The sequence below is a fragment of the Narcine bancroftii genome, chromosome 3 (assembly GCF_036971445.1).
Source record: "Narcine bancroftii isolate sNarBan1 chromosome 3, sNarBan1.hap1, whole genome shotgun sequence".
Taxonomy (NCBI): domain Eukaryota; kingdom Metazoa; phylum Chordata; class Chondrichthyes; order Torpediniformes; family Narcinidae; genus Narcine; species Narcine bancroftii.
This window is the reverse complement of record NC_091471.1, coordinates 208090837-208148113: the sequence shown is the minus strand read 5'-3', so window position 1 is coordinate 208148113 and position 57277 is coordinate 208090837. Positions and strand designations below refer to the sequence as shown.

General features: G+C 42.7%; 1 protein-coding gene, 1 long non-coding RNA gene and 1 pseudogene across 2 annotated transcripts; 1 reads left to right on the top strand and 2 right to left on the bottom strand.

The window, feature by feature from the left end:
- Nucleotides 1-6108: 6108 nt before the first annotated feature.
- On the bottom strand, nucleotides 6109-25456 carry LOC138758071 (small ribosomal subunit protein eS1A). The gene is made up of 6 exons (XM_069926452.1): nucleotides 25348-25456; nucleotides 24465-24568; nucleotides 23919-24106; nucleotides 22148-22356; nucleotides 15575-15684; nucleotides 6109-6262 (listed from the first exon to the last, which is right to left on the bottom strand). The coding sequence occupies exons 1-6, from the start codon at nucleotides 25407-25409 to the stop codon at nucleotides 6138-6140; spliced, it is 798 nt and encodes a 265-aa protein (XP_069782553.1). The 5' UTR covers nucleotides 25410-25456; the 3' UTR covers nucleotides 6109-6137.
- A 76-nt stretch (nucleotides 25457-25532) lies between these two features.
- On the top strand, nucleotides 25533-32940 carry LOC138758074 (uncharacterized). Its single transcript, XR_011354126.1, has 2 exons — nucleotides 25533-26499; nucleotides 31571-32940. It is a non-coding gene; the product is annotated as an uncharacterized lncRNA (long non-coding RNA).
- Nucleotides 32941-35203: 2263 nt separating this feature from the next.
- Nucleotides 35204-36017, bottom strand: LOC138756366 (small ribosomal subunit protein eS1A-like; annotated as a pseudogene).
- Between the last annotated feature and the right edge of the window lie 21260 nt (nucleotides 36018-57277).

The window sequence follows — 57277 nt, the reverse complement described above, 5'->3', positions numbered from 1 at the left end:
AATGTGTAGCAAGTAGATTACAAATTAAAAAGAGAACATTATTCAGCTAGACGACAAGTGACATGGGCAATTAGTGCAGAACTACTTATAATTTCAACTTTGAAAATTCGAAGTCATTAAAAAGCTAACAGAATACTAGTCAATTTCTAAAGGAATTGAATACAAAAGTGGGGAGATTCTGCTTCTCTTGTTTGAGGCGCTAGAGCAGAGATCATTTAAAAATATAAAACTCTTAAGATTGATGGACTGGGTGTTGGGACAACACTGATACAATGTTTCCTTTCGAAGGGAATTTAGAACCTGCGGTCACCCCTTTCACACTTGTATCCCACTAAAATGGCTGTTCAGTGTCCTGGAATAAGAATGGGGGTTTGGCTTTTCACACTTGACCACTCCTAACTGGGACAGTGAATGCTTTAACACTTGCAAGGAGCCATCCCTGGGTTAGAACTGTTCTACCTTCTTCTGGTGACATCATGACACGCCGAGGGATGGTGGACCTGCCCTAAATCCTGATCAATGTATTATAAATCATATATTTTAACAAAATTAATTATAACATAATTAAGCTTTATATACAGCACAATATGAGCCCTTCAGCCCCTGTTGTTGTGCCAACCTATATAAACCTTTATGAGGAACTAGGAAAGTGCTTAGCAATAAATAGTAATAGCGGACAACTTTTAAACAGGATGGGAAGGTTGGAAGAACTATACTGCTCAATTTATACAGCGTAGGGAATTTGTAGCCCTAAAGCGCATAATTTATATAGCAGGGAAAGTTCAGACCACTATCACGAACAATTTAAACAGCATAACACAGTTGGTAGTGCTATTGCATGCAATTTATAAATACCATGGGGAAAAAGCAATGGCAGACCTTCCCTCCCAGAATGCCATGCAGCAGAGAAAGGGCTGTATGCCTAGCTGCATACATGGAAAATTCATAGAGGGATCGCTCTGCTGCATGGCATTCTGGGAAGTCAGGCCTGCCATTGCTTCTTATCCACGCTGTTTAAAAATTGTCCACGATTGATATTTATTGCTGTTTATTTCCTCTCTCCTTATGTGACTTTCTCATGGCAAAGCTTATACCTTCATTTAAATCTTCCTGCACTCATGCAAAAACTTGGGTCATTTCAATCCCACAATGCAATTACCCATTTCACACTTACCTTTGGGGATTGTACTAGGGGTTGAGGCCATCAATCTGATTCCAGCATTCAGCTGATTTTGCTTTCACACTTGCCACTTTAAAGGCCAATTGGTATTTGATTCCTGGGATCACTTGCAAGCATGAAAGGTATTTAAGATTGTGATAGTGTGATTAATTTTTTCTTTTGCAGATTTTTGGATGGCAGTAGACGTAGAATGTTTTGAATATTTTGAAGACTAAAGTTGGCAGATACTTGATGAGCATGGGAAAGAAAGGTTACTAGGGGTAGACAGACTGCAGAGATCAGCCATGGTAGAAATGGTGAAGTTGGCTTGTGGGACAGAGTGTCTTATTCCTGTATTGGTAACAAAGGTTCTTGTTCATACTTGTAGAGAACACTAAATTAGTAATGTAGGTAGTTCTTTCTGCAGCTTTTCCCTAGTTAAACCTGAATCTTCTTTGGAGGTGGGGGGGAAGCAAATTGGCTCACAAATTATAGAACACTTCCCAGTGACCCCAGATCAAATGCCAATCGGCCTTTAAAGTGGCAAGTGTGAAAGCAATTATCTGCTCAACGCTGGCTTCAGATGACGTGGGAAATTGATGACCTCGACCCCTGCAGATGGCAGCCTTGAGATCAGGCAAGTGTGAAACTGGCAAATGCATTGCAGGCACTTCCTATTAAAGGTAGAACAGACCAAACGCCAGGGATAAAGTGTGAAAGCATTCAGTGTCTCAGTAAGGAGTGGTCTTGCATGAAAGGCCAAAGCCCCATTCCTATTCTGGGACATTGAAGAGGCGATTTACTGGGATGCAAGTGTGAAAAGGGTTTATGAAAACATGACCCAACAGTGAGCAAAATAATACAAATGCTACAAATATAACATTACACAAAATTATTGAATGTTATATTACAAACTTACTCATGAACCTGTTTTGTAACATCCACTGCTTTGTCCCTTATCTGTAATTCCTTTCTGGGTATACAAGTGGTTGATCACATTCCAGTTAATTGTAAAAATTCATAACTGCAGCCATTCAGATGTTCTCCAACCCAATTTTACAACCAAAGTAGGCTTTCTTAACTAGTGCAGTCGTGCTGAATCTTTGAGCCTTAAGCCTTGATACAAATATAAGAATGTATCGCAGCTGTTGCAACATAGATGAGACATTTCTCCTATATTGAATCTTCCTGAAGACAATAAATGCTATTGCCTGAAGGAAGTGTGCATCAATATGCATTCAATCTATATCAAGGTACAAGTTTACCCCGCTTTACGAATACGTTTTTACAAAGAAGGCCGTGTTCGCTTTTACAAAAGGATTTGAATGGGTTTTCACTTTTACAAAAATAGCCTTCAGTAGTATTGAAAAACATTTTGGCTTATGAAAGGTTCAATAGGAATGCTCTAGTTTCATAAAGCTGGGTATACCTATAATGCACAACATAGGTATACAGTTTATGAGCTGCTTTTATTGCCAGTCTGCATCTATCCTGACTAGGCGTGCCCAGGCCCAAGACATTTGCATAGCAAATTTTCATGCTCCGGCCTGCTTGAACCACTTGCTTTGTGGGCAATATACTAGAACTAAAATGACAGGAAATCACAAAAATTGATTTAAGGGTACATGGTAGGAAAATTTTTAAAGTGAGTTTTGTGATCAGCAGCCCCAAATTCATAAGATACACCCAAAAATGTTCAGGAAGCAAATTCTTCGTTGTCCTTTTCCAAATTGGAATGCTTTGGGATTGGGAAGAGAGCCTGTATGGTGAAACTTCTTTAACAGCAAGTGGGAGTTGAGAAGTTGCAGGAAAACAACTTGGTTTTGAACCAACCAAATTCAAGCACTTGGTTGGGACCAGTGACAGTTTCTGTGGGAGAGCATCAGAAACATCACAGTATTGCCCACCACATCCATACCAAGCTACGTCGTAGCCTGGTTTGGGAATTCAAATGGTTTGCTGTGCAAAAGGCTGCAGAATATAGCAAACGTGGCCAGGTCCATCACCATGGGCTCTGACTTCCCATCCATTGCAGCATCTATCTGAGGTGCGACTTAAGAAGGCATCTCACATCATAAAGGACCTCCCCTACACTGGTCATAGCCACTTCTCACTGCTACATTCAGCAGAAGCCACAGGTCTAAAAAAACCACCTCTACATTCAAGGACAGTCTGTACAATTGCTTCACTTTTTTTAAAAAACAGTAAGATTAGTGTGAAAATTTGTATCTAATGTATTTAGTTTCTACAATTATTTAATTAAAAATGTTCTTGTACATGTTTGAGTGCACCAAGAATTAACGCATTGGTACGTCGTAGAAGACAAAACTAATCAATCTAGCTAATCCCATCTGCCTGCACTTCTGCAGCTCTCCATTCCCTGTCTATTCATGCAGCTTACCAAATACCTCAAATGCTGCTATATCTGCTACCACTTCCCCTGGGAGCATGTTCCAGGCACCTAATATTGTATTTTTAAACAAAAATCACTCATCTTTAACCTTTCCACTTTAAACCTATGCCTTCTGGTGTTTGACATTCCACTCTGGTGGTAAGGTTTCTAACTACCCTATCTTTGCTTCTCATAATTTTATATACTTCAATGAGAACACCCCTCAGCCTCCAACACTCCTAAGAGTGTGCAATCTCTCATTATGGCTAATCACTCTCATTACATGGAATATCCTGATGAGCCTCTGCTGCATCCACCAGTGCTTCCACACCCTTCCCAGCGTGACAGGCATATTTGCACACATTGTCCAAATGTGGCCTAACCAGTTTTATACAGTTGCAACAAGACATGCGTATTTGCCTAACCAGTGACGGCAAGCATGCCGAATTTCTTTTACTACCCTATCCACTCCAGTTGCCATTTCCCCACCTGAATTTCCAACTGATATATAATCCTATTGAATTATCAGTTGACAACCTTCTTTCCTTTCAACACTATTTTCAGTCATATGCAATTTGCTAATCATCCAAATCATATTTTTATATACATGCACACTCGTCAGGTCCAAGCATTGAACTTTGAGGGACACCTCTGATCCCCAGACAGCTGGTCATAAAATCAACTCTCAACCACTTGAGCAAACCAATTTTGTCCCCAATTTATCAACTTACCACACATCAAGATTCCTTTACTGTCATGCGAAATTACAGAACATGCAATATCATATGAAATTGCGTTCTTCCTGCTGTCGCCATTAGTGTCGCCTGGTGCCCCTTACAGTACAAGAGAAATAAAAGTTAAAATTCCATGATTTTCTGGATGGACTAGGGATGGAGCAGGGAACTAAGAATGGATCAACATAATGCGGAAGAGAAGTCTCAAAACAATAGGTCTGTTTGAACAGTCCTTGTGGATTGGCAGATTGTGAGAGGCTGGGATATGACATGGTTGGAGGGATTATCTAGAAAACTTGAGGCATGACTATCTTGGGGACTGTAACCCAAAGTCCATTGGTGAGGTCAGTCAAGAAGCGTGTGGTTTTAGGCCCTCTGTGAGGTAGAAGTCAGATCACATCAGCAGAGCTGTATATGCAATATAAGGTAAATCCAACTAGGTGCTGCTAGATTTTGTTGACAGGCTCCAACTCAGCAATCACATTAGAACCTAGTCATGGTGCAGTGAGTACAGGCACTCATCTCACCTTTAAACCTTGCCAACAATTTTACTTCCAAAGACTGAGAATTTCTGTCAGAACCAAAAGCAAGCCCTGTTGATCTAGCCAGAGCTGGCCCATTTTTGATGAAAAGTTGGACATCATAGAGTTCTCATTTATCATTTCTTTTCTTTTTGCCCATTCTTACTTCACTGTGATAGAAAAATAATGACAGAATGGGATATAATGGTTCATGAAGATCATTGAAGCCATTTAGTTTCTGGCTTGAGAGAGGAAATACTCTGGGCCTTCCAGGTTTGCAACTATTACCACAAATGATGATGCCTGAGAAATTAATGCAAAGTATATTCACCCTTTGCAACTCCATCTGAATTTGTATCTAAACATAAAATTACTCTGTGAAACACACTAATTAAAAAGTACGCTTCATGTCTCAAAGTTGTCTTCAGATTGCAAGGCAAAGCCTGCACCTATTATCCCTCATCAGCCTGTGCTGGCACTGGGAGTTGGCTCCCTTCTGTCCCCATGGCAACCACATGATGGCTGCATAAATGAATGCTCTGAAATTCCTACATTAATAAAATTAAGCTCTGCAAACACTGATGAAATAACTCATTTTATACACATTATCGTGCAGTTGTTGTAGTTTGCTTCTTCTCATGGTTTACTGTTGGTTTGTCGTAAGGCATTCTTCATACCATTACAACTCACAGGAATACAAATACTATTCCAGGACACCAATCCAGCAAAAAAAACAACTGTTGATACATAGCCTACAAATAAATGTCTGGAACAGTAACATCATTTGCATGCTTTTGCAGTTAGTTTCAACAGTACAAGCCAGAGGCAACGTGCTAGCACTGTGACAAGAGTTGATGCTGAGATGCATTGGTTTTACGTAAATCATCATAATTGCTGGGATGTTGACACATCTCCCTTCTGCTTTATTTCTTCTTGAAATTCTCATAAAAGTACCAAGAGATGGATTAATTAAGGTGCTTGTATCAATTGTTATTAATACATATATGATTAGATGTTACCCACTTGCTACTGATTCATTATCAATTGAAAATTTAGCAATTTGTCTTATTCCCAGCGGATAGGCATTGATACCGCCAATTTTGAACTGAGCTTCATCAGATTTCCTTAAACAGAATCAGATAATACATTCTTCCTGTAACAAACGCTTTCAGCTATATTGGAATAGCCAGAAGATGCTAATTTTATCACAAATACTAATTTGCTGCTCTATAATGATAATCAATTCTAATCATTTTAAGATTTCAATTATATATAAAACTAAATAAAATAACGAAAAATCAATCATAGAAGAGATGTTTTATTATACATATTCAGACAGTTTCTTGAACAGGGGGTTCATATCCATCAGCTCGATCTACTTTTGCACCGGTCTCTTCACCTGATGGTTTGCTTGTGCCACTTGCTCCTTCACCATGCAGCTCCATCAGTTTGCCCACTAGAAGAAAATATTTCCCATTACTGGTCACATCTCACTCAAACACCGGAACAGTTCAGCCCAAACAGAATTTTAAATGCCAGACAAGATCAATTTTAAGGTAAAAAGGTAATGGTTCCATTAATGTCATGTAATGCTACATTTAGAATATAACGTCCATGAAATTCTTTAACTTTGGTCCAACAACTTGATGTTCCGAGGTAGATTCCCCTCCAAGTACTGACCAGTCCTGTGCCTGCTTTGCTTCTGAGATCAGACAATCCCAGGCGTATTCAGGCTAATAGCTGCGATATTAATTTAAACAGACTGTTAATCCACTCATTCTAATTCCCACCCCTCTGTCCACCAACTCCAACATTGTCATTAAACGTGCAATTGATTTTTTTTGATAACCCCAACCATTAAGAAGAGCAGCTCGCTGACAACCCATTCCTTTGAGGACTATTTCTATTTCTTCCCTGGAGAAGCACAAACCTTTGATTACCTATCTGAATAATCTCTCACTGAACAACTCAGATCCAATGAAAGGTATTTTCAAGCTAAAACATTCAACTCCACATCTCTCCCTCAAATAGTGCCTGACCTGCTGGAGATTTTCAACATTTTCTGCTTTTTTCCACTCAGATTTCTTGCATATGCAGTTGAAACTCTGACACATTCCCATTAACTCCCTCTTGCCGCCTGACTACACAAAGATAAGGTTGAGCAGCTAATTAATCTACTAGTACACCTTTGGAATATGGAAGGAAACTGGGAATTGGGGAAAATTTATAGTTATAGGAAGAACTTGAAAACACCAGAGAGCAGGATTGAACTCAGGCTGCTGAAGGCAGTCCTACATCTGAAGCTGCCTTGTCAAGAATCCAGTGGTTGTTTAAAGTGGAAGGGGGTGATCTATGTGGTACTCGGGTCCGACCCATTCCTACCAACAATTTGGATGAGATGATCAAGTATCATCAAGTTTTCAAATCTGCTGATGATACTAAGCTTGGTGACAGTGGGCACTGTAACAGGATGCAATGGGTCTTCAGGGGGGGGGATATAAATAAAATGAATGGGCAAGGGTATGGCTAATGCAACATAATGTAGAAAAATATGAAGTCATCTGCTTTGGTATGAAATTTAAAAATCAAGAAATTGAAAGGCTCTGCTGTTCAGAAGGACGAGGGTTCATTTGGAGATTCATCAGGCCAACATACAATTTATAGAGGATATCAGAATGCGCGGTCATTGTGCATCAATTACCGACCGGTATGTAAGCATTTTAAATATTGTGCACATTCACCAAACTGAATTCTCAGGTAATGAACTTGTTGCACAAGAATGATGGAAGCAAACTCGGTCTGGAGTTCAAAAAAAAACTGGTAACATTATCTGCCCAGAATTCTTAAGGGGCTCAGCAACATAGAACCTACAGCACAGTAGAGGGTCTTCAGCCCTCAATGTTCTGCTGATCCAAAAATTCCATTAAAAAAGTATTATGTGCCCATCTATGTGCCCAAGAGTCTCTTAAATAACCCAAATGTTTCAGCCTCCACTACCATCCCTGGCAAGGCAATCCAGGCACTTACAACTCTGTGTAAAAAAAACTTACCCTGATATCTTCGTACCTTCCTTTGTATACATGTCCTCTGTCTTTTTCCCAGAGCAGGAATGGCAAACACCACTGGCTGTCCACCTTATCTATGCCTCTCATAATATTGTAGACCTTTATGAAGCCTCCTGTCATACTTCTTCACGCCAAAGAGAAAAGTCCCAGTTCTGCTAGTGAAAACTAACTGCTGGAGAAACTCAGCTTGTCAAACAGTGTCCTTTAAGTAGCATAAGGTAAAAGTACTTAACCAAAGTTCTGGGATTGAGCCCTTCAAGGCATGAGAGTGTCAGCGGGCATCCGAACAAAAGGATGGGGGGAGAGGGGGTGGCATGGGTAGGAGATAATAGGTGAAGAAGGGAGGGGACAGCAGCAATCAAGAGAGAAGAGATGGCTAAGTGGGTGGAGGGGGAAATGAGGGGAGAACAGGAAAAGGGAGGGGGAAAAAAAAAAGCAAGCTGGTTAATAGAAAGCAGAGAAATCTATGTTAATGCCATCTGGCTGGAGAGTGCAGACAGAAAATAAGGTGGTGTTCCTCCACTCTGAGGGTGGTCAGGGTGAAACAATACATAAGGCCATGGACAGATGTGTGAGCATGGGAGAGTGACTTAGTATTGAAATGGTTGGCTACTGGGAGGACTTTGTTGTGGCAGAGGGAGCAGATCTGTCGATAAAGCAGATCTCAACGAAATGATCTGTCAATCTGCCACAACAAAGTCCTCCCAGTAGCCAACCATTGCAATTCTGCAACCGGGTGCAGTACATCAGTTCTGTGGATATACAAGTGAATGGTGCTTGAAAGGCCTGTTTTGGGCCCCAGACTGTGGTGAGGGAGGAGGAGTGGGCATTAAGTGTTGTACTTCCTGTGGCCATATGGAAAGGTGCTGGGTGGGGAGGGATGAGTACAGGAGGGAATCTTTGAGGATGCAGTCCCTGCGGAAGGCAGAGAGGGGAGGAGAAGGAAAATGCGTCTGGTGGGGTGGTAGGTGAGGATGAGGGGGATTCTATGTTTGTTATGTCTGGGGGCAGAGAGGGCCAGGGCAGATGGGCAGGAAATGGAGGAGGTGAGGGCTGAGTTGATGGAGGTGGAGGGGAAGCCACATTTGTGGAAGAAGGCAGACATTTCAGAAGATGTGGACTGAAAGACCTTATCCTGGGAACAGATGTGGCGGACAGAGAATTTGAGAGAAGGGACTGGAATCCTTGCAGGAGACAGGGAGTGAGGAAGTGCAGTCAAGGTAGTTGTGGGTGTTAAGAAGGCTTGTAATATTGTCGATGAAAAACTCGTCTCCCCAGATGGAGACAGAGTGATCCAGGAAAGGGACCAAGTAAGTTTGAAATCAGGGTGGAAATTGGCCATGAAGTGGATGAAGTTGATAAACTCATTGCTGGTGCATGAGGCAGCCCTGATGTGGTCATCGATATTTTGGAGGAATATTGTGTAGGCTTGTAGCATAGATTGCTCCACAAACAGGCAGGTGTAGCTGGGACCCATGGCTCCTCTCAATTTTGAGGAAGTGAGACGAGTTAAAGGTGAAGTTATTTAAAGAGAAGACAAGTTCTGCCAGGCAGAGGAGGGTGGTGGTAGAGGATGACTGGTTGGGTCTTTGGTCCATAAAGGAGCAAGGTGCTTTCAGATCTTCTGTGTGGGAGATGGAGGTATAAAGGGATTGGACATCCATTGTGAAGAATGGGCGGTCCAGTTCGGGGAATCTGAAGTAATGGAAGAGATGGAGAACATGAGATGTCGTGGATGTAGGTGGGGGTAAAGGTGAATTCGTTCAGTGGGGCAAGAGCAGGCAGAAACAATGGGTTTACCTGTATGGTTGGGTTTGTGTTTCTTTAGTAGAAGGTAGAAGCGAGCAGTAGGGGATGGGAGACAATGAGGTTGGTGGCCGTTGGCCAGAAGTGATGAGGTTGGAGATGACGTGGAGACAGCAGCTTGATGAGCAGTGATTGGAGATGTATGAGAGCTGTCAACTGGTCTCAGCAAAGTATCTTTTTTCCCCGTCCAATCCCTCCTCACCAACACCTCACATGCCCTCCATCTCTTCCATTACTTCAGATTCCCCGAACTGGACCACTTAATTTTCACAATAGACGCCATATCCCTTTATACCTCCATCTCCCACACAGAAGATCTGAAAGCATTTTGCTCCTTTATGGACCAAAGACCCAACCAGTCACCCTCTACCACCACCTTCCTCCTTCTGGCAGAACTTGTCCTCACTTTAAATAACTTCTCCTTTAACTCATCTCACTTACTCCAAATTAAAGGAGGAGCCACGGGTACCCGCATGGGTCCCAGCTACATCTACTTGATTATGGAGCAATCCATACTACAAGCCTACACAGGCAAGACCCCTCAACTCTTCCTCCGGTTTATTGACAATTGCTTTAGGGCTACCTCATGCTCCCTCAATGAGCTTGTCAACTTTATCTACTTCGCAGCCAACTTCCACCCCGATTTCATACTCACCTGGTCCATCTCTGTCAACACTCTCCCTTTCCTGGATCTCTCTGTCTCCATCTGGGGAGACAAGCATTCCACTGACATATACTACAAATCCTCTAACTCCCACAACTACCTTGACTGCACTTCCTCACACCCTGTCCCCTCCAAGATTCCATCCCCTTCTCTCAATTTCTCTGTCTCCGCATCTGTTCCCAAGATAAGATCTTCCAGTCTACATCTTCTGAAATGTCTGCCTTCTTCCACAAACGTGGCTTCCCCTCCACCACATCAACTCAGCCCTCACCTACATTTCCTGCTCATATGCCTTGGCCCCCCTCTGACCCCAGATCTAACAAACTTAGAATTCCCCCTCATCCTCACCTACCACCCCACCAGCCTCTGCATCCAACACATTATCTGCCAAAATTCCCAGCACCAGACACATTTTACTTCTCCTCCCCTTACTTCCTTCCCAAGGGACCACTCCCTCAATGATTCCCTCATGCACTCATCCCTCCTCACCCAGTACCTTCCCCTGTTCAACACTTACACCCATACCTCCTCTCTCGCCACAGTCTGGGGCCCCAACCAGGTCTTTCAAGTGAAGCCACACTTCACTTGTATATCCACAGGACTGATTTACTGCATCCTGACTTCCCTTTGTGGCCTTCTCTACATCGGAGAAACTGGTTGTAAATTGGCAAATAATCGCTTCACTGAGCATCTCCACCACAACAAAGTTTTCCCGGTAGCCAACCATTTCAATTCTGAGTCACACTACCATGCTCACATGTCTAGCCATAGCCTTATGTACTGTCCCCACCTGACCACCCGCAGATTGGAGGGACAACACCTTATTTTCTGTCTGGGCACTTTCCAGCCAGATGGCATTAATATCAACTTATCTGCTTTCTGCTAACCAGATTGCTTTTCTTTCCCCTCCCCCCTTCTAGTTTTTCCAGTTCTCCCCTCCCTACTCCACCCACCCAGCCATCCTTCCTCCCCCGATTGCTGCTATCTCCTCCATCCTCCCTCCCCATTCTTTTGTTCGGACACTCGCTGACACGCTTTCATACCTTGATTAAAGGCTTAAGCCTGAAATGTCGGTTATGCATTTTTACCTCTGCTACACAGTTTGACCAGCTGAGTTTCTCCAGCATTTTGTGTTTTTACTTCAACACAGTCTCTATAGATTTTCATGATTTACTCTCTGCTCTGCTAACCTTGCCTCATACGACTTAATTTCCCATCCAGGCCACATCCTGGTAAATGGCCTCTGCACCCTCCCCATAGCTTCTACATCCTTCCTATAATGAGGTGACCAGACAATACTCTCACTGTGCTCTCATCAGAGGCACTTTCAGGTTGCCAAAATCCCCCAATGTAAAGCCACATATTATGCCTATATGCGGGTGTCGGGAAGCCACTTGAAAACGCAGGAGGCACATGTGAGGTGAACTTAGTAACCATCCTCCAGGAGGAATAATCGCCACAGCTCAATGGTCCCCCCAGGCACCTGAATGCAGCTGCAAAGGAGATGACAATCAGCTGGCGAGTGCCTGACAGCCAGCCCTCCTCCTTGCTGCCCCTGCCCCCCCCACCCACCTCCGGCGTGGGACATCAGGGCTGGGGTGGCCGGAGCGGGCTGTCCCCACACTGATCCCACTGCCCCATGCTCTCCCCACAGCCTGTATCAGTCCCCACACTGTGGGGTGGCTGGCGCAGGCTGTCAGCGATGGGGTGGCAAGCGCGGGATGCTGGGACAGCCGGTGCGGGCAGAGCAGTGGTATCAGTGTGGGGAGAGAGCGGCGCAGTGGGATCAATGTGGGGATCGACACGCGGCTGTGGGGAGAGAGGGGCGCAGAGGGATCAGTGTGGGGATTGACACGGGGCTGCGGAAAGAGAGCGGGGCAGTGGGATTAGTGTGGGGACAGCCAGCGTCGGCCACCCCAGCGCTGACAGCTCAACGCCCCAACCCTGACAGCCCGAATGGACAGGAGCCGGAGTGTGATCTGAGGCACCTCCCGTGCAGCTGTCCCTTTCAGTGATCCCACCTGAACAACCATTCCACAGGTCTGAATCCGCTTCTGCAGGCACATTCTTGGTGGAGAATGCACCTGAAGATGCCTAAAGATTTGTAGAGTCGCAACATGACCTCTTGACTGGAACTCAATCACCCAACACCCCTTCCTATCAACCTGCACGGCCACCTTGAGGGATGCATGGATTTGGACCCCAAAGTCCCTCTGTTCATCCATACTCTTAAGTAACCGATCATTAACCAGTACTCAGCTTTCTGGTTTGCCCCTGCAAAAACTCATCACCTCACACTTACCCAGATTGAACTCCATTAACCACTTTTCTGCCCAATTCTACATCCAGTCTATATTCTTTGGTAACCTACGACAACGTTCTGCACCATCAACAACTCCTCCAACCTTTGAACCATCCACAAACTTACTGACTCATCCGTTTGCCTCTTCATCCATGTCATTTATATTTAAAAAATCACAAAGAGCCGGGGTCCCAGAACAGATCCCCGCGGAACTCAATAAGGTACTGACCTCCAGGCAAAATACTTTCTCTACTACTCTGCTTTCTAAAAGCAAGCCAATTTTTAATCCATACAGCCAAGTTTCCACTGATCCCATGCCTCGTGACTTTCTGAACGAGACTCTCATGGAGGACCTTGTCAAATGCCTGACTAAAATCTATATTAATCACATCTACCACTATCTCCTCATCGATTTCTTTTGTAACCTCCTAAAAAAGCTCAATTACAGGAGGATCCAAAATTCCAGACTGTTCGGAGATTGAGTCAGTCTGGATTTTCTGAATTCTCGGGCAGCACGTTTAAAATTCAAATTTAAGGAGGAATAAAGAGATGAACAAGAAAAGTTTGACCGTATATTCATTAGCAAATACAGAACACTTTTTCATTTCTCAAAATGAGCAGTTTTAAAGAAAAATAAAGATGTTGCACTTATCCAAGCAAAAAAACCCCCGCTATATTTTAAGTATGAGAGTTTCCAAAAAGTCCAGATTCTCAGGTGGTTCAAATTTCTGGCATTCAGATATTTTAGACTTCAATTGTACACTGATCCAAAGAGCAGTTCTGGATTAATTCGAAGGAAGCAATTTCCTGTGACTTCACTAACAAGAAAACTGTGCTTTCTGCACATTTTCACATAGCTGGATATTCAGGCAGATGAAATCAATATTGCCACGATTTTGCACTGATTTCCATTATTCACAATTCTTTTCTCTTCAGATCATTTGCACCATTCAGTATTATGCAATTCCCAACTGAGAATTTCCTTCCATTTTCACTGACATTATTTTGTCTTTAATTGAATTTCCTTGAATAGTTTTCTGGACCATTTTTCCCTCTGTAAATGTGATATCCCAATCTGAATATTTGATTCAAAGTAAAAAAAAAACAGGCATTCCTCAAGTTAAATCTGAATTCTGTTACCTAGATCTGTCTGTAACTTGAGTTTGTATACGGTCCTTATTTAGCTTCAGTTAGGCAAATGTTTATCATTTAGTATATATTTTACCTTTCAATACATATGAAACATCTTAAACATAATACAGTACATAATAATTCAGTAATGTAAATCCCTATGCAAAACAGATTAGAGTTCTATAGCCAGTCTTTGACTACCATATCAATGTTATAAAATAAAAATAAATCTCATCAATTTTATTGGCAACTCAGCACCCACTTCATGTCACATTAAATGCTGGAAGCTACTGTATAAAGCATTACTTTGACAAGGGGTGGGGAGAAAGAGTAACTCTGGATCAAATTCTGTTTGGTATTCACTATATTTTTAAAAAAATCTAAGGATCAAACAGGTGAAGTGAACCCTTGGAAGTTACTAGATAACAGCCAATATTCTTGGAATGACACACTGAAAGCAGAAGGAAACCAAGATGAAAACATTCTAAATTTAAGACCCACCAGCAAATGATATCTTCTGAGTTTTAAAAATGCTAATTAAGAGTACAAATTTTCACATTTCAAAAAGGTGCTAGCTACCAAAACTGGAGCCAATTTTCCATCTGATTCTTAAGTTATCCAATCCAGTGGATTTGGGGGGGGTATCTGTGTCAGAGTTTGCATGGTGGGGGGGGGTCCCATATCCATGTTCGAACCAGAAGTTCAGCCATTCTACCTCCGGTCAGCTTGCCAGTTTGTTCACAATTCGGATGTCTTCAAACCGGGGAATGCCTGTTCTCTTCCACATTTATTCAATTTTTTAAATCAATTGGAAAGGTTTAAGAAGAATGTGACCCAAACACAGGCAAATGGGAGTAGGCCAGGTATACAACTTAGTCAGCATAGACTGAAGGCACAGTTGTTATAGCGGTAAGTGCAACAACTTTACAGTGCCCATGATCAGAATTAGAATCCCACACTGTTCATACATTCTCCCCATGTCTATGTGGATTTCCCCCAGTTCCTTCCCACTGTTCAAAACATACCAGGGGTGTAGGTAAATTGGGTGGGACAGACTTGTGGGCTGAAATGGCCTGTTACCATGCTGTATATCTAATTTTTTAAAAAATTAATTTAAGAGCCCATTGACCAAATATTCCAACAAAATTTGAAATCTTTTACAACAGAAGTACTGGATTCATTCTGCCATAATCACATGGCACGGAATTGGAACAACTAAATTAATGAATTGCTGCTTATGGTCAGGAGTCCAAAATTGCACATTAAACTACACCAAGATGCAGATGATATGTGGCTACAAGACTGTCTGTCTTTTGAAATCAAGAACACTAATTAATTAACTGGTATGAAAACTATCATTCTAGGCACCCGAGGCCAACCTAGTTATTTCATTGGTCTTCTATTAGTCACTGTTCTAATTCTCCATTGCATTGTTAAGAATGCTAACCTCCTTCTCATTTCTCATTAACACTTTCTAGCTTAGCATTCAATTGTTGAAATCAAAAGAACATTCAATTTTTTAAAAATTGCATTATTTGTAAATGATATCAATTTATCCCAGTGTCATCTTTAGTTGATGCTTTCAAATCTAGATAATGAACAGTTCAAAAGATATTCATAGAGGAATGACACCTTTAATACATGAACCAGGAATAGAACTCCAATATAGAGCTATTAAAAAAATGAATGCCCAAAATAATACCAATTGTCACATTCTCACTTGATTCAGCATTCACGATATGGTGTGGCTTTAATATATACAGTTCCTTCAAATGAGGAAAAGGCTTTCTGCAAACTTACGTTCAAATTTAGGTTTCTTCAACATCTTGACTTTCCGGACATACACATCATGGAGTGGATAAATGGATTGGCAAGCCTTCTCAATGTCCTTGCCAATGCTGTCTGGAATCCTAAGTAGTAAATGAGATTTGAGATTTATAGTTATATTCATGGTAAAATCTCACCTCACAAACTAATTCCTTAGTCATGTTAGCCAAAAAGACCTTGCAGCTACTGTGTCAATTAGTGAACCCCAGTGTAAACCAGACAATGCTCAAACAAGATTCTCTACATCACACATGTCAAACTCTGACCCGCGGGCCAAATTTGGCCCACGATATAATTATATTTGGCCCGCAAGATCATATCAAAAATGTATTAGAGGTGGCCCGCTGGCCGCCGCGCCAGTATAGCGCATGCACAGTAACCGCTGTGTCCCAGGGTGAGAGAGAGAGAGAAAAATCCTGGTCCTTGAAAAGTAGAGGTGGGTGGTTTTATAAACACGCTGTCGTGTCCCCCCACCCATCCCCCCACCGCAGCGCGGCCTGGCCGGTGTCAGGGGAAGCTAAGGCCGCTTCCCAGTGCCCGGAACCCCGGTTGCACAGCGTTTCTTGGAGCTGCAGATGGAGTCGGGACGCCGGAGGGAAGATTGGGGCTCCCCGCCGGGCGATGGGGGCGCCGGCCACCCTGCACCTTCCCACTGGACCAGTGGCGGATGCCCAGAGTACACGTGGAGAGCGAGGCTGGTCGGGCAGGTAGGGTGGAACCCTCTGCCAATCTCGGGAGTGGCGTGGGCTGGATCGGGATTAGCCGCGCTCATCTGCTCCTCCACCGCTGACCGGGATCCCAGCGCGGTCCTGAGCGCGGAGACTGCCCTGGAAAGGTCCTGGGACACCGGCACGGAAAGAAAAGTGGGTCCGGGAGAAACTCAGCAGGTCAAGGGGGGTCCGGGAGAAACTCAGCAGGTCAAGGGAGGTCTGGGAGAAACTCAGTAGGTCAAGGGGGGTCCGGGAGAAACTCAGCAGGTCAAGGGGGGTCCGGGAGAAACTCAGCAGGTCAAAGGGGGATCCGGAAGAAACTCAATAGGTCAAGGGAGGTCCGGGAGAAACTCAGCAGGTCAAGGGGGGGCCTGACCTCGCCAGGACCGTTGCCCATTCCCCCTCCCTGCTGCAGGCTGACCCGCGACTCACGGTGACGGGGCCGCTGATCCGCCGAGATGCCGCTCTGCAGCGAGAGCCGATGCACCCGCACTGTCGTTGTCCAACCCAATCGCCCGCAAACCCCGCCCTCCCGCACACAGGCCTGAGTAAGTATTATGAACTTTAATCTCAGGATAAAACGATCTTCCAATAGTTTCATGTCACAGTGATAAATATATTCCTGGTTAAAAATGGTCCTGCACCTGGATACAAGCTCATTAGGCATAAAACTTGAAAAGTGTGTAAATCAATAGATATATGTACCAATGGAAAAAGGGCATGGCAAATAACCCTGCTAAAGTTCATGCCCACAATCAGTCACCCATTTGATTGTTTCAGGAATCATGTTATTCTCCCACATTCTCAATAGCCCTCAGATTTTACTATTCGACAGCACACTAGCAACATTTGACAAATCCTCTATAGAGAAATATTATTTATTGAATATTTTATTTCTCATTTGTTAATAATGCTTCTGGAAAGAGTTTATCCAAAACTATTATTAAACATTTATTTTAATAAGAAAAAGTTTAACGTTACATTATGTTGAAAGAAGAGAAAACATGCAGATGTTGTTGAAAATTTTCAATAAATATTTAGTTCGGCCCTTGACTTAGTCCAAGTTTTTAATTTTGGCCCTCCGTGAATTTGAGTTTGACACCCCTGCTCTACATCATCTTTTCCAAGGTCAAAGGGATCTACGAACATACAATTTCCCTGCTTCACCAGGGAATGGTGATTCCACCCCCCCACCAAAAAAAAACATTCCCTTCGAACAGTGGGCTTGCATCCAATGAGGACAATCATAGTTGCCCAAATGGTAGTAAATTATAAGCCTTATACAACAAATAAATCAAAAATAAGGAATAGCGCAGGCTATGAGATAAATTTTTACTTTTCCCCCCCTCTACAAATCCAAACATCATCACACCAATGAAGCTCAACTTATAACAAGGCTGATTTAACATAACATAACATAACAATTACAGCACGGAAACAGGCCATTAGGCCCTTCTAGTCCGCACCGAACCAAACACCCCTTTCTAGTCCCACCTCCCTGCACAATGCCCATAACCCTCCATCTTCTTCTCATCCATATACCTGTCCAACCTTTTCTTAAATAATACAATTGACTCCGTCGCCACTATTTCTCCCGGAAGATCATTCCACACGGCTACCACTCTCTGAGTAAAGAAGTTCCCCCTCATGTTACCTCTAAACCTCTGCCCCTTAATTCTTAACTCATGTCCTCTTGTTTTAATCTTTCCTCCTCTTAGTTATGTGGTTCCCATCATTATAAATTTTGGCGACCAGTAAATACTCAGCTGGTCAGGCAACACACGAAGAAGAAACTAACGAAGCAACAGTGCAATATTTAAGCAAAAGTTACGACTTAGTTTTACAAAAGGATGAACTCAGGATATCTTAGAGTCTGATCAAAGGCTTGCTCCATAATCAAGTTCAACTGAAATAGCAAAAAAATCAAGGAGAAAGAGATTGACTTGGGCTGATGATTAAAATACGATTTAAAGCTTAGAATGGCAGAGCAAAGCTGGTAATTTTCAAAGTAATGAATGAATCTGGTTGAATTGCTCTCATTTGAAATAAGCAAATTAACTGGGAGAATTTTTTTGGAATTCATCAAAGAAGCAGGGGAAGAAATCAAAGTGTATCATATTACCTGCACAGAAAGATTTCAGAGAAATGGAAAGTAACATTTAAGAATAAAGCAGAATGTCTGAAGAGGGTTGCCTTCTGAATGTAAAAAGAGGTCTCCATAATTTGGTGCGATACACAAAAGTGTTAAGAGAAACTCAGCAGGTCACGCAGTGTCCATAGGAAGCGAAAGTATATGAGCAAAAAGCAGACAAGCAACTGAATAAAAAGGTTGGGGGCAGGGGGGAAGTGAGGGAAGATAATTTTGTGCTGGCTGATCATTACTCAAGAAACCAGAGCCTTGGGTTTGCATTATGCCAACCACCCAGACCATATCCATACTATTCCAATTTACCAGACTGTAGCCTTCTATACAATTCAAGTGCTCATAGATACTGAGATGTTTTAAGTCTCTTTCATCATCAACACACAGTATATTCCCAATCCTAACGACCCTCCGGATGAAAAAAAATTCTTCAGGACCTCCCTTCATCTTCTTCCCTCTCTCAAAATTATGCTTCTAAGTTTAGATACGTCTGTTCAGGGAAAAGATTCTTATGTCCTACTCTGTGGTCCTTATAATTTTGTACACCTCTTTCAGATCTGCCTTCAGTTTCCACCTCTACAAGGAAATAAAGCCTAGTCTCTCCTCCACACTGAAACATTGCAAACCAAGCAACATCCAGGCTAATCACATCCTTCCTACAGGATATGACCAGAATGACATTTGGCACTCCAAATGTGGCCCAATTAATATTTAAAACTGTACCATAACCTCCATCATATATTCTGAAGCCAAGTATCCCGCATGTCTTTTTAACAACCTGTCAGTGCAGGTGTGGCCCACGTGGGATGTTTCACACTGATCCCACTGCCCTGCTCTCTCTCCCACAGCCCTATATCAGTCCCCGCACTGTGGGGCAGCCGACGTGGGCTGTCAGCGCAGGGGTGGCCCGCACGGGATGCCGCTCCACAGTGTGGAGACTGATATAGGGCTGTGGGAAGAGAGTAGGTCAGTGGGATCAATGTGGGGGACATCCCGCGCCAGCCATCCCAGCTCTGATAGCCAACCACCCCAACCCTAACAGCCCGAAGGGACAGGAGCAGGAGTGCACTCCGAGGCACCTCCCGTGAAGCAGTCCCTTTCAGATGGCCAGCACTGCACTTTCAGTGCTGCCACCTGAACAACCATCCCACAGGTCTGAATCCACTTCTGCAGGCACATTCTTGGTGGAGAATGCACCTGAAGTCTCATGAAAGGCTGCATCTTCAGAACAAATCGTTTGAGAACCACAGAACCTGCAAGAGCATGACAGAAGGTGCCATCAAAAGAGCATTAACAGTAAACATCAATAATCAATTAAAACCAGACTGTAGCCTTCTATACAATTCAAGTGCTCATAGATACTGAGATGTTTTAAGTCTCTTTCATCATCAACACACAGTATATTCCCAATCCTAACGACCCTCCGGATGAAAAAAAATTCTTCAGGACCTCCCTTCATCTTCTTCCCTCTCTCAAAATTATGCTTCTAAGTTTAGATACCTGACATGCACAATGAACCTGACATGCACAATGCAAAAGCATGGGAAAGTCAAAATTGATGAAATTTTGAAGACGAGCTCTTACAAAATGTAGCACAAATACAGCACATCAATGAAATAGAGAAAATAAAGGAAGGAAATCTAGGGAGGACCAAATTGATGAAAAGACAAAGGGATAGCGTGGATCTTCCAGTGGCCACCCATTTCAAATCCCCATGCAATTCCCTTACTGACATGCCAGTCCATGGTCTCATGCACGACCAGTCTGAATCTACACACAAATTGGAGGAAAGGCACCTTATCTTCTGACTAGACACCCTGCAACCAGAGGGCATTAATATTAATTCTCTGGCTTTTGTTAACCCCAGTCACCTTACCCCAGCTCTGTCTCTGTCCTTTTTCCCTATCTCGCTTCCCACAGACATAATCAATTCTCACCTCTTCTCTTATTATATCCAATGAACACCTTTTGTTGGTCTGGACTCCTTCCCCAGCCCGCACTGTCCTGTATTCTGAGATTTCATGATTTTTGGTCATTCTGCTTATTCCTTGTAGAATGGCTCAGGCCTGAAGCATCGGCAATATTTTTGTCTCCTGTGGACGCTGAAAGACTGGCTGAGTTCCTCCAGCATTTCGATGTGTTTTTACTATAATCACAGTGCCTGCAGACTTTAGTGTTTAATTTGCATCCAGAACCATGCACTTTGAATTATAGTTCACAACATAGACCATTTGGCTAAACAGGTCTCCAGCAATCAAAAAAGTGTTACACACCCTATTCTCATTGACACCAAAGTTCTGCAGACATGAGTTCTTGGAATACATATCCAAATACTGGATAAATATAATAATATTTTTAAAACTCTTCCTTGCCTTCGAACAGCAAGTTCAAGATCCATATCACCTCTCGCCTGGAAAAAAAATCATTTATCGCTCAAGTCTATTGTTCGTCATTAACTCCCAATTTTAAAGAAAACTTTCTTTCTTCTCTATTTACTTCCTACTTCCTCTAGCTGGGTCTTATTTGGAGGAAGTGAGTTGACTTAAAGCTGTTCACACAAAGCAAGTTCAGTTAGACGGAAGTGACCATGGAATGATATCAATAATGTTTTCCTGTCAAGGGACAATGACTGAGGAAGCAAATATTTATGATAGACATGAAAACAGTTTCCTAGCCTAAATGTCAAAGAGGTATCAATAAAATCAGAAAAAAACCATGTTGAAATAACCTTCATTAGGCAACACAAGCCAAAATAATGAATCCAAGAGAACAATCCCATTAACTCGGCAGCAGTGAGAAAATTTGGATGTTGGGAGAAAGTGAGGTGAAGGAATGTAACCTCCAAAGAGATATGAAACAGAGGTCAAAACAGCTCAAATACCAATCTTATTTCCAAAGAAAATCCAACACAACACACTAGCCATCCATCCACCTATATTTTAACTGAACTGTCTGGTTAAATACTGGCTTGCAAATTCCTCCAACCCTAAAAATCTGTCCAAGTTTGGCATCGTGGGCACTTTATATATAAGCACCCCATCCCTCCACCTTAATTTGTGGCTTTGTCTTAGATTTCAGATATTTGTTCTTCTGGTGAAGTGTCAAGCATTATTGTACATGAGAGCAGTCCTTCAATGTAAGAATGGCAGGTTAAACTACAACATTCAATATCTGTGTGTCACTGACATTCTCTGATCTCAGTAAAAGGCTTATATTTGTTGAATTCATGCCCTTTAGGAGCCATTGTATCAACACAATTAAGAATAACTGGAGTTTCTCAGATCAAATATTCTGAGGGGATCTTACACTTTAATAAATTTATATTTAATGGGACCAATGATCAGAATGGAAACTGAGCAATGAACTTTCATCCTTTGGTATGGTTTTTAAACTAAAATCCTGTGCTGAGTTAGGCTGTCCAGATTCTAACTCTACACTCATCAGGATCTGTAAACAGATTTGCATTCTCATATACCTCCAGTTCCAGTCAGCTCTTGCTCTCATGGATCGCATTTATTCTCAGGTTCTTGAACAATTCCACAAGAACCATACATTACAATTCTACTCGCATATGCCACTTGGCACAGGCAAAAACAGGATTTTCATAAAGGCATTTGAATTTTACTTCAGAGATATGCAAAATTATATATGTTAAAAGAAATTTGATCAAGTCAGTAGTTCCAAGTTACTCACAATTTGTTGACTATCTCCTTGAGATCGTTGGTTTGAACTTCACGAGTCATGATTTCCACCATCTTCTTGCGGATTGTACGAACCTGCTGATGCTGAGCATAGGAGGTTTTACGAATCTGGTTGTTGCGCTTCTTAGTAAAGCCCACACAAAAAAGACGTAGAAGGTACCCATCTGTAGTTTTGACATCAATGTGAGCTTCAATCATTGTCTAGAATTAGAATCAGAAAAAAGTCAGTTGAACTGTTATTTTATATAAGAGATTAAACAAAAACATTACTTCCTATATTTCAACACATCAAAAAGCTAAGTTGGACAAATAACTTTCAGAATAACCATACACCAATATCATCAGGTAATCATGACAAGATAATCAGAAAGACTGGCCACTATAATCAAAGATATTTTTCAATATAGCACAAAGTAATCTTTTATTTTCATTCAGTACAGCAAAACAGGGCGCTGATTTTTACATCTATTTCAAATCCAACATCATTAACAATGCACCATTGTGACATGGGATGAGAACCAAATACAGCAAATTTAAGTTGTGTATTTGAGTCTTATATCTGCCAAAATGCAACCAGAGCTGTAGTTAAAAGGTTAGCAAATGATAAAATTTGCTTCACATCAATGTCAATGTTTCAATGAAGCATCAATTCAGGCCACAAATATCTATGGATCCCACATTGTCTTGACAGGCTTGATAGCATCCCACCTCAAATAAATTCACATTTGTGACCTAAAATTCCTGATGATTTTGAAAGGTTCAGGCCACTGATTAAATGTTCAAAGGACAAGATTATTTGGACCAAATATTTGAAGCAGATAAATCATGTCCTGCAGTGGTACAAGGCCTCCAAGAAAGGTACAATAGAACAGATTCAGCAAACCGTTCAATCTTTTCTATGTAGAGTTTGCATGCTCTCCCAGTGACCAGAGTTCCCCAAGTGCCCTGGTTTCCTCCCACATCCAAACTCTGCCCAAGTTGGTAGGTTAATTGGCTACTGTAAATTGCCCTGTGAGTGGCAGAATCTGGTGGTGGAAGAGGAGTCACACCACTAGAATGTGGGAAGTTGCCGAGAATGAAATGGATTATGGCAAAGTTTGTGTTAAAATGGGTGCTTAATGGTCAGTGTTGGCTTAATGTGCTGAAGGGCCTGTTTGTGCTGCCTCTTCATGAAAAAACATTACAACTCTTTCAGTCAAAACTACATTACAGCAAGAGACACACAGGACTGCAGATGGGTTTGGGAAACCAGGCAGTGCTGAAATATGGCAGAGGAAGAGGAGCAGCAGAAGCCAAAGGGAGAGGAATAAGCAAAACGGGTCAGGTGGAGGAAGATTAAAGATGAATCATACAGAACAATAGTCAGTGAAAAGATGTTGGAATCTGATGAAAATGGTAGAATAGAGTCCAGATGAAACCAAGGGGGCAGGGAGGGGGGGAATGAGAATGGATGGGGTATGAAAAGAAGTAAGAGAAGGGGGGGGTGGGCTCATTACCTGAAATTATAAAATTCTATGGTCATTCTTTTGGGCCATAGACTGCCCAAATGGAATATGAGATGTTGTTCCTTTAGTTTGTGTTGGGCTTCACTCTGGTAGGGGAGAAGGCCCAGGACAGACAGGCTGGTATGGGAATAGGGTTAAAAGGGCATGCAACTGGGATCTTAGGCTGGCTATGACTGAGAGTGCATAGACTCTCAGATCTTCACTCTGCAAGAGCAAAATTCATGATTCAAAACCTGGACAATTAATCAAAAATTTTACCTGCCACTTTTTGACCATTGAGCACATCTTATCACGGGTTAAGTCCATCCCATGAAAGTTGGTCAAGCAATTTTTGCCCTGAACATCCTCGACAATCAGCTTAAATTTGCGGAAGGCCACTTCATCGTTCTGTAGGTCAGCAAGACTTACTTCAAATACACGGCCTTTCAAGCCTTCTGAGGCAATTTCTGCACGATAATAATGGAAAGTATCATGAGGAAGAATCAAGACCTCAATATCATAATTTTTACAAAATTATGTTGATAGTAAAGTCAAAGGGGCCTCAATAATGGTTGTTTGGTGAAGGATTCAAAATGGGAATTTGTACATAAAAATCAACATAAGACAACTATATAAAAGAAACTTTGCAGTAACATTAACCTGGGGTTAAATTTTAGGTGACAATTTTGCTTTTATACCTAATAGATCATCAATCTGAGTTTAAGGTGTATTTAAATATATGCTCTGAACAATTAACTGGGTAGATTCAGGAAAGCTTCAAAAGAAAATCACCTTTCAAAGGCAGGTAGAAAACACGTTACTTACTTGTTCCCTGAGTTCTTGTAACTAAGGTTTTACCCAGGTTTCTAATGTTAAACATCGCTGGAGCCTTGACATCATACCAGTCCTTCTTGGAGAAGGGATCCACACTGGAATAAAATGTTAGAAAACTAATTGGCACTGTAACTAGGTTACAATCAAACGATCCTCAGTAACCCACAGCATCTGGTGTATCGCCAAAACTAATACTAACGTAAACTGGAACTCTGTAGCATCTGAAATATTTTTCTTTACATGGTCTGATCTCACAGTCCATAGAAAGACAGATGGAAGTCCTGCAAAGGATCAGATTGATTCCTAAAATGGTAATTTATCATAGGTGCAGATAGATTCTCGGTTTGAAATAATTATCTAATTGAAACAGTCAACATTCCTACAGTTTTTGACAGGACCAGTAACTAGAACCAGGAAGCTCAAACAAGAGAGCAGGCATTCAGAACATAGGGAAGCATCCCAGAGGGTAAATTTCGGATATATATTCTGGAGAAATATTTTTCGATATTAAGAAAATCACGCAGCACTGATGTGAAAGATCAGCCACGATTTTATTTAACAGAAATCAGTCTGCTCCTGCTTCATTTTGTATTCCACGTTTTGCAGCGACGGTGGGTCGATCGGCTCCAGATTGGTGTTTCGGCACCGAGGCCCAAAAGCAGCCTGAATTCGGCTGGTCCCTTGACGGAATGAACCCGCGCCTCAGACCCTCAAATCTCTCGCCTGTGAACCAGCGGCCCAGGCCTGGCCTCCCCGCCGGGTCATCCAAATCCCTTCAATATCCCTGACATCCTTCTCCTTTTCTCCAATTTTACCCCTGCCCTGTGTGGAAGACGATCAGCGCGACGCAACCGGCCTCTTTCAAGTCGCTTACATTTTCTTCTTGGACCCTTTTTTGCCTCCTTTGGTCAGTCTCTTATTTTTACCGACCGCCATGTCGCTCAAGGAAGGCGAAAGAGGCAGAGGAGGAAATCCCGCGAGGCTTGGTGGGGGACGGGTCAAAGGGCGGAATACCGCGCGAGAAGTGGGCGGTTGCGTCACAGAAAGGCGGCGCGGACCAGGAAGGGAAGGGGAGGAAACACAATGCTGGAGAACCTCACTCAGTCGGTCAAGCAGTGTACTTTATATGGCAAATATAAAGATAGTAACCAATGCTTCGGGCTTCAGTCTCAAGCCCGAAACGTTGGCTCTTTATCTTTGCCATGTAATATATACTGACCTGCTGAGTTTCTCCAGCATTGTATTTCCAAATCAGAATTTATTGTCAAGAATAAGTCACAAAATTAGTTGTTTTGCGGCAGCATCACAGTGCAAGCAGTTATATAACCCACTTTACAAAATAAATTAAAAATAGTGCATGTTATATATAGAGAATTTAGGTTAAAATGGCTTAAGTTAAAATGTGATGATTAATCATAAAAGGGGAAGCCAGAATAGACAGGGAGCTTACCATAAAAGTTCAGCTGGACAATGTTATAACAAACAGAGATCTTTCATGGTCACAAAGAGACATGTAGGAGCCAAAGATTGATAAAAGAGTGAAAAACAGAATTTAGTGTGTGCAGAGTTCGTAGTGTACTTGACTAACATGATAATTACAAATGCAAGTGTACTTAGAATGATTTTGCAAAAACTAAACAATTAAAACAGTGTTAAAGAGGAGGGGAAGGACAAGCAAAAAAGGTATAAAAATCAATGCACTGTATGTATCGGGGCTTAACTGGTGAGAAGCCAGTTGAGTCCAACTCTGCAGACTTGTAAATAAAGCTTGTCGTGTCATCAGTTTTAAAGAGACTCATGTGTGAGAAGTTTTATTTCTGACAAATGGGGACTCGTCCGGGATCTACACTCCAGCCGTGGGGGGAGGCGAGAAGAGGAACATCGGAGGTGGTGCACCCCGCTGAGTTCAGCGGCTCCTAGTCCCTTGCTCGTCGCTTCGGGCGACTTGAGCGAGTGGTATCCGGACAAGGTGACACGACAAGACGGAGAGGAGAAGGGTGACGGTTCAGTCCCTGAGAAGACACCGGTAAGTGACGACTTACGATTGTGGTGTGGGGATTGGGTAACAGGTGTAACGGGATACACCTGTTAGGATAAAAAAAAACCTAACGTAATAGATCAGGTATAGAGCTTTTGTCGTGGCGTGAGGACCCTGTCGTGGGACTCTAGGATAGACCCCAGGGAAACCTCGGTGGTAACCGAAGGAGGGACAGCACCTCCGACGAAGTGCCGAGAAGAGAGGGGTCGACCCCAGGGAAACCTCAGCGGTAACCGAAGGAGGGACAGTACCTCCGACGAGGCGTCTGAGAAGAAGGGAGTAGGGTCCAGAACGAGAGGGTCCTCAGCAACGATAAATGGATCTAGGTGGGAAAATGGGAGGATCAAAATCTAAGGGCTCGTCTGAAAATTCAGGACAATTCCTGGGAGTTCCCCGTGACAGTCCTTTGGGGAGAATGTTTGAAAATTGGGCTAGTAAAAGATATCGAGACAAAAACAAGAAAAAGATGGTTCAATATTGTCTCCTTTGGTCGAAACAACCTATTAAAGGTTCCTCGGTCTGGTGGCCGAAATTTGGATCTGATGAGGATTGGGTTAGACAAGCATTAAACATATATGTAAATTCGAGACCAAAGGTGAATCAAGAAGAGTCAGCATATGCATTTTGTTGGGTTCCCTGGCCAGGATCCTTAACAAAATGTTTTAAATTGAGGGTAGCGGGAGAAAAGAAGTGGGAACCTCTGGACAACCTCCCCCCTCCTTATGTTCCCCCGGTGCCCACTGCGCCCGAGGGAAGCTCGCTGCTGGAGGGGAAAGGTGATGAATCTGATTGCCCCGGAAGGGGCCGGGAACAAAGGGATGAATTAAGGGAGTCGGACCCTAAACTTCCACCGGTAAACCGACCCTGGACCAGATTCCAGACTGGTCCAGGACCATCGAAGTCTTCAGTAAGCCTAAATCCCCTGAGGGAAGTTCCTATGGGAGGACCGGGAGGGGGAACGGGATATGTGAATGTTCCCCTAACTAGTACAGAGATGCGGGGATTTAAGAAAGAAATGAAAAAGTTATTGGAAGATCCTATAGGACTGGCCGAACAGCTCGACCAATTCCTGGGACCAAACACATATACGTGGGAAGAGATGCAGGCAATAATGGGAACATTATTCTCACCCCAGGAGAGGCAGATGATTCGACGGGCTGCCCTCCTCATGTGGGAATATGAACAACCTGGGGACCCCAGACCCCATGAACAAAAATATCCCTTAAATGAACCCAGGTGGGACAAACGAACACCCGAGGGATTGGCAAGTATGAGACAATATAGAGAGTGGACAATTAAAGGGATACGGGAGGCTGTGCCAAAGGGTCACAATTTCACCAAGGCATTTGGGAACCACCAGGGGAAAGACGAGTCCCCTACTGATTTTTTGGAGAGGGTGAGAAAGAATGTCCAACAGTATGCGGGCGTGGACCCTAGTACACCAATGGGTGAACAGCTTATTCGAATTGAATTTGTTTCCAAATCATGGCAGGACATTAGAAAGAAACTAGAAAAGGAGGAGGACTGGAGCGAAAAACCCCTAAGCGACCTGTTAAAAAAGGCGCAAAAAGTATATGTGCAGAGAGAAGAAGAAGATCAAAAGAGGGCGACAAAGGTTATGGTACAGACTATCCGACAGATGAATGCCGAATCCAGAGGGGAAAGAAAACAAAACCTTCCTCTGAACAATCCAAGATATCCAAGAGAGGGAAGACCCCGGAGGTTCGTTAAGTGCTATTACTGCAATGAGGAAGGACACTTTAAGAGGGAATGCCCCCGATACAAGAGGGAATTGCGTGCCCTCGAACTTATGGAAGAAGATTAGGGGGGTCAGGGGTTCCAAATGTTGGGGACCAAGTATAAGAGGGAACCCCTGGTAAAACTAAAAATTGGTCCCAAGGGAGAAGAGGTGGTGTTTATGGTGGACACAGGAGCGGAACGAAGCAGTGTAATAACTGTGCCAATCGGGACTGAACCTGTAAAAAGTAATTTGAAAATTTCTGGGATAGAAGGGGCTCCCAGAATGGTATCAATAATTCCTCAAGTAACAGTGAAACTGGAAGAAAGAGAAGGGGTACAAGACCTCTTGTTGTTACCGTCGGCTGGATTTAACCTCCTAGGAAGGGACTTACAGGCTCCCCTAGGTTTGGGTGCTCTCCCTGTGGACGGAGAAGTGCGAGTCCACCTCTGTGCTCTAAAGGAAGAGGATGAACGGCAGATTGACGAGAGAGTCTGGTATAAGGAGGGAAATCGAGGAGGTCTGGACATCCCACCTTTACATGTCACATTAATACCAGGTCATCAGCCGGTAAGGAAACGTCAGTATCCTATTTCTTTGGAAGGGAAAAAAGGGCTACAGCCGGTAATTGAGACTCTAATACGAGACGGACTATTAGAAGAATGCATGTCACCTTATAACACCCCTATACTCCCAGTGAAAAAGTCAGATGGATCCTATCGCCTAGTTCAGGATCTAAGAAGTTTGAATGCTATTGTTCAGACCCGCCACCCAGTGGTGCCTAATCCCTATACTATTATGAGTCGGATTCCCCCAGACCATGAGTGGTTTAGTGTTATCGACTTGAAGGATGCCTTCTGGACGTGTCCATTAGAAGAGGAAAGTAGAGATATGTTCGCGTTTGAATGGGAAAATCCATGGACAGGTAGACGGAGACAGCTTCGGTGGACTGTATTGCCCCAAGGGTTCACTGAATCTCCGAACCTGTTTGGACAAATGCTAGAACAAATCCTAGCGGACTATCCACAATCTGATGATTTCCCAACTAATGCAGTATGTGGACGATTTACTATTATCAGGACCCAAGGAACAAGAAATGAGGGGAGATACAATTAGACTCTTGAATTATCTGGGGAAAAAGGGTCTACGGGTGTCCAGGAACAAGTTACAGTTCGTTGAGAGAACTGTGGTATATCTGGGACACCAGATAAGTAAAGGACAGAAACAGATTACCCCTGAACGGATTGTGGGAATCACTAGAATGCCGTTACCCCGTAATAAGAAGGAAATAAGACAATTCCTGGGACTCTTAGGTTACTGTAGGTTATGGATAGAGGACTACTCAGCGTTGGTGAAGTTTATGTATGAAAAGCTGACAAATGAAAATGAATATCCATTGAAATGGACCCAGGAGGAGGAGGGATGGTTTGAGGACTTGAAGCATCGCCTGACACGAGCCCCGGTACTCACTCTGCCCTCTTTAAAACAGCCCTTCCAGCTATTTGTCACTCATAACCAAGGAACAGCTGTGGGGGTTTTAACACAGGAAAAAGGCGGTCAGCGACACCCAGTGGCTTTCCTTTCCAAAATGATGGACCCAGTGTCTCGCGGATGGCCGACGTGTATCCAGGGAGTAGCGGCTGCTGCTCTGTTGGTAGAGGAAGCACGTAAACTTACTTTTGGAGGAAAGATGACTGTGTACACCTCCCATTCTGTGAGTGTTTTATTAACACAAACTGCCCATCGATGGCTGACTGATTCTCGCATATTAAAGTATGAAACCATTTTAATGGTTGGAGAAGATCTACAGTTTGCAAAGATTAATAGCTGCAACCCAGCTCAGTTTTTATACGGCAGTGAAACAGAGAGAGAGGTGGAGCACGACTGTGTCGAGTTGACGGATCTTCAGACCAAGACCCGAGAAGACCTTTGCGATACTCCTCTGGGAGAAGGATATGAATTCTACATTGACGGCTCCGCCAGATGTGTTGACGGAATGAGAAGAAGTGGGTATGCTATAATAGAAGGAAATACTTGGAAAGTAGTAGAATCCACGAGACTACCCGGAAGCTGGTCAGCACAGTCCTGTGAACTATATGCCTTGCAGAGAGCCCTCAGAATACTGGCAAAGAAAACTGGAACGATTTACACTGATTCCAAATACGCATACGGGGTAGTGCATACCTTTGGTAAGATCTGGAAGGAGCGTGGTCTAATTACATCAAGAAGAAAGGAATTGGCACACGAACAGATGATTACTCTGACTTTAGAAGCCTTGACATTACCCCAGGAAATAGCAGTGGTCTACATACCAGGCCATCAGAGGGGAGATACCCCGACAGCAATTGGAAACAGACTGGCTGATGAAGAAGTCAAAAGGGCAACCATGCAACAAGAAGTCCGTTTGCTGACCTTAATCCCAATAAGACAAGGCATAAAGAAGGCTCCCATTTTCACTGCTAAGGAAGAAAAGGACATGGCTCAGCTGGGCGCAAGCCAGCTGCCTGATGGAACATGGAAGACACCAGATGGAAGAATGGTTCTAAATAAAGAAATAACTCGCAATATTTTAAAACACCTGCATCATCAGAGCCACTGGGGCACCCAAGCCTTATGTGACACAGTGCTTCGAGAATATGTGTGTAAGGGAATCTACACCTTGGCCCAACAGGAGGTGCAGAACTGTCACCTATGCACAAAAATTAATAAAAAGGTAATGAGGACAGGGACCATGGGAGGTCAACCATTAGTCATACGCCCTTTTCAAAGTATCCAGATCGACTTCACAGAGTTACCTCAAGTCCAAAGATGGAAGTATCTGTTGGTGGTAATAGATCACTTTACCCGATGGGTGGAAGCCTTCCCAACAGTAAATGCTACAGCCTCTACAGTAGCTCGCCTCCTCCTAGAGCAGATAATCCCCAGATATGGTATAATGGATTCTATAGACTCAGACAGGGGTCCACATTTTTGTTCAAAAATCCAGCAATTGATTTGTAATGCATTACAGGTCTCTTGGAAATTGCATACCCCTTGGCATCCATAAAGCTCAGGGAGGGTTGAACGTATGAATGGAACCCTAAAAATGCAATTGACAAAATTAATGGTGGAAACTAAAATGCCTTGGATAAAGTGTCTGTCCCTGGCTTTATTAAGAATTCGTACTGCCCCACGAAAAGATGTAGGGTTAGGGTTAGGGTTAGGGTTATGAAATGATGTTTGGGCTTCCCTTCTGGAGTACAGTTGAGGGGTGTCCCACCTTGGGGGAAGGGGATATATTTGTTAGGAACTATTTACAGGCACTGTCACGCTCTCTTACAGATTTACGAAAGAGAGGACTATTGGCACAAACACCGCCTCTAGACTTTTCTTTACACAAAGTGGAACCAGGAGACTGGATTCTCATCAAGACCTGGAAAACTGAAAAACTCCAGCCCCAGTGGGAAGGTCCATACCAAGTTCTCTTAACTACAGAGCACGAACAAGAGAGAAGGGGTGGACGCACGCATCCAGATTTAAGGGACCTGTAGAGGCGCCTCAGGACCCTGATACGAACTCAGATTGGACTTGTGTTCCTGGAGAAAAACCTCTTACCTTGCGATTTCGCAGAAAGACTTGATTCACAATGTTATTGTTATGTTCTTTGATTTTTCTTAGTTTGCCTATGTCTTTATCAGGTGTGAAATGTAAGAAATGCAGAGACACAGTGGTCCTGTTTCAGGACCACACTTGGGGAAGAAAGGAGGGTAATTTTATTTCCCATACCTCAGTTCCTGAGAAATGCTGGGCAGAAAATACCACCCAACATCCATATACCCCTTGTGTGGAAAAAGAAGGAAATAATATGGGTCATTATATACAGATTCCTAATACCACTCCTTTCCCTCTTAACGGTTGGAAGGGTGACTCAGGCACACCATGCCCTGATGGACTCTGGTTTTGCATACACCAGCGTACTGTTCCAATGAGAAGTTCCACTCCACACTCGAAAGTGCCTGCCCCTTTAAGACAGCCGGACTTAGTTCGAGTCCATCCAAATAACCATGAAAGTTTCGGTCACGCAGTTGGGGGAGATAACCTTTTTGTTGATCTTGCAACTAGAATTGCAGGAACTTTTAATGTAACCAATTGTTGGGTCTGCGGGGGTCCACTTCAGCACGAGATTAATTTATCATGAAACGTTTCTCTTCCCCGAGTTAAAATCCCCATTCATATATATATAATACACACATTTTAAAGAGAGAAAGGGGTGGATTGTTATATATAGAGAATTTAGGTTAAAATGGCTTAAGTTAAAATGTGATGATTAATCATAAAAGGGGAAGCCAGAATAGACAGGGAGCTTACCATAAAAGTTCAGCTGGACAATGTTATAACAAACAGAGATCTTTCATGGTCACAAAGAGACATGTAGGAGCCAAAGATTGATAAAAGAGTGAAAAACAGAATTTAGTGTGTGCAGAGTTCGTAGTGTACTTGACTAACATGATAATTACAAATGCAAGTGTACTTAGAATGAGTTTGCAAAAACTAACCAATTAAAACAGTGTTAAAGAGGAGGGGAAGGACAAGCAAAAAAGGTATAAAAATCAATGCACTGTATGTATCGGGGCTTAACTGGTGAGAAGCCAGTTGAGTCCAACTCTGCAGACTTGTAAATAAAGCTTGTCGTGTCATCAGTTTTAAAGAGACTCATGTGTGAGAAGTTTTATTTCTGACAGTGCACTAAAAGTCAAAATAAAGCAGTGTCTTTGGTTCATTGATCATTCAGAATCTGATGGCAGCGGGAAAGAAGATGTCCTTGTGCTACTGAGTGCTCGTCTTTTGGCTCTTGTACCCTTTTGCCAGTGGCAGCAGAGTGAAGAGGGCATGGTCTGGGTAGTTGGGGTCCTTGAGGATAGAGGTGGCTTTTTTTTCAATATTTTGTGTTTTTTTCCATAAATATAAATGTATATAACTTTTTTTCTTACAAAGCAAAGCACAACAACCCTTTCCCTCCCTCGCCCTTCACAGTATAAATCAATACACTGTCAGGGCTTACAATTGGGTTTTTAAAAAATTCTTCATTGGGAAGATCATATTTTTATAATAGTAACACCTTTTTATATTTGGGTGCCTAAACAGTCCAAATATGGTTGCCATATTTTAATAAATGCGTCATATTTGTCCTTTAGATTGTATGTGATTTTTTTTTCCATAGGAATGAAACTGTTCATCTCTGTCTTCCATCATAGAGGGGAGTCTGATTTCCAAGAAATCGCAATACATTTCTTAGCCACAGCTAAAGCTATTTAACAAATGAAATTTGGAAATTAGTTTATTATTTATTTCAATAAAGTTACCCAAAAGATAAAGCTCTGGGTCATCAGCAAAGGTCATCCCTGTTATCCTTGTTAGCATTTCAGTAATATCCTGCCAGAAAGGTCTCAACTTCACACACGACCATGTAGCATGTACAAATATTCTTATTTTTATTCCACATTCAAAACTCATCTTCAATATTTCCAATTTTGATTTATGTAGTTTTTGTGGTACGAGGTAATGATTGGTATAGAAAATTATATTGCACTAATCCGTATCTTGCATTTATTATTGACGTCAGACAAACATCTTTCCATTATTGTAATCCTAAATCCAACTCCCATCTCTCTCTTGATCTCTATAAACCAGTTTCATTTTGGAGAGCAAAGTCCATAGGTATAAATTTAGGTGTGTTCCCAAGCCAAGTCGATCTTTCAATCTCACTAATTTCAGGTGGGGCCAAATTCATACTTATTTCTTAATTGTTCCTAAGAGATCCCTCCTCAGAACAATTAGCAACAGATCTTATTCCTTTGTCATTCCATGAATTCAATATTTTGTTCCCCAGATTCATTGGCAGTGGTACATTTTTACATAGTGATATACCTGCTTTTTTCCCCAATACATTCATTTATTTATTGCCGTATTCTAATCATGTGTATGTAATATAGGATTGTCCTTTTTTGGTTATTGACTTGACATTCTACATAAATAAAGTCCTTCATTGACTCCTCTTTTATTGAATTCAATCCCATTCAAATCCACAAAGGGGGAACTGTTTTCTTCAAAGAAAGGTGGTAGAAATCTTGCTTGTGCTGATGATAATACTTCCTAAAATCTGGAAGTTTATGTCCTCCCAATTTATAGTCCCATGTTAAATTTTCCAGTGTAATTCTTAGTATTTTGTTATTCCATAGGAATTGTCTTATACAATTATGTAATAATTTAAAGAAGTTTTTAGTTAGTACGATAGGCGATAATTGAAAGAGATACTGGAGTCTTGGCATTACCTTCATTTTTATACAATTTACCCTTCCTATTAATGTAATTGGCAGATCTTTCCATTTCTGTAAATCATTTTCTTTTTTTCTGAGTAGAGTGTTATAATTAGATTATATAAGTTCTGCACATTATTATCTGTCATTATTCCTAAGTATTTAATTCCATTTTTCTTCCACTTAAATCTACTGTCTTTTTGGTATTATTCATAATCAAAATTCTGCAATGGCATTATCTCACTTTTGTCCATATTTAATTTATATCCTGATATTCTTCCATATTATTCTAATATAGTTTGTAGTCTTATCAGTGATTGAGCTGGGACAGAAATAAATAATAGTGCATTCTCAGCAAATAAACTAATGTTATGATATTCCTGTCCAACTTTGAAGTCTTTAATGCCCAGATCTCTTCTTATAATCTCCACCAGAGGTTCAATAGCTAGAATAAATAATGCAGGAGATAGGGGAAAATAAATGACATTTGGTTATTAGTTGTAATTTTAGCTTGTGGCTTATGATAAAAAAGTTTTTTTATCCAATTTTTAAATATTCTACCTATGCCAATTTTTCCACCACTTTTTATAAGAAAGATCATTCAAGTTGGTCAAATGCCTTTTCTGCATCTCAAGAAATAATTATGTTTGGATTCAACTTTTTTCATAGAAGAGATGTTTTATTATACATATTCACACAGTTTCTTGAACAAGGGGTTCATATCCATCAGCTCGATCTACTTTTTCACCGGTCTCTTCAACTGATGGTTTGCTCGTGCCACTTGATCCTTCACCATGCAGCTCCATCAGTTTGCCCAGTTCAAATTTAGGTTTCTTCAACATCTTGACTTTCCAGACACACACATCATGGAGTGGATAAATGGATTGACAAGCCTTCTCAATGTCCTTGCCAATTTGTTGACTATCTCCTTGAGATCGGTGGTTTGAACTTCACGAGTCGTGATTTCCACCATCTTCTTGCTGATTGTACGAACCTGCTGATGCTGAGCATAGGAGGTTTTACGAATCTTGTTGTTGCGCTTCTTAGTAAAGCCCACACAAAAAAGATGTAGAAGGTACCCATCTGTAGTTTTGACATCAATGTGAGCTTCAATCATTGTCTGCCATTTTTTGACCATTGAGCACATCTTATCACGTGCTAAGTCCATCCCGTGAAAGTTGGTCAAGTATTTTTTGCCCTGAACATCCTCGACAATCAGCTTAAATTTGCGGAAGGCCACTTCATCGTGCAAGACTTACTTCAATTACACAGCCTTTCAAGCCTTCTGAGGCAATTTTAGTTCCCTGAGTTCTTGGAACTAAGGTTTTACCCAGATTTCTAATGTTAAACATCACTGGAGCCTTGATATCATACCAGTCCTTCTTGGAGAAGGGATCCACAATTTTCTTCTTGGTCCCTTTTTTGCCTCCTTTGATCAGTCTCTTATTTTTACTAACCACCATGTCGCTCAAGGAAGGGGAAAGAGCTTTTGGATTCAACCTTGATTTTGTCATATATATTATTTTGAATAATCTACATAGATTATTTGAAGAAGAATGCCTTTAACAGATTACACCTGATATGGATGTATTAATTTTAGTAAATACTCATCCAATCTATTAGCAAATGCCTTTACTAGAATTTTATAGACTGTATTCAGAAATTATATTGGTCTCTATGATGAAGTTTTTAGTGGGTCTGTCGCTACCTTTTTTTCCATAGCACTGTAATTATAGCAGTTGAAAAGGTTTCTGGGAGGGTTCGGGTCTCCACCACCTGGTCTTACACATCCATCAAAAGAGGCATCAACAAATCTTTAAATTGTCTATAGAACTCAGGAGGAAACCCATCTTCCCCCAGGGACTTATTAGCTTGGAAAAAACCTAAACTTTCTCTATTTCTTCCCTTGGAAAAGGTCCATCTAAGTCAACTTTTTCTCTCTCTTCTCGTTTAGCAAATTCAACACTTGTTAAAAATTCTTCCATTTTGTTTCATCTCCTACTAATTCTGATTTATATAGTTTCATATAGTATTGTCTAAACATATTATTTATTTCTTTTTGATTATTTGTTATAGTATCAGTTTATGTTTCTATTGTATTTATCATTGTGGATGACTCCGCTTTAACCTGCCAAGATAATACTTTGTATGCCCATTCTCCCAGTTCATAATAATTTTGTTTAGTCTTTAATATTGTTTTTTTTTCCATTTTATATTTTTGTAGTGTGTTAGATTTATAACTTTTTGTTCTCTAATATTCGATATTTTTCTTGTGTTTCTGATATTCTTTTTCCAATTTTGTTATATCCTTCTCTAGACTTTCTAAATCTCTCGCATATTCTCTCTTAAGATTTTTAGTATAAGAGTTCATTTGTCCCCTCAAATAAGTTTTAAGTTGTACATGGAACACAACAGAAAGGGCTTGCCTCGGACCTCCACCCCCTAAAATGATAAAAAGACAAAATGACCTGATCCAATGTGTAAAAGTAGATGACACAATTTTCTTGTTTATTTTAATTGTGTGATGACATTGTTTAATGGTTTTATTGTATTGTATATGTTGAACATTTAATGGGTTTGGAGGGGTGGGAAGGGGAGAGGGAAGGTAGGGGGGAAAAAGGGGAGAAAATGCCACTGTGTATATTTAAGAAATGTTTGTATGTATTTTGATTGATATGGTTCAGTGTGAAAAATTTAAAAAATTTTTTTTAAAAGTTTTAACTGTATCCCATATTAGAAAACTTTTGTCAGTGGAAGAAAGTTTGTTTTCACAAAATATTTTTATCTATCTCTTAATAAATTCACAAAAATCCCTCCTCTTTAATAATGTAGCATTAAGGCGCCATCTATACATATTTTCTTGCTTTTCTATTATCATATGGCAAGTGGTCTGATAAAAGTCTTGCCAAGTACTCCTTTTTTACCACTCTTCTTTGTAACTGAGCAGACATTAAAAATAGGTTAATCCTTGGATGTGAATCATGAACCCTTGAGTTGAACGAGTAGTCTCTTTCTAAGGGGTTGAGCCGCCTCCATATATCATGTAAATTTAAATCCTCCATTAATGATAATGTTTTTTCAGCTTTTGTCCTTGTTATTATTCTCTCTAATTTATCCAACATTGGATCTAAACAAAAATTGAAATCTGCAATCAATATATTTTGTCTTCCCCATGAAGTTTTTAAAGAGATATCCTTCAAAAAGACTTGATCATTATAATTTGTGGCATAAATGTTCATAAACATCCTTGAATCTGCATAAATTTTGCAGTTGTGGTCATCATCCACCCAATCCAGGAAATGCTGGGGGACAAACGTTGCTGATGACTATGACGGTTGGCCACCAAGACAGCATTTCCTCGTGGACATAGGGGCAGAAGTCAGCGTCTTGCACCCCTTCAACTGAGATTGCCGCACTGGAAAGTCAGGACCATCCCTCACTGCCTCCAACAATATGACCATATGCATGTATGGGCGCAGACCATCCCACTCAAGTTCAGCTCCTGCCGTTTTACCTGGACCTTCACTTTGGCTAATGTTTCTCATCCCCTACTCGTCACAGACATCCTTTGAGCCCACTGCCCCTGGTGGCTATGAAAGGGTGCCATATAGTCAATTCCAGGACCTGCCAGACCTTCACCCTTTGAGAAGCCAAGATTCTTCATCCCCACCCACCTTAATTCAGTAACCTTATTGAGCAATGAGTTTGACATAATCCTGGCAGTTCTCCACCATGAAACATGGCATCCAGCACCACATCCCCACACAGGGACTGCCGCTACACATCCAGGCATACAGGCTTCCTCCTGACAACTTTGGCTCACCAAGGAAGAATTCAGGAAGATGGAGGAGATGGGAATTGTTCAGCACTTGGAAAACCGATGGGCCTCTCCTCTACATGGTGCCAGTCTTCTGGGAGATAGAGACCTCGTGGGGACTACCACTAACTCAACGATGCCACGACAGCTGACTGCTACCTGATTCCCCACATCCAGTCTACACGGAACGAGAATCTTCTTAAAAATTGACTCGTCTAGGGGTACCCCAGCGATGTCTTCATCACTCCATTTGGCCTTTTCAAGTTCATCTGCATGCCATTTGGCCTAAAAAATGCAGCGCAAACTTTCCAGAGATTCATGGACTCAGTGGGGCGTGGTCTGGATTTATTTTTTTATCTACCTAGATGACATCATTATTGCCAGTCCTTCATGAAGGAGCACCTAATGCACTTGCAGATGCTCTGCCAGTGACTGAGCGACTACGAACTAGCCATCAACCCAGTGAAATGTCAGTTCAGGCTTATGGCCATCAATTTCCTTGGGCACCACATTGATCAACATGGGGCGATCCCTCTTCCATCAAAGGTTGAGGTCATTCGTAAGTTTGCCAAGCCAACTATGGTCAAAGGTTTGCAGGAGTTTGTTGGGATAGACAACTTCTACCATTGATTCCTGCCATCAGCTCCCAAGACCATGCGACCTCTTTTCAAGCTGGTGCCCGGTCAGAGGAAAGAACTCAGCTGGGACGCAGGGTCTTTGGCAGCTTTCAACCAGGCCAAAGACACTCTGGCCAATGCTGCCCTTCTAGTGCATCTGTGTGTTGATGTGCCAACTGCTCTCACAGTCAACGTATTCAATGTGGCTGTCGGTGGCGTCCTGGAGCAACTGATTGATGGACATTGGAGACCACTTGCTTTCTTCAGCAGACACCTGCACCCCCTCAGAGCAGAAGTATAGTGTATTCAACAGTGAGTTGCTAGCCCTCTATTTCCACTATTTCCTTGAAGGATGGGATTTCACGGTCTTCACCGATCATAAGCCTCTCACTTTTGCCTTCGTGTTGGACCTGTGGTCAGCAAGGCAGCAGTGTTATCTCTTTTATATCTCAGAGAACATGATGCCCATCAAGCACATTTCCGGCAAGAACAACCTCGTGGCTGACAATCATCCTATATGTCTGTCCTGTCTGTGTATTCCCTGTCCCCCAAAATCGACTATCCAGCACTCACTCAGCAGGTAGGTGAGATACCAGCCTACTGCACTGCAGTCTCAGGGCTACAGCTGGAAGATGTGCGTTTCGGGCCATCCAAAGTCACACTTCTCTGTGACATGTCCACCAGCTGACCTAGGCCCATTGTTTTTGCTGCGTGGAGGTGTCGCCGTCTTCAATGCGCAACATGAGTTGCCCCACCCATCCATCTGGGTGACAACTCAAGTGGTCGCAGACAGATTCAAATGGCATGACCTACGTAAACAGGTTGGCCACTAGGCCAGACTTGCCTGCACTGTCAGACATCCAGGGTGCAGAGGCACGTGAAAGCCCTTCTTTAGTCCTTCCCGCCGACACACAGACGATTTGACCATGTCCACCTGGACGTTGTTGGCCCACTGCCAGTTTCCAGAGGTACCATGTACCTGTTCACGATGGTGGACAGGTTCACTAGATGGCCGGAAGCTGTTCCACTCTTGGACTCTTCCGTGACATCTTGTGCCAAGCCCTCAATGCCAACTAGATAGCCCATTTCAGCCTTCCTTCCAATATCACATTAGATAGGGGGGTGGACACAGTTCATATCTGGCCTATGGGCAGCACTGGCACAGCTCCAAGGGTCTCAGTTACATCACATCACAGCCTACCACCCACAATCTAATGGCCTGGTGGAAAGGTTCAATCAGCATTTCAAGATGGCCCTCATGGCACGTCTCCAAGTCGGATTGGGTGGATGAGCTGCCTTGGGTGTTATTTGCCATCCGCACAGTGTTGAAGGAGGATTTGACCACATCCTCCACTGAGCTTGTCTATGGAGCCCAGTGGATCGTGGCCAGGAGGAAACACCTATGGCCCTGCTAACATGACTTTGCGAGAATGTGGGCACCCTGGCACCCATCCCAAACTCACTCACAGCTTCTGTGTGTTTTTTTCCTTCATTCACTGCAGAGCACACTGACCACAAATGAAAGAAAAAACCACATGGAAGCTGTGTGTGAGTTGAACCAACCAATTGACTTTACTAAAACTCTACGAGAACTTATCAGCATCAATCCCATGATCCTTTTCAGCCCCTCCCACTGGGATAATTGTGATGTCAGCACTGTGCAAGCCTGCACCTCTGTGATCTGGTTCGCTTGTGGAACTGTGCAGCTCACTATACAGTGTGCCATTACAAATCTTCCAGCTTGATCCGTTAATGTCTCTTCTATTATTATTGGTATATTTTTATTAATTAAAATCGCTACTCCTCTTGCTTTTTATTCAAATGAAGACAATATTACTTTCCCCACCCATCCTCTTTTTAATTTTGTGTGTTCCAATTTGTTAAGGTGTGTTTCTTATAAAAAGACAATATCTGCCTTTAATTTTTTTTTCAATTATGCCAAGATCTCTTTTCTCTTCACCGTCTCTTTAATTCCATTAACATTAAAACTAATAAATTTCAATGTTCTATCCATATTTTTCTTTAAAATAATATTTTTTAACAGTAAAATTTCTGACTCTTTAAATAGTAAAATGATCCTTCCCCTTTAAGAAAAACACACAATGTCCCTGCCCTGACAGTGACGCATACTTCTTCTTTGGCTTGGCTTCGCGGATGAAGATTTATGGAGGGGTAATGTCCACGTCAGCTGCAGGCTCGATTGTGGCTGACAAGTCCGATGCAGGACAGGTAGACACGGTTGCAGCGGTTGCAGGGGAAAATTGGTTGGTTGGGGTTGGGTGTTGGGTTTTTCCTCCTTTGTCTTTAATCAGTGAGGTGGGCTCTGCGGTCTTCTTCAAAGGAGGTTGCTGCCCGCCAAACTGTGAGGCGCCAAGATGCACGGTTTGAGGCGATATCAGCCCACTGGTGGTGGTCAATGTGGCAGGCACCAAGAGATTTCTTTAGGCAGTCCTTGTACCTCTTCTTTGGTGCACCTCTGTCACGGTGGCCAGTGGAGAGCTCACCATATAACACAATCTTGGGAAGGCGATGGTCCTCTATTTTGAAGACGTGACCTACCCAGCGCAGTTGGATCTTCAGCAGTGTGGATTTGATGCTGTCGGCCTCTGCCATCTCGAGAACTTTGATGTTAGGGATGAAGTCGCTCCAATGAATGTTGAGGATGGAGCAGAGACAACGCTGGTGGAAGCGTTCTAGGAGCCGTAGGTGATGCCGGTAGAGGACCCATGATTCGCAGCCGAACAGGAGTGTGTGTATGACAACGGCTCTGTATACGCTAATCTTTGTGAGGTTTTTCAGTTGGTTGTTATTCCAGACTCTTTTGTGTAGTCTTCCAAAGGCTCTATTTGCCTTGGCGAGTCTGTTGTCTATCTCGTTGTCGATCCTTGCATCCGATGAAATGGTGCAGCCGAGATAGGTAAACTGGTTGACCGTTTTGAGTTTCGTGTGCCCGATGGAGATGTGGAGGGACTGGTAGTCATGATGGGGAGCTGGTTGATGGAGGACCTCAGTTTTCTTCAGGCTGACTTCCAGGCCAAACATTTTGGCAGTTTCCGCAAAACAGGACATCAAGCGCTGAAGAGCTGGCTCTGAATGGGCAACTAAAGCAGCATCGTCTGCAAAGAGTAGTTCACGGACAAGTTGCTCTTGTGTCTTGGTGTGAGCTTGCAGGCGCCTCAGATTGAAGAGACTGCCATCCGTGCGGTAGGGGATGTAAACAGTGTCTTCATTGTTGAGGTCTTTCATGGCTTGTTTCAGCATCATGCTGAAGAAGATGAAAAGAGGGTTGGTGCGAGAACGCAGCCTTGCTTCATGCCATTGTTAATGGAGAAGGGTTCAGAGAGCTCATTGCTGTATCTGACCCGACCTTGTTGGTTATTGTGCAGTTGGATAACCATGTTGAGGAACTTTGGGGGGCATCCGAGGCGCTCTAGTATTTGCCAAAACCCTTTCCTGCTCACGGTGTCGAAGGCTTTGGTGAGGTCAACAAAGGTGATGTAGATTCCTTTGTTTTGTTCTCTGCACTTTTCTTGGAGCTGTCTGAGGGCAAAGACCATGTCAGTAATTCCTCTGTTTACGCGAAAGCCGCACTGTGATTCTGGGAGAACATTCTCGGCGACACTAGGTATTATTCTATTTAGGAGAATCCTAGCGAAGATTTTGCCTTCAATGGAGAGCTGCTGGCAAAGAAGTGAGCTGCCCACCAGGTTCACCTTGCAAAGCCGTCCTGGCCAGAGAAGAAACAAGCCTTCCGTCGCGCATGCAGCCATCTTCAGCGCAAACTCCGGGAGATCCAAAATGAGTGGTGGACTAGCCTCGCCAAACGAACCCAGCTCAGCGCAGAAACTGGCGTCTTCAGGGGTTTTTACGAGGCTCTAAAGGCTGTGTACGGCCCCTCACCCCAAGTCCAAAGCCCGCTGCGCAGCTCAGACGGCAAAGTCCTCCTCAGCGACAAGATCTCCATCCTGAACCGATGGTCAGAACACTTCCAATCTCTTTTCAGTGCCAACCGCTCAGTCCAAGAATCCGCCCTGCTCCAGCTCCCTCAACAGCCCCTAAGGCTAGAGCTGGATGAGGTGCTCACCCGGGAAGAGACATATAAGGCAATTGAACAACTGAAAAGTGGCAAAGCAGCAGGTATGGATGGAATCCCCCCCCCCAGAGGTCTGGAAGGCTGGCGGCAAAACTCTGCATGCCAAACTGCATGAGTTTTTCAAGCTCTGTAGGGACCAAGGAAAACTGCCTCAGGACCTTCGTGATGCCATCATCATCACCCTGTACAAAAACAAAAGCGAGAAATCAGACTGCTCAAACTACATATACATAGAGCTCAGAAAATCCATCAAAAAAGCCCTTCGACTATCGTGAGAAAGAAGAACCCTTCCTTTAGTGCCATCTTGTTTTGCTACTCCTTTCCAGGCACCATTTTCCCCCTTAGTCCAGTTTCCTCCCTGCTACTATTTTTCCCAGATAGTTTTCTTTTACTGAACTCTCCGTGAGAATTTCTATACAACTTTACTTTTAAAAAATCAATACAAGATGGTTTAACAAAAATTTAAAAATACAACTTTTACTTAGTTCCATTATAAATATTTTTACAATTTTCACCTGCAGCAACCTCCATCTTTTTTTTTAACAAACTTTATAGAAATTCTTCCAGCTTGTTCTTGGTCTTGAAAAATAGTCTGTTCCCTTCCACTACTTTGACCCTCAAAGTCGTAGAGTATATCATCGAATATTTCAAGTATTTAGCACATCATTGTCTCTTCACATCCTCAATTCTTTTCTTTGTTTAATCAAGGTCTTGAAAAAATAGTACCTTTTCATATTAACAGATATTTCTATGTCGTCAACTCACTCGACCAGGAAGCTGCCTCATGGGTCGTTGACCTCATCCAGGTGCCGCCAGAGGAAGGTAAATACATGGATCTTAAAAACCTCCTCATTATCACGTACGGGCTTTTACGAAGCGAGAGGACCACCAGGCTCCTTCATTTGGACGGCCTAGGCAATAGGACCCCATCCGCACTCATGGACAAAATACTCACACTGGCAGAAGAGCACAAGCCCTGCCTCATGCTTGAGCAGGCTTTCCTTGAGCAAATGCCCGAAGACATCAGACCCTTATTGGCTGACGCAGATTTCAGCAACCCGCGCAGGGTCGCGGCATGAGCAGATGCTCTCTATGATCCCAAGCATGAGACCATAGACTCATGCCACCAAGGACAACATCCAAATCCAGTCTGGCACATGAACAGGCCCTGCCTCACCAGTAAACAGAAAAGCCTGACCCAAAATGATGCTTCGACTATCAGCGTTGGGGTGCAGCAGCACACAGGTGCCGCCAGTCGTGTTTGTTTTAGGGAAACAACGGGTCCAGTGCCGTTAGTAGCTGCGGCAGCTGGCCGACCAAACAGCCTTCTCCACATTTGGGACAGGATCTCGGGCCGCAGGTTCCTCATGGACAAGGGGGCAGAGATGAACGTCATTTCCCCACGTCGCTTGAGACACACATGAGAACTCACGGCCCCTCCCTGCATGCAGTCAACAACACCACCATTAAAACTTTTGGCAAGAGGCAAATTCCTGAACGATTTGGCAAGACCACCTTCAATTGGTCATTCATGCTGGCTTTGGTGGACAAGCATCTATTACACGCTGATTTCCTATGGGCACACTCCCTACTGGTGGACCTCCAGGGCAGACAATTATTCCATGCAGAGACTTTCCAGATGGTGCTTCTTGGTACGTCCAATGAGGTGTCCAACAGCTTGCTTCTGTGGAGACTCCACACAGCCAATACAGCTGCCTCCTCACTAGTTTTCCATCCATTCTGCACCTCCAGTTCACCACTGTCATGCTGAAGCAGGGCATCCAGCACCATATTGTGACCACAGACCTGCCATTACATTCGTGAGCCAGTTGTCTAGCCCCAGACAAACTCAACCTTGCCAAAGAAGATTTTAAATGCATGGAAGAACTCAGCATCATGTGCCGTTCTGACAGCCCGTGGGCTTTACCTCTCCACTTGGTACCAAAGTCCAAAGGCAGCCGGAAACCCTGTGGAGACTACAGACACCTCAACAATGTGACAAGGCCCAATTGCCACCCCATTACCCACATCCAGGATTTTGCAGTGAACCTCCATGGTGCAACACTTTTTCTAAGGTTGATTTGATCTGGGGATATCCAGACGATGTCCAGAAGACCCCTATCATTACCCCTTTTGGCCTTTGAGTTCCTCCGCATGCCCTTCAGCTTGAATAATGTGGCCCAGGCTTCCCAGCACCCAATGGACGCGGTCGGCAGAAACTTTTTCTTACTTTTCATCTACCTCGACGATATCTTGGTAGCCAGCAGGATGCCCAAGGAGCACATGGCACACTTTCACCAGCTTTTCAACTGCCTTACAGAGTTCAGCCTCACCATTAACCTGGCAAAGTGCCAGTTCGGCTCAAGGAGGTTGACCTTTTGGACCATAAAATTACCAAAGATGGCGCCATGCCCCCCCCCCCCCCACACACCTGACAAGGTGAAGACTATATGGCAGTTCACCAGACCATCAACACTGAAGCATCTACAGGAGTTCATGGATGTGGTGAATTTTTACAACAGGTTCATCCCCACGGCCGCCAGGATTATACACCCTCTGTTTCCTCTAATGTCGAATTTGATGAAGGATCTCACATGGACGGACGAAGCTCACAACACTTTTGAGGAGACCAGGGAGGCCCTGGCTCAAACAACAATGATAGTCCACCCCCGAATTGACGTGGCCCTCACAGTCAATGCGTCCAACATGGTGGTAGGTGCTGTCCTGGAACAGTTCGTTGACAACTCATGGAGACCTCTCACCTTTTTCAGTCGCCATCTGCAACTGCTTGAGCTGAAGTACAGCGTGTTCGACAGAGAGCTGCTAGACCTCTACCTGGCCATCCGCCATTTCCTCTACTTCCTGGAGGACTGGCCGACCACAAGCCGCTGACGTTCACCTTCAAGTCCTCCAACTCATGGTCTGCCCGACAACAGAAGCACTTATCCTACGTTTCTGAATTCACCACCTCCATCCACCAACTCTCGGGCAAACAAAACGTTGTTGCTGATGCACACTCCAGGCCAACTGTCAACACTTTGTTGCAAGGGATCGACTACCATGACTTGGTTCAAGCCCAGCAAGATGACCCCAAGACACACAGCTCCAGGACCACCCACTTGAAACCAATGGCACTACGCTCATTTGCAACATCTCCACAGGCCAACCCTGGCCGCTGGTCCCCGTCCAATGGAGGAGAATGGTTTTGACATGATCCACAGCTTGTCTCACCCCTTCATCCTCCTAATTTGTCTGGCTCGGCCTACGTAAGCATATCACAGAGTGGGCAAAAACCTGCATGGACTGCCAGACTGCAAAGGTCCAGCAACACACCAAGCACCAAGTCCAACAGTTTGATGCTCCAACCCACAGATTCCAGCATGTCCACCTCGACATAGTTGGGCCATTGCCAATCTCCTGAAGGTTGTGCTACCTGCTCACAGTGTTTAACAGGTTTACTTGATGGCCAGAGGCCATCTCCCTGCTGGATGCCTCCTCCAATACGTACATCAGGGCTTTCATCTTCACCTGGGTCTCACATGTTGGTGCTCCAGAGCACATAATGACTGTCCGAGGAGCTCAGTTCACCTCTGCCTTGTGGAATGAGCTCTCCAAGCTCCTGGTCACCCAACTGCATCACACCATGGCCTACCATCCTCAGGCCCATGGGCTGGTCGAGTGCTTCCATTTTCACCTCAAATCAGCACTGATGGCATGGCTCAAGAAGCCCAACTGGGTAGACAAAATGCCCTGGGTTCTCCTGGGGATACACACAGCAGCTAAGGATGACCTCGGAGCCTCCTCAGCTGAACTAGTCTATGGCAAGATCCTTGCAGTACCGGGCCAGTTCCTTCCTCCAGCACCAAATCAAACCACTGACACTGCAGTCGTCCTCAAGAGGCTGCGAGACAAACTGGGCTCCCTTGCACCACCGCCACCATCATGACATGGTGAGCCACCATGCAACTACCTCCCAAACTTATCCTCTTATGAGTATGTATTCATGCAAAAGGGCAGGCACAGGACTCCCCTTCAGCACCCCTATGAAGGACCCTGCAAGATGCTGCAAAGAAACGCATCCACCTTTACACTCAACATTGGGGGCAAGGAGGAACTGTTTACACTGGACCGTTGAAACCAGCCCACCTGGACTTGTCCCAACCAGTTCAGGCCCACCCACTGGTATGTAGGGGTTGGCCACCAAGACAGCAGACCTCACCCTTGTCACATCATGAGACTGTCGGTGCCGGTTCTGGGAGGGGGGGGTGAGGAATTGTGTGGCGACGCACGTAGTTATAGCGGCGAACTGGTCCTGCTTGTCACGTGCGGTCAATGGGGTAGCTGTGGCAGAGATGGCATCATGGGACCATCTCTTCTGGTCCAGACTGGAAGGGCACATGCACGCTTGCATCAGCGTGACACAGGTTCCATAACGTGGGGGCGGGACCAGAGACAAGCTTAAAGGCTGCAGCGTGGAATTCAAAGTAAAGCAGATGTGTACTCAAGCTCTCAGCCTGTTGTCTCAGTCTTTTCGCTGAGCTCACACACAACCGCTACACTACACCAATCGTACCTCACACCAATTATACCTTACACCACAGAAATGACAGAAATCAAAATCTGAAATATCAGAGATGTGTTTTAAATGTGGAATAGAAATAGGAATGTTTGTAAATGCTACTTGGTCATATGTGAAGGTGATACCTTACTGAAATACTAACAAGGATAACAGGAGTGACCTTTGCGGACGACCCGGAGATTTATCTTTTGGGTAACTTTATTGAAGTAAGTAATAAAATAACTAAATTCCAAATTTTATTTGTTAAAATAGCTTTAGCAGTGGCTATGAAATGTATTGTGATAACGTGGAAATCCAACTCCCCTCTGCAGAAAACACGATGGTAGTCAGAGAAGAACAATTGTTAAAAAATGTGCTACTATTGTTAAAATATAAATGATCTTCCCAATGAAAACTTTCTTTTTTAACCCAACTGTAAGCCCTGACAGTGTATGGATTTATCTTGTGAAGGGGATGGGAGGGAAGGGGTTGTTTTGGTGTGTGTGTGTGTGTGTGTGTGTGTGTGTGTGTGTGTGTGTGTGTGTGTGTGTGTGTGTGTGTGTGTGTGTGTGTGTGTGTGTGTGTGTGTGTGTGTGCATGTGCATTTTTTTGAAAATGGAAAATTTTGATTTGTTTTTTTATGGAAAAAAGATCAAAAATAAAATATTAAAAAAAGAATTTCATTGTAATCTTAATAATTTATTATAAATGTTACCTATTATGAGAAGGGTTCAAATGAAAAGAAAATATCAGTCAAATCCGGTTGGTCCAATGTTGAAAAGTTAGGCAGTATTCAGAAAATGTCCAATTTGGAAGTATCAAAAGTGGGTATATTATATTTATTAGATAATTATTCAAAAGACATTAAGCTACCATCTATAAACAAATCTGAAAAAGAAACTATTCCTTTAACTTTCCAAAAAGAGAAGGCTTGATCAATTATAGATGGTTGAAAAAAATAATTATGAGAAATGGTACTAGATAAAATAAATGTTCAAGTCAAAGAACTTCCAAAATTGAAACCAAATCTGTCATGTATGTTTAAGTATTGGGTTGAAGGTCCGCCGACTAATCTTGGAAAGTGTAAAAGGAAGAGCTGCTCCCAGTAAAGAGGCGACTGATACCTCTCCATGGAATTCAATTCCAAATCTACCCAATAAGGGTGTTCAAATTTATCAGAATAGCAGATCCAGAAAAATTTTGTTTAATATTTATCCAACTTCAATTTTATATCTACTTCATATATATTACCAAGTAAAAATATTCTTGGGTTTTTTTTGTATTTTTATCTTCATAATTTGCCTTCCGATTTGATCAATCAAAGTATCTTCTATTAACATTGGTGTATTTTTATTAATTAGAATTACCACTCCTCTTGCCTTTGAAACAAAGGAAGATGATATTATTTGTCCCACCCATCCTCTTTTTAATTTATCATGTTCCAATTTGGTAATATGTGTTTCCTGCAAAAATATTGTGTCCATTTTTAATTTCTTTAAGTATGCCAAGGTATACTTCTACACCGGCCCAGTTATCCAATTAATATTAGGACTAATAAACTTTAGTGTTTTACCTATACCATTTTTCAAACAGAAATTGTATACTGTACCAATAAAATCTTTCCAATTTTTAAAATACTATCGTAACATTTCCCTTTTCAGAGACATGTTCATTTTCCCTTTAAGAAACACACACATACATCCCTCGCTATGACAATGACATTAACAGTAGTAGCTGGAAGCCCACGAAAAAAACCCATGTATTCTTCCAAAGAAGAAGAAACCCTCTCTTTAGTGCCCCCTTTTAAAACTGCTCCTCTTCCGGTGCCATTTGCCCCCCCTCCCAAATCGGAGTTCCCACCATTACTTTCCTTACTACCTTTCTACCTTTTCAGAGCTCTCCATATACACCACAATGGTTTTTCTTTTAACAGTGAAAACAAGACGGTTCAGTACTCCTAAGATATATATATATATATTTATATTTATATATATATAAATAAATAAATATATATATATATATATATATAAATATATATATATATATATATAAATATATATGTTAAAATGTCTTTCAGTTCGTCCCATTTTGAAATAGTCTTTTCAGTCTTTTCAGCTGGCAACTTTAATCTTTTCATAACTTGATTAAAAATTCTTCCACTTCTTTATTCTTGAAAATTTGTCAATTGCTTTCTGAGACATCCAGTGTCAATGGTGCTGGGTAAATAATTGAGTATTTAAAGTTTTTAGATTGCAGTTGTCTCTTTACCTCATCAAATTCATTTCTTTGTTTGACCAAGGCAGGGATAAAGTCGTGGAAAAACATTACTTTTGCATTGTCCATCACTAATGGGCCATTATTATTTTTTGAATATTCGTATGCTGCTCCCAAGATCGCATCTCTCTCCTGGTAATTTAAAAGTCTTATCAAGACTGGTCGTGGTCGCTGTTTGCCGGTTCTTCTGGTTCCGAGGGTCCAGTGAGCCTTTTCAATTTGTAGCTTTGTTTTGTCCCAGCATTTGTGGGACCCATGTTTCAAAGAAACACTCTGAGTCTTTTCTCTTTATTCCTTCTCTCAGCCAAATGATTCTTACATTGTTACGTCTGCTAAAAATTTCCATATGATCTATCTTGTCCATCAATCATTTTTTTCCTGTGAACCATGTTTTTGATTTTTTTCCCTTGCCTTCACCCTGTCATTTGTTTTGTCCAACTCAGCCTCCAAACCAACCATTCGTCCATTAAGTCTTCCATGACTTCTTTGATTTCCGTTACCTTTTCCGATATGTTTCTCATCAATGATTCCACACTCGTAAAATGAATGCATAAAATTTCTGTCTTGTTCAGGATGTTGGTTATATCTCAGGCCCCTCCTGAGTCACTCCTCATCAGACTTCCGCTCGATGGTCGTGACTTAGTTGTTGTTTCTTTAGTTTTTACTTTTGGTTGCCTTGGTCATTTGGCACTAGCTTTATCCATTTTTGACATTAAAATTCTGATTTTGAGCTTTTGAACCATCTTTTTAATATTTTTTCTTGAGAGCTCTTTCAAAGCATGTCTGCTCAGCTCCTTAGCATGATCACAGCCCCCTGCCTTCTCTCTTAGAGCTCTCCGCCTCCCTTCCTCTCAATTCAGCAAGCTCCTCCCCCAATCGCTTCTCAGATTTTTTTTCTCTTGTGTCCTCCCACCCATATCCACATATGACCTCTTGCCTCAGGCCTGTTCTCATACTCTGCCCCTCCCCCCACCAATATTTTATTCAGGCACCTGCTTCATTTTGCTCGTCTCTTGATGAAGGGTTAAATCCAAAAAATGATTATGCATCATAAAGAATGCTGCATGACTTGTTGAGTTTCTCCAGCATTTTTGTGTAAATTAGCAAAACAACTTCACTTCTTGATTCCCTCTTAAGATAAACCTTAATATTTGGTTTGATTTTTTTTTACATTAACTAACAGACACATTTTTAAAGTGATTACTATGTTTGGACTTCCTGATCCCTTTGTTCATTGCCCCACCTTTCAAGTCAAGTGATTTTCTTATTCTTCCCATCAAGATTTTTCTGTATTGAACTTTAATTGCCAATCACTTATCTGTTTTGCACCTATTAATATCATCCTGTAATATACTGCACTTCTCAGTACTGATTATTCCCATTCCCCTAAATTAAGTATCATCTGCAAATTTGAAAATTTGATTCCAGTGTCTAACACTTAACCTAAATCTTGATTACATTGTCCAAACCCTTGTCCTGAGGCTACACCTCTTCTTTAGTTCTATATTTATCCTGGAAAAGAAGCTGTTTCTCACCAACTAATCTGTCAGTCCTCTCAGTAAGATTTCATTTGAAATTCCTATGAGTAAAGGCCAAACTTTTTTCAATCGCTTAATCTAGAAATGTATTTTGTAAATATAAAATTCAATAATTCCAAGATTAGCATTAAAATATCAAATCCAAAACACAACACAACATTTCAAATATGCTGTTCAATCTCAACAGATTGCTTATATGGCCCCTTGCAATAATACTAAAGTTCATTTATTTTAGAAAAAGCAGTGAATATTTAGTTGGATAGGCATCTTGAAGAGAGAAATTGAGTTAATATTTTGGATTATTGCTGCTTTAACTTGAGTGTTCTTGATGGTGAAAAGAAAGGGAAAAAAGCAAATTTCCCATCTTATATTGGTGGGGTCAAAAAAGTATTATCTTTAATCTTAAGATACAATTCCAGTTGTAACCTGATCACTATTTTACAATGGTTCACTGTGACCTTCCTGCTTTTGAATTCTACACTTCTATTTAAAAATTCAGGAATTCCAAATTATTTGCAATTTTCGAATATTTATACATCATGACCCCTTGACGACTGCATAATTTTCTAAACAGCACTAATTGGTCTTTATTGATTTCCTTCATTTTTTTCATCAGAAAGGCCCACTGTTTTATTAAATCTGCCATTTGTCTGCCAAATCCATTATCTATCCATGTCTTCTTGTTTCTTTCTTTGGCTTGGCTTCACGGACGAAGATTTATGGAGGGGGTAAAAGTCCACAATAATCGTTTATTATTGACATTTTTTAAAATCACACCCACATACTTGCTGGTCTGCACACTTGAAATATTATTTCCTAGCTAATAATGTGCTATTTATGAAATTGTTCTTGTGAATATATTGCCTACAGTCCTCCAGTCTGAAAAATAACTGATTCTTTTCTTTGGCTTGGCTTCGCGGACGAAGATTTATGGTGGGGTAAATGTCCACGTCAGCTGCAAGCTCGTTTGTGGCTAACAAGTCCGATGCGGGACAGGCAGACACGGTTGCAGTGGTTGCAGCGAAAATTTGTTGGTTGGGGTTCGGTGTTGGGTTTTTCCTCCTTTGTCTTTTGTCAGTGAGGTGGGCTCTGCGGTCTTCTTCAAAGGAGGTTGCTGCCCGCCGGACTGTGAGGCGCCAAGATGCACGGTTTGAGGCGATATCAGCCCACTGGCGGTGGTCAATGTGGCAGGCACCAAGAGATTTCTTTAGGCAGTCCTTGTACCTCTTCTTTGGTGCACCTCTGACACGATGGCCAGTGGAGAGCTCGCCATATAACACAATCTTGGGAAGGCGATGGTCCTCCATTCTGGAGACGTGACCTACCCAGTGCAGTTGGATCTTCAACTGTGTGGATGCGATGCTGTCGGCCTCTGCCATCTTGAGTACTTCGATGTTAGGGATGAAGTCGCTCCAATGAATGTTGAGGATGGAGCGGAGACAACGCTGGTGGAAGCGTTCTAGGAGCCGTAGGTGATGCCGGTAGAGGACCCATGATTCGGAGCCGAACAGGAGTGTGGGTATGACAATGGCTCTGTATACGCTTATCTTTGTGAGGTTTATCAGTTGGTTGTTTTTCCAGACTCTTTTGTGTAGTCTTCCAAAGGCGCTATTTGCCTTGGCGAGTCTGTTGTCTATCTCGTTGTCGATCCTTGCATCTGATGAAATGGTGCAGCCGAGATAGGTAAACTGGTTGACCATTTTGAGTTTTGTGTGTCCGATGGAGATGTGGGGGGCCTGGTAGTCATGGTGGGGAGCTGGCTGATGGAGGACCTCAGTTTTCTTCAGGCTGACTTCCAGGCCAAACATTTTGGCAGTTTCCGCAAATCAGGACATCAAGTTCTGAAGAGCTGGCTCTGAATGGGCAAATAAAGCAGCATCGTCTGCAAAGAGTAGTTCACGGACAAGTTGCTCTTGTGTCTTGGTGTGAGCTTGCAGGCGCCTCAGATTGAAGAGACTGCCATCTGTGCGGTACCGGATGTAAACAGGGTCTTCATTGTTGAGGTCTTTCATGGCTTGGTTCAGCATCATGCTGAAGAAGATTGAAAAGAGGGTTGGTGCGAGAACGCAGCCTTGCTTCACGCCATTGTTAATGGAGAAGGGTTCAGAGAGCTCATTGCTGTATCTGACCCGACCTTGTTGGTTTTCGTGCAGTTGGATAACCTTGTTGAGGAACTTTGGGGGGCATCCGAGGCGCTCTAGTATTTGCCAAAGCCCTTTCCTGCTCACGGTGTCGAAGGCTTTGGTGAGGTCAACAAAGGTGATGTAGAGTCCTTTGTTTTGTTCTCTGCACTTTTATTGGAGCTGTCTGAGGGCAAAGACCATGTCAGTAGTTCCTCTGTTTGCGCGAAAGCCGCACTGTGATTCTGGGAGAACATTCTCGGCGACACTAGGTATTATTCTATTTAGGAGAATCCTAGCGAAGATTTGCCTGCAATGGAGAGCAGCATGATTCCCCTGTAGTTTGAGCAGTCTGATTTCTCGCCTTTGTTTTTGTACAGGGTGATGATAATGGCATCACGAAGGCAGTTTTCCTTGGTCCCAGCAAAGCTTGAAAAACTCATGCAGTTTGGCATGCAGAGTTTTGCCACCAGCCTTCCAGACCTCTGGGGGGGGGGGGGGGTAATTCCATCCATACCTGCTGCTTTGCCACTTTTCAGTTGTTCAATTGCCTTATATGTCTCTTCCCAGGTGAGGACCTCATCCAGCTCTAGCCTTAGGGGCTGTTGAGGGAGCTGGAGCAGGGCGGAATCTTGGACTGAGCGGTTGGCACTGAAAAGAGATTGGAAGTGTTCTGACCATCGGTTGAGGATGGAGATGTTGTCGCTGAGGAGGACTTTGCCGTCTGAGCTGCGCAGCGGGCTTTGGACTTGGGGTGAGGGGCCGTACACAGCCTTTAGAGCCTCATAAAAACCCCTGAAGTCGCCAATATCCGCGCTGAGCTGGGTTCGTTTGGCGAGGCTAGTCCACCACTCATTTTGGATCTCCCGGAGTTTGCGCTGAAGATGGCTGCATGTGCGACGGAAGGCTTGTTTCTTCTCTGGACAGGACGGCTTTGTAAGGTGAGCCTGCTGGGCAGCTCGCTTCTTTGCCAGCAGCTCCTGGATTTCCTGGCTGTTTTCGTCGAACCAGTCCTTGTTTTTCCTGGAGGAGAAGCCCAGTACCTCTTCAGTGGATTGCAGTATGGTAGTCTTCAGCTGATCCCAGAGGGTTTCAGGGGACGAGTCCGTGAGGCGGATTGCATCCTCGAGCTTTGCTTTGAGGTTTGCCTGGAAGTTTCCTCTCACTTCGTCTGACTGCAGGTTTCCAACATTGAACCTCTTTCTGGGGGCTTTACTGTTCCTGGGTTTTGGCTTGAAGTGAAGGATGAGGTTGCAGCGAACCATCCGGTGGTCAGTGTGGCATTCTTTGCCGACGCGAGCGTTGAAGGTGCCAAGGATGACAACCTCGTCGGCTGTAGGGGTGCGTTGAATGAGGTTGTGCAGGTCAGTGTAGAACTTGTCCTTTTCTGCTGGTTCCGCCTGGAGGGTTGGAGCATAGACACTGATGAGGGTGATGCGACGCTTGTTTTGAAGGGGGAGTTGCATGGACATGATCCGGTCCGAGTGGCCTGTCGGGAGGTTTTCGAGTTTAAACAGCAAAAAAAAGTCTACAGGTGTAAACAAACCTATCTGGCTCTTTTTTAACTTAAACTTCTCTGAATGGCCACTGTTTTTCTCTCTTTTAATTATTTTTAAAGGTTCAGATCACCGAGGTTAAACTAACTGACATTATAGTTGCAGGCCATAGTCACACATCTCATTTTGCTCGTCTCTTGATGAAGGGTTAGACCCAAAAAGATCTGTGGTTTTCTGACTTCACATCATTAGTCAAATCCTATTTTGGCAACTGGGAAATTTAAATTCAGTTATTTAAATACATATAGAATAATTACCACTGAACTATTAGATTATAGTAAAACTTTATCTTTCTGCCATCTGGAAGACAGGACTTGGCTAGTACTCTCCACTTGCTTGAAAGAGTGCAGCTCCAACAACACACTAGAAGCTCAACACCATCTGGGAGAAAGCAGCCCATACAATCAGCTATCCATTCATTAGCCTAGCTATTCACTTACTATCACCAATGGAACACCATGAGTGCAATGTGTGCCATCTTCAAAATGCACTACAGTTACTTCCTAAGGCTATTCCAACAATGCCTCTAAATTCAGCCATCTCTTTCATCTACCCAGAAAAAGACTTCTGTCAAAGGAAAATCAATGTGTGCAACCACACGTTTGGCAACCAGCACACAAAGGAAATAAATGCGCGCACAAAAGGTTAGTTACCAAAGGTTAGTTACCTAAAACAATATTTAAAGTATAGAATAAAATCTTAACTAAATACATAACTTTATAGAATGCAATCACATTTGTATGAAAACATGCCAAAATAGTTTTATTAGCCATGAGAGATAGGCTGTGCCAAAATTATCTTGAAAGAATTTCAAGTTTACATTTGCTCAAGCATTCACTACGCACATACTTCTAACACTGGAAAAAAATTTACACAACATAAGATTTTTGCGCACACTGACAACTAAAATTTAGAAGGAACATTGCTTGCAATTACCTCAAGTTGCCCCCAAGAAATTAACACCATACCAACTTGGAAATATATCACTGTTTCTCCGTCACTGGTTCAAAATCCTAGAAATCCCAAGCCAATGGCACTGTGGTAGCACCTCCATCAAAATTACAACAGTTCAAAATTATGGTTCACTATCAATTTCTGAAGGGTAATTATGGGAGGGCAAAATGTCCAAGTCACAGAAATAGTAACAATGTTGGTGAAAATTTTACTTTTTTGAATTACATTATTTAAAGAAGAATATTTGCTTATTAAAATTAACAAAATAACAGCAAATGCTCTTGCCGGCAACCATTATACAGAATTAATGAACCTGTGGATGGCATAATTTCACTCTCTTACAATCTCATTACAAATGTGCCACATTCACCCTTCATTAAATACAGGAACAGGTGTCTGATGTTGCAGAGGTAGCAAAGATGGCCATGTTATCAAGGAAAGCAGATTACCCAATCACATGGAGTAAAACTGAAAAACAACCTCAAGAACAGCAATAGATTTCCCAGCCTCATTATTATAAACAATGGAAGTTATCCCTTTGGGATTTTAATACAACTCTGAGGAAAATTCAGTCTTGAGATAATTAGTGAAATGCATTGCATGACTTTACTTCATGTAACTCTTTAACAAAAACAAGACTAAGATATCATATGTACTTATCCCTGATGGCTCACTTTCATTAAAAGAATCACACTCAGTAGAATAGGAACTGAACCATTTTTCATTACGTCAACAATTAAGATTTTTCAGAATTTTAAACTCTGTTCTTCCATGTACATAGGGTTGAAGAGTGAGAGGTGGATGGAAGAGGGAGAAAGTGAAAGGTGGACGCTTAAGTATAAGGAGGATTTGAATGAGAGTAGAAGCAGAGAACTAAAAAAGGATGAGAGAGAGGATAGGATGAGTTGCAGAATGCAGTTAAATTACAATTTAATCACTTCCAAGCAGTATTCAGTAGGAAACTCCCAGAGATGCTTGACCCATTTCAATTCGCCTATTGAAATGATGATGCTATACCCTTGTCTCACCACTCCATCCTGACCCACCTGGAGAATGATGCCTCATATGCTGGGATGCTCTTCATTGACTTCAGCTCGGCATTTAATACAATCATTCCTCAGAGACTGGTGGAGAAGCTGTCCTTGCTGGGATTCTTTGAAAATAAATTCTGGACTTCCTAATGGAAAGACCACAGTCTGTCCTGA

Excerpts from the sequence above, each read along its gene's own strand:
- LOC138758071 (XM_069926452.1), bottom strand. The coding sequence starts at position 25,409 with ATGGCGGTCGGTAAAAATAAGAGACTGACCAAAGGAGGCAAAAAAGGG. Across the intron at positions 24,107-24,464 it reads TACAAGAACTCAGGGAACAA|AAATTGCCTCAGAAGGCTTG; the intron begins GTAAGTAACGTG and ends ATTATCGTGCAG. Across the intron at positions 15,685-22,147 it reads AAGGAGATAGTCAACAAATT|GATTCCAGACAGCATTGGCA; the intron begins GTGAGTAACTTG and ends TTTACTACTTAG.